The following is a 72,089-nucleotide window of genomic DNA, read 5'->3' on the forward strand; positions in this document are numbered from 1 at the left end:
AAAAAATTTTCAGAGGGTCAGAAATTCAGGAGCAGCTTAACTGGATGATTCTGTCTCAGAACATCTCATAATGTTGCAGCCATGAAGTTCATCTGGGATGAGGTCATCTGAAGCCTTAAATGGGGCTGAAAAATAAACTCCCAAGGTTTCTATCATGGCTATTGGCAAGAACTCAAATTTTCTTTTCTTTCTTTCTTTTAATATCTTATTTACTTATTTGAGAGAGAGAGCATGGGACAGGGGAAGATCAGTGGGAGAAGGAGGTTCCCCACTGGTTAGGGAGCCCAATGCAGGGCTTGATCCCAGGACCCTGAGATCATGACCTGAGCAGAAGGCAGCCACTTAACCAACTGTGCCACCCAAGTCCATCCAAGTTTCCCCAGGAACTAAAAGTTTCTCACTGGATATTGGACAGAGGCCTCTGCTACTCTCTACAAAGGTGTCCCCCTAAGGACTGCCCACAATTCTCAGACAGAATGATCTGGGATAGAGACAGAGGCAGTCAAAATGGGAGATGCAGTGCCTTCTATAACCTAACCTCAGAAGTAACATACTGTTGATTTTTCTGTGTTCTGTTAATTACACAGAAAAACCCTAATACAACGTGGGAGGATACTACACAGAGATATGAATACCATTAGGAAGGGATCATTGGTATCCATTTTAGAATCTGTTTACCCTAATGGCTGAAAGATTCCCAGATAACGTATCACGTTTTTCTTGTTAAATGTTGTAGCCTAAGAGTTTATTGGGTACCTGTATCTGGCATCAATTTTTAAATGTAAATATATTTAATTATATTTATATTTACATTACACAATATAATTATATTTAATTAATAACATTTTATGAGTCATATGTATTCGAGTTCTCCAGGGAGACAGAGCTGGTATAATATGTTGTGTGTATGAGCATGGGTGAGTGTGTGTGTGTGTGTGTGTGTGTGTGTGTGTGGAGAGAGAGAGAGAGAGAGAAAGAAAGAACAAAAAGAAAGGAAGGAACAAAGAAAGGGAGAAAGGGAGAAAGAGAAGGAAAGAAAGAAAGAAAGGGAGGGAGGGAGAGAAATTTATTTTAAGGAATTGACTCACATGATTATGGATGCTGGCAACTCAAAAGTCTTAAGATTAAGATGGGCCAGCTGTCTGGAGACCCACATGAGAGCCAATGTTGTAAGATCAAGTCCAAAGACTGTCAGACTAGAGACCCAGAAAGAAAAGAGAGTCAGCATTTAAGATGGAAGGCAATGTGCTGGAGAATCCCCCTTGCTCTAGAGAGATCAGTCCTTTGTTCCATTTAGGCTTTCAGTTGATTGGATGAGGTCCACCACATTAAAACCAGCCATCTGCTTTACTCGAAGTGCATTATCCAAAAACACCCTCGTAGAGGCATCCAGAATAGTGTTTGACTAAATATTTGCACAGTGTGGCCCAGCCAAGTTGACACATAAGATTAACCATCTCATAATGTAAGTACTATACTCATATTTAAACAAGGAGCTGAGGTATAGTATTTTGGCATAATGAATTAAAATATTCTTCCCACAACAATATCTATCTGTGCTCACTGAGTTGCCGTTCTGCCGAGGCTCAGTTTCAGTTCAGAGGTGGTGGGAAGGTAATTTTGTTAAAGTTAGCTCTCACCAGTGGGTAGGACGGTAGTTTTTCATGTCCACTCTTGGGGTTCAGACATTTGTTATGAATATCAGATTGAGGTGAGATAACAGAAACAGTATTTCAAAAAAGGCCATAGGGACTCCATGGGAAAATTATCCGAAGAGAAATAAGAACCTGTACTATCAACTATCTTACCTATAAGGTCTGGGCATCTAGAAGAGAATGGTGGACTCAGGTACAATGAGTTGGCAGACACAGTAATCTATTGCAATATGACCTTCTGATGGCACTGTCGACCCTGGGGAGAAAAAGCACTGAGTGAGTGAATAGAAAGAGTTTTTATTTTGTTGCTCTAGGAACCCAACTGCAAGAACATCAAAAGAAAGTGAGATATATTATTTCGCTCTTTCAAGAGACTGCCATGCTGTATGGAGGGAAGGGAGAAATTGGAAGCTGACAGCATTCAATTCAAGGGGGTTAATAGAGCAATGAAAGCTGGTGCCCAAAGGGAGAGATTGTGTGTCTGGAACACCATGGTGAGTAGAAGCTTAGACTGGTTTGTAGTCAACATGAAGAATACAGGCAACACTAGTAGAGAATTGCAAAGAGGGAAGAACTTCTGACTGAGCAACTAGGAGCTGGCAGCGGTAAGACTGCAGTATATAGTGTTCTTCTTCTTTTAAAAAAGCAGCAGTTTATACCCATCTAATATCCACTCTCCTTATCCTCATTTGAGGGAGAAGAAAAGCCAGGACTCTGGGATTATGACCTGAGCTGAAGGCAGCCGCTTAAGGGCTATGCCACCCAGGCGCCCCTCAGTATTCTGTTTCTTGAAGTCATAGTACCAAGGTCCTCATTTTCCTACAAGATATAAACTGAGTCACTCCCAGATTCTAGAGGATGCCACATTCCTTGAAAACATCCCCTTCCTCCATTTTTTAAAGCCAGCAATGGTAGGTGGAATCCTCAGATAGGTTGTCTTTGACTCTTCTTCCATCTTTTATGCTTCTAGGAGCTCATGAGATAGGATTGGGAGAATTCAGGTAATGCAGGATGATCTTCCCATATCAAAATCTTTAATTTTAATATGAAAAGTTTCTTTTTCCATATAAGGTAACATATTCATAGGTTCTTGAGATTGGTATCTGGATATGAGGGGGGCATTATTCAGTCTACCACATCATATGAAAATATGATATTAAGTTAAATTCATTCATAATCAGAGGATATAGATTGAAACAATGAAATGATTTAATTGAATCTATTGAAAATGGCAAAGATTAAAAATTGGTATTTTTTAATTTCTTGAACTGACAAAAATTAAAAATATGACAATATCAAGTGTTCACTAGGATGTGGGAAAACAATGTATTTATATACCACTGGTATACACTGGTATAGGTTCTAAACAAATGACACATGGCCATGCCCATATATATAAATATAATCTATATTTTGTTTATGGGTTTGTTCTATATATGCTTATGTTCATATAAATATTTTTTAAACCCCAAAATCCATCCAAATCATCACAATGATTTCTTCAAGAAGAGACTATATAATGGGAAGTTGACTTTGGGTGGAAAAAAAAAAAAAAAGCTTTATTTTATCTGTAATTTACACATCTTTTTTAAACCCTCCCCCCAAAATAAATAAATTAAAAAATCCAGAAGTATAAAATAATAACAGGTCTTTATTATGGGAAGTGAGACACAGGGTTTCTTTTTGTTTATCTATCATCTATCTATGCTCTATCTATGCATTTGAATTTTTTTTACTTGTAAAATAAGTATATCTGAAGACAAGAAATAGATCTCTTTAGACTATACACATAAACTCACCAAAATGTATTCTAGTAATTGTTTAAACCAGAGGTCAGCAAAGTTGAACTTTTGTACCAAGTCTTGCCTGATGCCTACTTACATAAATAATATATATTGGAAAAGAGCCATCATTAGCATATTATTTATGGTTTCTTTCCAAGATACAGTGGCAGAGCTGAGCCATTACAACAGAGACCATATTACCTATAAGGCCTAAAATACATACTATCTGGCCCTTTTTTTTAGCCTTTTTGCTTAGAAGGGACACCTTATTAGAGTTGGCCAAGAATTTGTAGGACTAGAGCCCCTTGTCTAACCATGAGTATCTGGGTTGCAGAATTATTTAACATCAAGTAAATCAAATCACACCTTGAAAGCAAAGATGATCATGGTGTTTGGTTAGGAATAAGTGCCAATAGAATAATAATAATAATTTTAAAAAGAATAAGTGTCAATGAAATTATTAAATGTATATTATTAAAAGTATATTATTAAACATATTAAACATATAAATCATATCTTTGTACTCAGTCACAGACTGTTGTACTTAAAGGCATGAACTGGGAGGTAGAATTTTGTTTGGTTCCTGACTGGGGATAGTTCTTCAATCAAATAATCCTAACCAAATAGAGTAAGTATGTTTCAGTGTGTTTATATAGAGCTCTCAACCTAAGTTACTCTGGGTAACAAGGAGCCCGCTTGCTCAGCAGGAAGCCTGCTTCTTCCTCTCCCACTCCCCCTGCTTGTGTTCCTTCTCTTGCTGAGTCTCTCGCTGGCAAATAAATAAATAAAATCTTAAAACAACAACCACTACCACCACCAAAAAACCCAAAGGTATGGGAAACAGGGTCTCCCAAAGAGCCTTCAGAAAGAAATACACCCTGTTGATGACTTGATTTTAATACTTTGAGAACTGTGTCAGACTTCTGACCTCAAGAACTATGAGATAATAAATTTATGTTATTTAAGCCACTGACTTTATAGTAATTTATTATGGCAACTATAGAATTAGACATTAATATTTATTCTTTTGTGCTTACCTGTTCTTATTCCTTGCCCAGTTTTCTATGAGTTTGCTGGATTTGCTTATTAATTTTTAGTTTTTGTACATTTTGTTTAGTAATCCCTTGTTATAGGCTCTATTATATGCGTTACAAAACTCTTCTTTAGGTCTGTTGCTTCTCTCTCTCTCTTTTTTTTAATATTTTATTTTATTTATTTATTTTTAAGATTTTGTTTATTTATTTGATAAACAGAGATCACAAGTAGGCAGAGAGGGAGGCAGAAGAGAGAGGGGAAAGCAGGCTCCCCATGGAGTAGAGAGCCCAACCTGGGGCTTGATCCCAGGACCCTGGGATCATGACCTGAGCTGAAGGCAGAGGCTTTAACCTACTGAGCCACCCAGGTGCCCCTGTTGCTTATCTCTTAACTTTGTTTATGGTTATCTTGAAATACACATGACTTTAATTAAATGCAGTAAAATTTGCCAAAATATGTCTAATAAGGTTATGCTTTTATTGTCTTAAGAAAGCAGTCTTGGGGCACCTGACTGTCTCATGTCAGTAAAGCATGTAACTCTTTTTTTTTTCTTTTTTTTTTATAGATATCTTTTTTCTTTCATTTATTTATTTTCAGCATAACAGTATCATTATTTTTGCACCACACCCAGTGCTCCATGCAATCCATGCCCTCTATAATACCCACCACCTGGTACCCCGACCTCCCACCCCCCCGCCACTTCAAACCCCTCAGATTGTTTTTCAGAGTCCATAGTCTCTCATGATTCACCTCCCCTTCCAGTTTACCCCAAGCATGTGACTCTTGATCTCAGGGTTGCAAGTTCAAGCCCCATGTTGGGTGTAGAGATTATTTAAAGATAAAATCTTAAAAAAAGAAAAAACAAACAAAACAAGGCAGTCTTTGTTTCATTATTAAAAGACAGCTAGACTGTTTGCTGACTTCATCAGTAAGCTAATTTCTAGGTTGAGTGCAGATAATGTAAATGGGCTTCTTCGAGTTACATGTAATAAGACACAAAAAAGAAGAGTAGGAAAAAGAGATAAAAAGAAAATGTGAAATTTCACTTTGTAGTTGTTATCCACTATGACATTTAGTTTCCATTTTATTATTTTAAACAGTATAAAACTGATTGTTTTGAGTTTAAACAGTGTAATATTGGCCATTTCACACAATTTGACATATATACTCTTACACAATCTGACAAAGTTTAGTTTTTTTTTTTTTTTTTTTTTTAAAGATTTTATTTATGTATTTGACAGAGAGAGATCACAGGTAGACCGAGAGGCAGGCAGAGAGAGAGAGAGATAGAGGGAAGCAGGCTCCCTGCCGAGCAGAGAGCCTGATGCGGGACTCAATTCCAGGACCCTGAGATCATGACCTGAGCAGAAGGCAGCGGCTTAACCCACTGAGCCACCCAGGCGCCCCAAAGTTTAGTTTTTACATAGGTCATGATAAATGCTCATTTTATTCAGATAATTCAAATTCCTACAATAGATTTTAACTTTTATAGGGTTTTAGAAAGTGGATAAATAACAATTTTAAAGCTACCATTAAAGGAAACACAAGAAATACTCAACACTGTCAGGCCAGATGTTTCTTTAGGCATCTAGTATGTCTTTCCTTGGCCTTAATTCCCAGAGCTTAGAATTGAAAATTAGACCCACAGACTATCAGAAAAGTATTTTGCCTGGCCTGACTTTCTCACTTAAATCCTATTTATAGATTATGACTGTTATGCAATCCAGTAATTTCCCATCGCAGATTTACCCAGGTTTCTAGTTCACTTTTCAGCTTATACCCTTTCAGATAGGTATTTTTGTCTGCCTTGCGTAGATTTGAAAGATCGCCAGAGCAGATGTTACCATAGTTTTCAGTTGGCACATCTTTGCTTTCTTGCAGAAATGCAAGCTATCATTACTTGAAAACTGGATTTTAAATGTTTTGTGTCATTGCTATTGTTGCTGTTGTTTCTTTTTAATTGAAATCAGGCAGAGAAGGGAGTCAAATCCAAATATTAGCCCTTGTTGGCTGATGGATAGAGCGACCTCAGGTCTCTCTCACACAACATGCTATGCAACTTTATGGATTTGATAATGGAAATATAATTTCTGTATCTAGTGAAAGCTTTTATATATTAAACCAGTCAGAGGCAGAGGGTATAGAGAGCTTTCTATAGTTAATGAAACTCTTTATTATCTGGGGATGTAATTCAAGAAATACCTAATGCATTTTTTTCAAAGTCCAAATTTTGTGGTGGCAGATGGAATTAGTCGAAATAAACCCAAAAGCCAATTCTCTTTCTGAAGAAATAAAAATAACGATGATAAATATTGTTACTATGATGATTTCTTTCATCAGGGATCTAAGTATTTTATTAACCAGAGGTACAGCTTGGTATAATTTCAGGGACAAAATAAAGCTCCTTTTTTCCCTCTTTCTTACAAAGATTTTTAGGTTAAAATTAAAGCGCATTTTAATAATGACTTTCTTCTACAGGTTAGATTAAATTAACCAGAATTTAGATAAAACCAGTAAATTATTCATTTATCTGAGATTGCTTAACACTTTCAGACTAGTTAAATACCATTTACACTATTTATTAGTGACTATCAGTACACCATGTCCATCTTAAGGACTTAATGGGTGAATTGAGGAAGAATTTACATCAGTTTTCTTAAGTATGGTCTACAGACCCCTACTTCATAAAATGCTCTAAGAAGACAAAATAGATGCATTTGAAAACTGATCCCTCTATATATTTATTGTGTGTGTATATTATTTATACATGTGTGTATATATATTTTATGTATATATGTATATTTATATATATAACAGCCTAAATTGACATTTTAAAGTTTGTGAGAAGTACTGCAGTAACAAAACTTGCCTGACTTATTTAAACTACTTTTTCCCAAATATATTTGCCAAAGAGCTTTTGTCTTAAGTAATGCCTGTTGATACCTTTAAAAACAACATTTCCAGAAAACACATGTTATGAAACTTTGATTACTGATGAGATCAGAATCCTAAATATACAAATTCTTGTGTTTTTTTTTTTCATAAATTTTTTTTTTAAGATTTTATTTATTTATTTGACAGAGAGAAATCACAAGTAGTCGGAGAGGCAGGCAGAGAGAGAGAGAGGGAAGCAGGCTCCCTGCTGAGCAGAGAGCCCGATGCGGGACTCGATCCCAGGACCCTGAGATCATGACCTGAGCCGAAGGCAGCGGCTTAACCCACTAAGCCACCCAGGCGCCCTACAAATTCTTGTTTTGAAGACTTTTTAAAAAAAATACAGATGACCCTTGAACAACATGGCAGTTAGGGAGGCTGACCCCTGTGTTGTCAGAAACCTGCATATAACTTTTGATCTCCCAAAGACTTAACTACTAACAGACTACTATTGGCCAGCCTTACAGATAACATAAACAGTCAATTACCAGATATTCTATATGTAAATTTTTATAGTAAAGTAAGCTAGAGGAAAGAAAATGTTATTAATAAAATCATAAGGGAGAGGGAATATACTTATAGTACCGTATTATATTGAAAAAAAAAATAAAAGCCATATAGGCAGACCCACACAATTCAAACCCATGTTGTCCAAGGGTCAATTGTATTTTATTTTAAACTCTGGCCATGACCTACACAGAATGAGGATACTATACATCCAAATATTTTGCTTCATCTCTTTTTACTCCAAAAAGTGAAATTGGCCACATCTGTTACACTGCTCTCAACCACTTCAAGCTGGAGAAGAACATGACCTTTTCTTCTTTAAAAAGAAAACAAAAGAAGTGCATAATATTCCTCCTCATCTGTTTACCAATTACCATAATAGTGAGTCATCATTTTTTTCTTGTGAATAGCAGAATTACTAATGTTTAAACACAAACCATGTCTGTTTTTAATCAGGTATCTTGAACTCTTTGTCAGAATATTTTCAGATATATATTTTTATCATTGCTATGGCCCGGCTACAGAGGTTAGAATATATACTGTAGCCGTGTAGCTATCCATTTTTTAAATATTAGATTTGAAATTCCACTTGAGCAGATGCCAAATACTAAAAGAGATTGATTATATGCATGACTATCCTAAGCCATATACAGAAACTTACCTATCTGCAAATTACAGAGAGGATGAGCTCAATTAGGGAGGAAATTATGATTTCACTTTTTCAGTGAATTAAGTCATTTTTTAAAAGAGTTCAAGAACATTACACATAAGGAGTCAATAAAGAAAAAAAATTTTTTTTTTCATTCAAAAAGTATTTGTTAAAGAATGGGCATAAATAAGGGCGCCTGGGTGGCTTAGTGGGTTAGGCCTCTGCCTTCAGCTCAGGTCATGATCCCAGGGTTCTGGGATCGAGCCCCACATCAGGCTCTCTGCTCAGTGGGGAGCCTGCTTCCTCCTCTCTCTCTCTCTGCCTGCCTCTCTGCCTACTTGTGATCGCTGCCTGTCAAATAAATAAATAAAATCTTTAAAAAAAAAAAAAAAGAATGGGCATAAATAAAAGACAGTATATTAAGCATTAGCTGAATGCCTAAGAAAGACAAAGATGGTTAAATCTCATATTTTTAAAATCATCAAGCAACTGTAAAGATCTAGATAGTTTTCAATGAGTATCATTACGTGAAAGACCCTTCAGAAAAAACAGGGTTATTGACAGGTTTTCACTGAAATTTCTTGGTGCTTTCCTACTCTAGCACTATTTGTGAGCTGAAATTGGAGACCAGAAAGAGACGAACATCCCCAGTCCCCAAAATCATTTTGATCCTCAAAATGTAACCATTTTAATGAGTAATAGTCAGTCAGAGAAAAAAAGAAGAAGAAAATGGCATTTTTTCACAAAATTCAAAGAAGACCTAACCTAACCAATCTACTTCCTGCCTCTTTCTCTCTGGATCTATGATAATGCTGGTAGATCTTTCTTCCAAGCATCTGAGTTCATTGTGGTTTGAAGATCACCCCCAAAATGGGAGATTGTCCATCCACATTCCCAAGGGTTCCAAGAGAGAAGTGTAATCGAAGAAGTGTTCGACACAGAAAAATGACCACTTGATGTGGAAAGCCGCCTAATTTCTTAGTCTAAAGACTCTGTAATCTAACACTGTAGCCTATTTATGACCTTGAAGCTGGAATTATAAGTGGGGATGTGGACAGTCGTTGAATTCCCCCAAGAGGTTATATGTATGTGTATACATTTAGGAAGCTTATAGTCTAAGAGTAGTTTGTTGCTGTCAAATAAGGCTATACTTTAGGCTCTATAAATAAAAATGTATCCCAGGCCCCACTCCTTTTTTTTTTTTTTTTTACAACACTTCTAGGTGATTTCTAATACTGCTTTCTTTGCTATAGATAGTCACTGGGTTGCCTTTAGTAAACTACAATGACAGTCACCATTCAAGGAGTATAGAGAATTATCTTTACTACCTGGCTTATATTCAAAAGTCAGATGGATGAGTTGTCTTCATCAAGGAATATGTTTACATATAAAGTCACTCCCTTCAGAAGTGGAGAAAGAGTTTACTAGCACAAACCAAACGAAGAAGCCAGCCCTTAGGTACAGGGTTAAGGTTCAGAACAAGAACTTAACACTGAGCAGGGCTTTTAAAGATTATTCAGGTAGGGGTATGGAAGGAGGCAAAAAACAATACAATTCACTAATTCAAAAACTATACCGAGCACAATTTAAGCTTTCACTCATAATTAACATCCTCTGAATTCTCACTATGAGCATCAATTCTTACAGGTGTGGCAAAGTGGTAGTAAAATTTCAGGGTGGCGAAATACAAAATACATTTCCATTCCCCAACCTGCCTCTTCCCATGACAGATACATGTAATATAAGCCTACATATAACAGAAAACCTAGAGATCTGCATATCTGTGGATGAGAGTATGTGTGAGAGCGTATGCAGCTGACTCATAATTCTATATATTTTTACTCTCTAACATTAAAAGGAGAAAGGAATTTCTGAAATATAATTTAAACATTATATATATATATATATATAATACAGCATATATGTAATATAGTACACACACACACATGCACACACTGCTTGTTTGTTTAGAGAATTTTAGACAATGCTTTTGAGGAACCGGAGTAAATCCATAAATTTGCTGGGTGTTAACAGCACTTCAGGGAAGGAAATACAGCTTACAGAGGGGAAATTTCTTAAACATTTGATGTTACTGTAAGTGATTCTACGGCATGCTGCTAAATGAAAAAACCTAGTATCTTTTGACTCAAATTTAAGTGACAAAATTTTGGGAGCATTATGGGCCTGTGTATAAATGTGATGATTTTTAATAGGAAAAATATTAGTTCACGTAGTTTATCCAGAAAGAAAGTGGACAATGAGCTACCATGGGAAAATACTCCAGCAATGATTCAAAACTGGAGCAAGTTCACAGATGTTTGGTCTCTGATAAGAATGAGGTGCCAGTTATAATTTGCCTGTGGTGACCTTTTAAAATAATGTCAAGTCCCAAAGAACTACCACCATCTGGAGGGGTGCTGGCTATATGATGTGGATCTAAATTAGGCATAGAAAGTAAACCAGGATTATCTTAAACAATGACAAACTGATCTTAATTTGTAATAGGCCTTTGTTGGCTTCCTGATTTAGTCCATTACTCCCTCTGTGTCGTTTCTAATTTCCTGTGTAATAATAAGCATCAGCCTTTACACTTACTCTCATGACAAGCCTATTACACAAAGTATATGAATGGGCCACTGTCTCTTTTCCACTCCCTTCTAGATAGAGGTGCTCACCAGTAGAATAGGACACAGGATGTGTGACAGGTAATCACATGATTAATTGTCTACACCTGATTCTAGCAAAGTTGTTGAGAGAAACAATGAGTCCATACTCTATCTGGGAACTCTTTCAAGCATGGAGGCTCAAAATAACTCTTTTTTACATATAATAAATTCTAACCCACAATGCAAAAGCTTTTCCCAAATCTTCTGTTGGCATTCCACAAAGGATGAACTAGCTAGATAATTTTTGGCTCGGCTATTAATTACTATTTACTAATTACTATTTACTTAATTTATTTAAAATAGCTATGAACAAACTTGCACCATATTTCCAAACCATTAAAACATAATTGCATTTCACAGTTGACTAAATCTAGAAGATAAAAAAAAAAAAATGAGGGATAATATCAAGCTATGGTAGGCTTAATAATGGCCCCCAAATTTGTCGACTTTTGACCCCCTGGAACCTGAAAATATGTTACCTTATATAGCAAAAGAGATTTTGTAGATATGATTCAGTAAGGAATAGTGAGATGAGATTATTCTAGATTATCAGGACAGCCAATGCAATCACAAGTATCTATAAGTGGGAGGGAGAGATCCACCTGACAAAGGAGGTGATGTGACAACAGAAGTAGATACGGGGGCTAGCGGGCTTCAGCAGCCTCTACAAGTTGGAAGATTCACAGAACAGATTCTTTCTTAGAGCTTCCGGAAGGAACCAGGTCAGCTGATTCCTTGATTTTAGCTAAGAAAAACCCATTCTGGACTTCCGACCCTCAGAATTGTTATAAAATAAATGTGTATTATTTTAAACTACTGATATAGCAGTGATTTATTAGAACAGTCCTATGACATGAACATAGATTTTGACAGCCGGGAGGGGTGCTGCTGTAAAAATACCCAAAAGTGTGAAAGTGGTTTTGAAATTGGGTAATGGGCATAGGATGGAAAAATTATAAGAAGCATGATAGAAAAAATATCTCCCTGGGGCAGAGAGAGAGAGAGTTTAGAGGGAGAATCCTAAATAGGTTCCATGCCCGGTGTGGAGCCATCACAGGGCTCGATCCCATCATCCTGAGATCATGACTCTGAGCCAAAATCAAGAGTTGGACACTTAACCAGCTGAGCCAACCAGGTACCCATGTCCCCTATTTCTTGAACAGTATGTTGCACTTTTAGGCTGTCAAAAAATATGTGTTGATTAAACAAAATTTTTTTTAGATTTTTATTTATTCATTTGACAGAGAGAGATCACAAGTAAGTAGAGAGGCAGGCAGAGAGAGAGAAGGGGGGAAGCAGGCTCCCTGCTGAGCAGAGAGCCTGATGCAGACCTCCATCCCAGGACCCTGAGATCATGACCTGAGCCAAAGGCAGAGGCTTAACCCACTGAGCCACCCAGGTGTCCCTAAACAAATAATTTTTGAAAGTATTTCAAAATGAGGGCATTTGGGTGGTCCAGTTGGTTGAGCGTTTTGCTCAAGACATGTTCCCAGGGTCCTGGGATGGAGCCCCACATCAGACTCCCTGCTCAGTGGGGAGTTTGCTTCTCCCTCTCCCTCTGCCCCTCCCCTCCACTTCTGCTCTCTCTCTCTTTTAAATAAATAAAATCTTTTTTAAAAAGCATTTCAAAATGAAATTTTTAAAAATGTAAACTGACTTAAGGAGACTGTTACAGAAATAGAGATATTAATGACTCTGCTAGAGAGAGCTCAGAAGGAAGTGAGAGGCACAATAAAGCCTATTTTAAAGAATTCTTTTTTTAAATTTTTTTATTATTTTTTATAAACATATAATATATTTTTATCCCAGGGATATAGGTCTGTGAATCGCCAGGTTTACACACGTCACAGCACTCACCCCAGCATTCTTAAAATGTCATAAACAGACTGCTGATAGAAATATGGAGGGTGAAGGTGCTGCTTGTGAGATCTTGTAAGGAAAAGAGGAAGAACATATCCTCAGAACTGGAGGAAAAGGTATCTTTCTCATATTATAGAGTGACAGAAAACTGCAAAACTGTATTCTATAGATACGTAGAAAACAGAACTTAAAAGTGATGAACTTGGGAATGTAGCTGAGGAAATTTCCAAGGAATGTGTTGGAGGTGCAGCCGGGTTTATTCTTGCTAATTATAGTGAAATGCAAGTGGAGAGAGATAGGTTGAGATAATGACTATCAAGCAAAGAAGACCTAGGATTAATGACTGGGAGAATTCTTAGCTTATCCTGATTCCTCAAAAATGCTGCACTGGACTTGCCGTCAGGAAGCATGCTCTGGAGAGAAAGCCAATTTTGTGGTTGATAACCTTCTGCTATTGCCTCTGAAGGATCAAAAAGCAAATTGTTCTGTGACACAAAGGGGCTTTGAAGATAGTAAGTGTGTGACTCACGGATCCCTTCAGTCATCTTAGCTGTAACTACCTTCTGATTTGGAAATATTCTTGTTTACCTCATATGCAAAATACTTTCACTTCATCCAAGGCCTTTCAATTTCTCAACCCATTACATCAATTCAAGTTCTGACTTCCATATAAGCCTTACCAGCTGAAAATTCCCAAACCTCATCATCTAAATTAAGGATGAGGGGCAGTCTAGAAATAATTCACCCTGGGGCAAAAATCCTCTCCACTTGTGGACCTGTGGGACCATTTTAGACATATGACCTTCAGAACCATAAGAGAATAAATATGTCTTCTTTTAAGGCACTAACTTTGTGTTAATATTGGTTATAGCAACAATTAAAAACAATAATAATCCAGCTTTAAAACTTTAAAAAAAACTTTAGTGCTTGTGGTTGGTAACCTCTCCAAACAATAAATAATATTTCAATGGAAACTTGTCAAAAAAGTTATCAACATTTTCTAGGAGATTTTTTTTTCTGACAACAAAGTGGAAAATTTATGGTTAGTAGGAAGTCAGTAAAGACATCCTGTCTAACATGATATATTTTCACCCCTGTTTAAATGAGAATTAAGATATTCTTTTAACTCTAACCTCACTAAATTCCCTTAGGTCAGCAGCCTTTGGCAAGTTAACTTCTCTGAAGCTCAGATTGCAAATGTATAAAGGAAGGAAAATAATACCTAATTTATGGGATAACTATGAGGGTTAAAGGACAATGGTTGTAAATTCTAAAGTAATGGCAATCTTAATCTTTATTATTTTCACCTTATTTGATTATTTTACTATTATTTTAATATCTGTTTAAATCCCTGTTGACCAAGGAAGGAAAAAAAGAAAAATATTTAATTTTACTTAGGGGTTTATTTTTTAAATGTCTAGAATTACAAATTATAAAATCAAAGGTTTTTTTTCTTTGCTTTGTTCAAAATTGCTTTAAATTTTAATAAATAAAATACTTTTTTTTTTTAAGATTTTATTTATTTATTTGACAGACAGAGATCACGAGTAGGCAGAGAGGCAGGCAGAGAGAGAGAGAGGAGGAAGCAGGCTCCCTGCTGAGCAGAGAGCCCGATGCTGGACTCGATCCCAGGACCCTGAGATCATGACCTGAGCCGAAGGCAGCTGCTTAACCCACTGAGCCACCCAGGCGCCACTTTTAAAGTGAATCTTAATTTGTGTGTGAACTGAGAACAATTAAGAATAGACTATCAGGTATTCCTTATTTTTAAGGAAATCTGGTTTACAACAAATTAGACTTACAGAACAGATTAGGAATTTGTATTTATTTGAAAGATATCACCTAACAACTTCTTTGAATAACCACCAACAGGAAAGACTTATACATATAAAATGTCTATAATACATTTAAAAAAAAAATAGGCTGGAAGCACAGGACATTCTCCAGAAAAAAACAATTTTTTTTCCATATGTATGTATTTCTTTTAACTTTAGAACAAAGTCCCTCCATACACACAAGGGCTTATTTTTAGCTCATTATGAATATTCACGAGAATGCATGCTATTAATAATCTTGGAATTGTTTGCTTTTATATTTGTGAGTTTTCTTTACAGATAAGTTTCAAAATAAAGAGCTCTTATCATGCATTTCCTGTCTTAATTAGTAAAAGGCGAAAGATTTATGCGATCTGAAGAGAAACCAGAGTACCTGTCTTATTTAGGAAAGATGTATTTTAAGATAAAATGATATCAGTTTAGTTTCAATTAAAAACAAATATATTAAATAGGATAGCACATATAAGGTACCTATTCAAATCCCTAATACATGATAGGTATTTAAGAAATAGAAAGAGCTAGAATAAAATAAAAAATTATAACTATGTGGCATTATTATAGTATCACTATTATAATCAATTTAGAAAAAACCAAAGTGTTACACACACATCTTCACATAGATTGACAGAGGGTAAGACTCACATCTATGCAAACACACTTTATAAGAGTGTGTTTAATAAAGAATGACTTTATAATCCAGTCAGAGAAACTGATAAAGTTTTGAGGGAACAACTTAATTGTTTTATGTGATATTTTAATTTAACCAAACATATTTGGTTTTCTTTTTAAGCTAGTTAAACAGTGTTTTTTAGTTAATTAATTAATTAATTATTTTTAAAGATTTTTGTTTATTTATTTAACAGAGATCACAAGTAGGCAGAGAGGCAGGCAGAGAGAGAGAGAGAGAGAGAGAGAGAGGAAGGGAAGTAGGTTCCCTGCTGAGCAGACAGCCCAATGTGGGGCTGGATCCCAGCACCCTAGGATCATGACCTGAGCCGAAGGCAGAGGCTTTAACCCACTGAGCCACAGAGGCACCCGTTTTTTTGTTTTGTTTTTGTTTTTTTAAATTGTTATTTAGGTACTTAGGATATATACAAAACTGAAAAAACATTACAATTATGTTTTCTTTTCTCTGAGAGCATAAGAGTCTTTCTCTTTCCCACCTTTTTGATGGGCTAATATGTACATATTATCATTATATAATGTCCACTTAGATACTGAACTTGAATTAACACTGAGATTTAGCACTATTAGAATCAGAATCAGAAATAATAAGAACACAAATCAGACCATAAAATGAAAATGCAAAAATAATATAAGCATCGGATTCCAAAATCAGAAATGATCAGAATAATGCAATAACACTAGAAATCATATATGTCTAACTTTATTAGCCTAATCTTGATATTAAATGTTGCTAGATACTTCTTAACCTTAGAATAGAACTAAAAGTACAAACACTGTTTTAAAGGATTATAAACTTGGGTGTTTTTTCTTATCATTTTTATTAATTACATATAATTTCATCACTCCTGTATCTTAAATAATTTTGATATTAACATAGCAAAATGTCCTATATTTAGTCTCACTATGCCCTCATTTCTATTCATGTTTATAGTAGAACATCTGTTTGGTTGACATTTTAAATGTGTCTGTACTGAAATAAGGCTAACAAATGTTATTTGACACCTCATATAACTAAAAGTAATAAATCTAAAAATGTGCAACAATAAGACAAGGTGATATTTACATCATTAAAAAAAACTACATAAGTGCTATAAACATAATTCACCTTTAAACATCTTTATGTGACAAGGAAATACATTCAGCCAATCATAGTGCTTAGATATAAAAATGATCCATTTTTAATGTACCTACCAAAAAGAAACTCTAGAAGAAAGCATATCTTATGGTATGAAATAAGAATATGGCCAATAAATAAGAGTTAATGGTATATGTAGAAAAAAAGAAACAGTTTAAATTCCAGCTTTCTGTAAAGAGAAGTAATGCAAATACAATCAAAAGCAATGTCATACATATTTTCAATGTGTATTTGCCTATTTACACATATAAAGAATTCTTACATAATGACACATATTTTTGCTGCGTTGTTTGTCAACCCATTTTCACATGCATTTAACTTTGACCTTATAGCCACACGTTAAGGTAGACAAGCAGACATTTGAGCCGCATTTTATAGAGAACATAACTGAGACTTGGAGTGCTTGAGTTGCAAACTACTCCATTGCAGAAACGTGGAAGCTGTAGCTTGAATTCAGTTGTTTTTCAAGCCAAATTCTGAAAGTCTTGAGTTTGGGATGATTATTAGTAGATATTAGAATCCATATATACTAATTGTGAAGAGGAAACAACCCATTTCCTGAAAGAACTAGTTTTCTGGGGTTCTCTGAAGAAATGATGATGATGAATAAGGTTTGAGCTAAAAGGTCAGCCAAGTCAATATTCTCTTCTCTGCCAAAGTATGAGACAACTGAGAAGACAAAAAGATTACAAAGGTGGTAACCAAAATGTTATTTTATTGCTACTAAACTTGGAACGGTAGAATGTGGCCTTGGACAAATGATGAGGATAAACTTTCTACTCTTGATCTCGGAAAATCAGAAAGACATAACCTCCCACTCACTCATAGCCTTGGACCACCACGAGTCTTTCTGGGGGGCAGAGCCTTTGCTTTTAGGTTGACCCCTTAACCAAGAGCCTCAGACTTCTGTAGGCAAGCAGACCCCACAAAAGAGAGATGGGGCTAAGTTTCTCACGCCCAGTTTGTTCCAGTACTTGCAATTAGGCGGATGAGGAGATGAAGAGGGGCAGGAGTGTTAAAATAGTGGAGCTTGCCCTACGTGAAAGAAATCCTAAAAACAGGTGTGAAATAGTCATTTAGAGAAGAAATATAAGTGAATCTATTTAGATGTTCGAAAAGATTTTTTTAAAAAATTACAGTGTCAATATTTTGCACAAAGATATACAAAGAATTGGTTAATGAAAGGATATACTATCCAGATAAATAATTTTATTTAAATGAGACATTATGGCATCCCCCTCCCACCACTTATGTTAGACCTGCGGTCCCCATTGGGCAATTTTAAAAAGTATCCATAAAAGCGGGGCATACCTGATTTTTTCTGCAATCTCTTAAACTGATGTAAGGAAGGAAGTGTGCAGCTTATTAAAACAACTTTCATAAGATGGTATTATCTTCCAACTAGACCTAGATTTAAGTGGGTTCCTCCCTCCTTCTCCTAGCAGAAGGAAAGTTACACCGAGTTTATTTACCTTAACCCACAGTTTTTAATTTCTAGTACAGTATTAACTCTTATACCTCAGTCACTCCCACTTTACCCCCAGACTAGATTTTTAACTGTAAACCAAATTCTGCATTTCTTTATCCCTATAATGGGGTAGCACAGATTTTTGGCCCCTGACACCAACTTTTGCTAGAGTTATGACTAGAGATAGTCAAATTCCTTGATCACTATCCATGTCATTTTGTATGTACTTGTGGTGTCAGGAGCCTTGTTTTTCGTTTTTGTCACTACTTACTGGGTATCATTCCAGTTCTTTGCCAACCTGTTCTGTTCTAAGTATGTCTTTGCCTTGAGGTCAAGTTGCATGATGTCACAAGAAGCATATAATAAAATTGAAAATGCATTTGGGAACCGTTCAGCACTTCCAAATTTTGTAACGTTGAATTCACATAAATTGCAGTGACAGGCTATGTTTTTGTGTTCATAGGGAAATCAACAAGTACAAGTAAATTTAGAAAAATAAAAAGTTACAGTTGGGGGGGCGAGAAGTTGAATGGGGGGAATAATACACATTCTTCTTTTTTTTTCCTCTGCCACAAAGAAAAACTCTGATAGTTATCGGACTAATCCACCACTACTCAGAGTGTGGTCTATACACCAGCAATATTACCTGGGGACTTCCTAGAAAGATAGAATTTCAGACCCCACCTCAGACCTACTTAATTAGCATCTGTATTTTAACAAGACCTAATATGGAGAAAGCACTCTATTATTCCATGAACACAACTGTTCAAAGAGCACTTGGAGCCCAAAACATGTTGGGATTTCTTTCTTTCTTCTTCTTCTTCTTCTTTTTTTTTTTTTTCCTTAAGATATCTCGGAGAAATCAGATAGAAATGATTGCCTTGTCCTTATTCAAAACAATGGATAAACCACACCTGGAAAATTCCCTTGATCCACCTCCAGAAATAATGGCGTTGAGGAACGTCTGGAGAACTATAAACTGAAATTACTGAAGGGAAAGGGAGCCTACCACATGTGGAAGGACTAAAGACTCATTCAGCCCGCAAACATGAAAGATGAAGCAACAGTGATCAAAGTTTACAAAATCATGAAAGGCACAGAGAGCATGTTCACTGATATTAGTGTCAAGGAGCTGCCTCTGCTGGAGAAATATGTTCGTCCTCTACCCCGGAAAATGTAGATTAAGTGTCTGCTACTCAGGCAGCCAAGCAGCTGTTAGTCGTTACCACGTTTAACTTCCAAGCCAGGTTTTGCCCAGACTGAGTCTCAACCAAATGAGGGGAATGTGAAAATGGTGGAGGCCAAGACAGTGCGTTGGCTCTGTGTCAAAATTCTTCTTTGCTTCATGCTCCTCCCCAATTACCTTTCCGTTTCACCCTTCTGAAGAGGGTCTCTCCAATTATTTTTGTTGCCTGCCAGTAGTTTCACATTATTTAACTGGACTTCACACACTCTACTCCCTCGCTCACGGGTGTGGATGCTCTCTTGATCTGATCTCTGGCAGACCGGACTGCTGCTCAGATATGCCAGCTTATCAGCTTCCCAGATTCCTTCAGGCCACCTTAGCTCTTGTTGGTGAGTGATTTAGGGGTTTTGATGGCACTCCTTGGCCTTAAAGCGGTGACTTCATTCAAAAAATGGCAGGTATTTCTCTATATAATAGTAAAACTATCCTGTAAATGGTAAACTACTGAACTATAAATAGGTTCAAGAAGGTTTGCTATTAAAATCATTAAATCCGTGGGTATCTACAAATCCATGAAATTGTTAAAATCTATGGGGATATTTCAAGAAAGAAAGAAGACTTCAATATTGCTGGTCACAATGGTGGAGGATCTTTCATAAAACACCCCTAAGTGGGTGGAGGCAGAGCACTGAGGAAATGGAATGGACTTCTACCCACTGTGACGTCTTTTATTTTCAGTTATAAATTAATAACATTATTTGGTTCTGAATTCTCATTATGGCTGAGGAGAGTGAGGGACAAATAGAAATCTCTGGAAATATTTAATATACTTTTGTTGTTGCTGTTCTCAGTTATTTCCAAACACACAAGATGCAACTTTTAACTTTTCATATACTCTATATTTATACATAATATCCCTTAATTATGTTTACTTAAAAATCCAATCCCTTCTCTTTTCCATTATATGGAAATGAATGGATAAAATGTACAGAAATATGAAATATTTCAATTTATGGAATTGAACTTGTGGATTGGGTAAAACACTTAGTTCAAAAAAGGATTTTTAAGAAAAGGGAGAGAATAGTGATAATTAAAAAAGACTGATTGGCATCTCCTGAGTATAACTGTGTGAGAGTACTCATGCTTTAAAATATAACCATATATATGTCTTATAATCTCAGTTTCTAGCCAATATCTCTAAGGCCAGAAAAAATATACTAGATGTCATTACACTTCCAGTTTTAAAGTGATTCCTATATCATCTATGCAAAACTTGTTTTGTGCTTGTTTCTGCCAACATTACCCCATCACCTACCTCCAGCTTCTAGGTAGGAGGCAAGACTGACAGTGACTTGAGAACTATGGTGGTGAGGATTTCCCTGGAGGGACTCGTCAGTGTGGAGTAGGTAGGGCTTCCATTCTTCAGCTAAGTAAGGATGGCTTCCTGGGGTCCACTGGAGAGCACGGTGTATGTTGCCTGGACTTTGACAGACAAACAGTCTAATTTCTGTCACCCATGAAAAATCTAAAGGAGGAGAATGCATAACCTTTATCCCACAGCAAATTTCTCAGGCTGAAGGAAATCCCAGCTGGTTGAGAAAAGAATTCATTGGTAAAGTTTAGAGTTTTAGTATGATATTGGGCTAGATTTTGAATACTAGGAAAAGAGAAAATCTATTGTCACCTCAAATTTCTGGAAAAGTGTTGGGCCAAGAATGACTTTCACATAGGAGAAGGAAACAAGAAGGGAATAGGATTGCAGTCGCTGTTTTCCCTCTGAGCCCAGTCTACGTGACTAACCAGGTTCCACACTAAGTCTCTAATCCAGGTAATGTGATGGAGAGTGAGATGGAAAAGGAAAGAAACCTTGTTTTTTTTCTCTGCCAAATTAAAGAATTTTAGGACAGCAAAATAAAAGTAAAGCCAGGTTTTGTTTTTTTTTAAAGATTGTATTTATTTATTTGACAGAGAGAGATCACAAGTAGGCAGAGAGGCAGGTAGAGAGAGGAGGAAGCAGACTGCCCGCTGAGCAGAGAGCCTGATGCGGGACTTGATCCCAGGACCCTGAGATCATGACCGGAGCTGAAGGCAGCGGCTTAACCCACTGAGCCACCCAGGTGCCCCAAAGCCAGGTTTTATTAAAGTACACTCCAAGGGAGGAGCAGACCAGTCAAGAGAGACAACGGTCCCAGAAACTCCAGGATGTGGGCTTATATCAATTTTTTTTTTCTTTTGCGTGTGTTCTAGGGTCCCAACATTTGAGTGACAATCCTGGATTATATAATAATTATCCAGCTACACATGTCCTTTCCCAGAATGTCTTCCAACTGCCTATATGGGGTAGGAAACTAGAACATTACTTCCATTCTAGAGACATGGGTGTAATAAGAACGAGAGACAAGTTTCTGCACAATAAACCTAATTCTTCTGCAAGGATGTCACTACATCCCTGTAGTGTAGAATGGGGTGGTCCCTGGGCGGTCCTTGCTTGGGGCTTTCATCAGAATGTCTAAGGTCCATCTTCTATCACTCATGCCAACCTTCTTGCCTAACAGTAACATTAAATTTCTGTCCATAGTCACATAGGCAGCAACTGGTTTTTTTTTTATTATTTTATTTTATTTTGTAAATCATGTGCTCTTTTTAATAAATCACATTGTGAATAAATTTACTGTAAATTCATACACCTATCTTTTGGCCCAATGTCTCACTATTCACCCAAATAAACTTCTAGTCCAATAATAATCACCAACATTTACAAACTTGCTTTGTTTCTTACTCTATTATCTTTACTTTAAATATGACCTTTTGTATTTCCTGCCTATTTTAATTCCACCATATTTATTAAATACACAAGTCAGGTGAATTTAATCTCTGCTTTAAATTGGTTCAGTTTTTGAGTGATGTGTGTGCCAGCCAATGGGGAAGGAATATAAGATGATTGATACAGCACCATTGATTTAAGAAGCTAATGGATCTGGTAGGAAAGACATACATACAAGACAACATTTGATAACTGTACAACAGAAGTAATGAGTTTTGGAAGGTCAGAGGAGAGTGCCACTACTTCTGACTAGGGCAAAAATTCTCAAAAGGGGCATTTGGGGTCTAGGGAGCAAAAATACTTATCCTTTTTATATATAAAGCAGAGATATACATATAGTAAATGAACATATGCAATCTATCTGTGGTGTTCAATATTTATAGGAAGGATAATTAGGAAAAATGCCTTAAAGGCTCTTGGGTGGTTGAGGGAGGTGCAAAAACAGAAAGAACTTTGAGAAACACTAGACTAGAGGAGCTGGTGAGGACAATCCAGGTAATTTTTGTTAGGTTTTTATTTTGAACTAATTTAAACCTTAAAAGAAATAAAAGCAGTACAAAAGGTATCTATACATTCCTCACCCAACATTTTCTCTGACTTCTTCCAGGATTTTTTTCTCTAACTTTGATTTTCTGTAGTTGGAAAATAATATGCCGTGGTGTATTTTGGTGGTTGGGTTGGGGGGGAGGGCATTTATCCTGTTTGTTGTTCTCTGAACTTTTTGGATCTGTGGTTTGGAGTCTGACATTAATTTGGGGGAAATTCTCATTCATTGTTTCAAATATTTCTTCTGTTCTCCTGGGACTCTTTGTTCTCCTGGGACTCTCACTATGCTTGGGCTATATCTGCTGTCATCATCACACAGCCCTTGGAATTTTTTCTTTCTTTCAGTTTTTGTTCTCTCTGCTTTTTAGCTTTTGAAGTTTCTATTCAAATATCCTCAAGGTCAAGAATATTTTCTCATCCATGCCCAGTCTACTAGGGGGCCCAGCTAGGTGGTGCATCAAAGGCATTCTTCCTACCTATCAGTGTTTTTTTATCTCTAGCATTTTCTCCTGGTTCTTGCTTAGAATTCCCACTGCTCTATTTGCATTGGTCATCTCTCTTACAGGGTGTCTACTGTATCTATGAGAGCCCTCACCATGTTAATATAGTTGTTCTAAATACCTCGTTGGATAATTCCTATGTCCCTGACATGTCTGGCTCTAATCCTTGCTCTCTTCAAATTGTGCTTTTTGCCTTTTAGTATACTTTGTAATTTTTTTTTTTGCAATTGGATATGCTGCAACGAGCAAAAGGAACTGCTGTGAACAGGACTTTAGTAATGTGGTATTGAGATGTGAGGGAAGGGGAAGTGTTCTATAGTCCTATGATTAGACCTCGGTCTTTTACAGAGCCTATACCTCTAGACTGTGAATTTCACAAATGTTTCTCAGTTCGTTTGTTTGTTTTTTTCTACCCCCCACCCTTAGGTGTGGGCTTGGTTGAAGTGACCATCCAGTATCTAACTTCTCTCCTGATTTGGGGCCTCTCCACTACATGCCGTATCTATATGATACAGTACCTCTTCGCACACTACAGAAGTCAACAGGAAAGATGCCTCTCTTACTTGCTGCTGATGGCATCCTATAGCAGTAACAGCAGCCTCCTGACCCAATTGTTCTTGCTAAAATATACTTATTTCTAGAAGATCCCTTCCAACTGACCTGTCCCCACATACATTTCTCAAATCTAGTTTGCCAGCCTCCCATTAAGCCTGTCACTATATTCCATTCTCATTGCTGAAAAACCAGGACTGGTTTCTGAGCCTGGAGTCACAAAGCCTGACTGATACAATGGATCACACCCTAAGGTTTTTCTGTAAGAGGAATGATGCCATCATCTCTCTGCATTAGGCTGTTCACTCTGACCAGTTTGTGGTAAGTGGATGAAAAAAGTAGGAGTAGAGATAGTAAAAAGAAATATATTACGGTAGTTTTGACATGACAGTACATTATGAGCTTGAACTAACACAGTGGAAGAAAAGGACAAAAACTCAATGTGATCATGAAGATATAATCAGTAATTGATATGACTTGGTGATTACAAGGGTCAGAGGAAAGTGTGAAAGAGAAAAAGGAAGCTAGTTGATTAGTCGATGACTCTTGAGATAGGATGTGTAGTATATTGATTGTACTCCAGGAGCACAATATTGTGAGCCAGAATATGAGACATATAGTAGTGTTTCGGTACCAAAAGTGAGAATTTGAGGATAAATGATTAGGTCCCTTCTGGAAATGCTGTATTTGAAGTACCAGTGAAATGTTTCTTAATATCCTGACCACTTATTCTGTGCTTACTTCTTATGTAATGCTTCTTATGTAATTACTGGTCCACAGATTTTATTAACCCATAGCATAGTACCTTCAATAGTGAAGATATAAAATATCTGTGTTAATTCATTATAGTATTATAGCATTTAAAGTAATTAGATCAAAAATTATGTATATCTATAGAGACAATTAGCTAAATAAAACAATCCTAAGCAGATTTTCCATAAACTTTACCTTATTAGAAATATTTTATAATTATAAATGTTAGAACATATCTCAGTGTACTTCAAAATGTTCATAAAATATAATGAAAACTCTATATAATAATTAAAGGAAAACATATTAATAGGCAAAAACACAAATAATTATTTACCATTTTTAAACCTTTGGTTTACTCTTCTTTTTAAAAATTATACACTGAAAGGGCACTTGGATGGCTCAGCCAGGTAAGCCACTGACTGATTCCAGCTCAGGTCATGATCTCAGGGTCATGAGATTGAGCCCTGCACTGGGCTCTGTGCTGGGCATGGAGCCTGCGTAAGATTCTCTCTCTCCCCCTCTCCATTTGTACTCCCCCGCCAATAAAAATAAATAAATAAATAAAAATTATACAGTTATGCTTGCTCATAATAAGATGCAAACTTGATTCATCCGAGCTAAATCTCTCCTTTTTGCTGTACTTACCTCTCACCCCTACACTCCCCTACCCAATGAAGAGGACATTAATGAACAGCAAAATAATTGGGAAGTAAATCAACTAAAATAATATATGAAAAACTCACATTAGTAGTGTCACTACCCTAGAGGAAAATCAAAACATACCATCTGATTCAGATAAGATCACTGTAATATATATTATATAATTGTGTATTATATATATTATCATTGTAATATATGTTATTGCATCATAAAAATATTTATATCATAATATATGTATACATATATATTTATATAACATAAAATATATACGAACTTCTGGGAAATTTTTCTTTTTTGCTATTGCTTAGGCTATCATTCTCAAGAGGTATCAGTAGCCCCAAAACCTGTAGCCAGGAAAAATATTTATCTCTGATTACATAAAATATTAAATAATGGACCTAAAAGCTTGGCTTGTCTCTACTTCATTTAATGAACTGAAGAGATAGATGATAGATAGATTTATTTTTTTTTAAATTTTTTTTTTCTAATTTATTTGAGAGAGAGACAGAGTGAGAGAGCATGAGAGGAGAGGTCAGAGGGAGAAGCAGACTCCCCATGGAGCTGGGAGCCTGATGTGGGACTCGATCCCAGGACTCTGGGATCATGACCTGAGCTGAAGGCAGTCGCTTAACCAACTGAGCCACCCAGGTTTATTTTGATTGTCCCCTAGAACTTTATAATTTAGTTTCAATAGTTCTAGTTAAAGAAAAATTCTGGGATCAAGAACTCTCTCAGTCTTCCAGGGTACCTCAATTAATGTTTTCATTGCTGTAAGTTTTATACTCTTACTCATCGATGGAATGAGCCCATTGCTTCAAATTAACCATGAATGAATTAAAATAGTCATGGAGAACACTGTTGTAACAGATTTACCTTCTTCCTCCTAACCTCCTTCTGAGTCTAAAGTAGTAGAAAAAGAACATCTGTAAGGTAACTCAATGTTGAAGAGACAGACACTCTTATGTTCATGAAGTATTTACTATATGCCAGAGGGCTTAATCTTTGAAGTACAAATTTACTGGCTTTCTACAGATTCTATCAATATCCATGAGCATCTTCTTCCATATTTCTTTTTACCCCTGCTTCCAATGATAAGGAAAGAGAAAATTCCTAATAATCCAAGCCAGAGGCCGGGCAAAAGGGAGATAGAAATTTGGTGGGGAATATGAGTAAAAAGAAACAAAAGGATCAAGAAATTGTATTGGGAGTAAATAGGAATAAGGTCCAAAAAAGAATGCTCTTCCTTGAGCATGAGATATGCATATAGCCTCTTCTGAAAATTTTGGATTCAGTCTTCCATATCAATGGACTAAGCCCAAGGACAAATAGAATGGGCTATATACCCACCATGTGAAACCTGCTGTTTGAGTTGGACTATTTAGTGCTCATGCTTGGAGAAAAGTGTTTTGGTTTTTTTTTTTCTTCTTTACAATTTCTTGCTTCTTATCAACTATTTGTTATAGGCCTCACTACCTAGAAGTGTTATAATTTGGGGTTGGTACTGCCTGATACCATTATATCGTGACACAATGTTTTCCTGGGTCTTAACCCAATTATGCACATAACTAACCTTGGCAAGACACTGACATGAGAATTGATGTGTTTATATAAGGTACAAATAAGCGTACCTTGTATTTGCCATGGATTTACCCAATAAGTATTTATAAAGTACTACTTGTCATAATATCTTCTCAGAGAGAAAAAGACAGAGAGGAAATGGAACATGGCCCCCAAAACCCAGAATGAGAGCACAACTACAAAGAGGAAACTATATCTTATGTGAATTTACCAAAAATCATTCCCAAGAGAGACTTTCCAGGAAATGCCGAAAGGTAAGTTCTATAAAGAAGCATGTAAGACCACATCCTTAACAGTGTTTTAGAAGGAAGTTATATATCATTTTTAGAGCAAGAAAGCTGATCCACCCAAAGAACTCAAGCAGACACCACTCACTGGTGGTTACTTAGAGGTTCTAGACCAATGGTTTGGGACTAACTAATATGAGGCCATGCAGAGTGGTATATTTTGGTTTTTATTTGTTTGCTTGTTTGTTTTTGTTTTTGTTTTATTTCCTTTCAGCATAACAGAATTCATTGTTTATGCACCACACCCAGTGTTCCATGCAATCCATGCCCTCCATAATACCCACCACCTGGCTCCCCCAACCTCCCATCCCCGCCCCTTCAAAACCCTCAGATTGTTTTTCAGAGTCCTTAGTCTCTCATGGTTCATCTCCCCTTCCAATTTCCCCCAACTCCCTTCTCCTCTCCATCTCCCTATGTCCTCCATATGTCTATTTTGAATGTAACCATATGCTAAAAAGTAAGGGGTATTACATTTGACCTGTATCAGAAATTCAGGAAAGAACAAGGGATCCATAGAACATGAAAGACCCTGCCCTTGAGGTTCTGCAATGGTTGAAACACTTGAATACATCATCCTCAGTGTACTATATGTCACTGGCTTTTTAATTTTATTTTACTTTATTTTATTTTATTTTTGTAAGCTTTTATTTTAATTCCAGTTAGTTAGCAGACAGTTTGATGTTTGTTTCAGTTGCACAATATAGTGATTCAACACTTCCATATAACACCTGGTGCGTATCACAAGTGCCCTCCTTAATCCCCATCACCTAGTTCACCCACCCCCTCACCCACCACCACTTCTGGTAATCACCCATTTGTTCTCTAGTTTCTATAGTTAAGAGTCTGTTTCTTGTTTTTGTTTTTGTTTTTTTTCTCTCTCATTCTCTCTCTCTCTCTCTCTGTGTTTCCCTTTGCTCTTTTGCTTCTTAAATTCCACATATAAGTGAAATCATATGGTACTTTTCTTTCTCTGGCTTATTTTACTTAGCATTATACTCTCTAGCTCCATCCATGTCAACCATATTATTGCAAACAGCAAGATTTCATTCTTTTTTATGGCTGAATAACATTCCATTGTAATGTGCACCTCATCTTCTTAATCTAGTCATCAACTGACAGACATTTGGCTGCTTCTATGTTTTGGCTATCATAAATAATGCTGCTGTAACATAGGATTGCATCTATCCTTCGGAATTAGAATTTTTGTATCCTTTGGGTGAATATCTAGTAATGCCATTGCTGGTTCATAGGGTAATTCTATCTTTAACTTTTTGAGGAACCTCCATACTGTTCTCCAGAGTGGCTGCACCAGTTTGCGTTCCCACCAATAGTGGAAGAGAGCTCCTTTTTCTCCACATTCTTGTCAACACCTGTGTGTTTCTTGTGTTGTTGATTTTAGCCATTCTGATAGGTGTGAGGTGATATCTCATTGTAGTTTTGATTTGCATTCCTTTTAAAGTGAGTATTTCTGGAAAGAAACAAGAATGATGGAAATGAATTCCAATTTCTTAACTATCTAAGAAATAATGGTTAACATGCTTTGTATGAATATTATAGAAATGACGAGAAGAGCAGCATGGGATTAGTCATTACTTAGGTGATTTTTGAAAGGAGAGCTTTCTATCTAGTAGCTAATAGTCTGCCTCAGACAATTTAATTTCTCTAAAATTCCCCCTTTAACTCTCACTAACAATGGAGATAATTTAGGAAACAGAGATGAAAACCAAAGAGATCCAGAGCTACAAAAAATAAACTTAGTTTAGCAGCCTAATCTTATTCCTGAAGTGAGTTGGGCAAACATGTCATAGGAAACATATCCTCTCAAGGAATTTCTTCTGGAGAGGAGGAATGGGGTGGGGGTTGCGGGTACTGTTCTGCCTATGACAGTCTAGGCCAGATGTCCCCAGTTACTTCACATTTGGAGGTAAAAATTCAGGCCCAACAATAACCACAAACTGGTATAGTTTTAGGTCTTTCCCTTTAGCTCTTCAGGAAAAACACTGACCCCTGCCTCCACCATCTTCTCAAATTTCTTCTCAGTCTATACCAGAGGTCACTCCTCCTGTCACATATATGCTCAGAAAATAGTCCTGCCAATTACTCTGATTCTCTGCAGCGCTGACCCCTTCCTGCTGAGGCTGGTACTCTGCCACAGAGCCGGGCTGCCTGGCCTTCCTGGACATCTTACTTGGGTTCATGAAATTCTCTTTCTGGTTTTTCCTCTGTCCTTACTTCAGACCTTGTGTTGAGGCTGAGGCATGTATCTTCATGAATTGTGGCTGGAGCCCAATCTGAGTGACCAGCACTGTCCCACACTCAGAAGAACTGCCCAAACTTATCCAACACCCCTACCCACATACTCACAATGACTCCATACCCTGAAATGAAATCAAAACGGTTTGCATTCTCTATCTCCTTAGGATTTATTATTTTCCAAAGAACTTAAAGGAATTTCTTCTTAATGCTGGAGAATATTTGTAAGTCCTGTTCATGAAAGAGGCCAGAGTCCCAACATAGAGCCAGGAAGTACCCTCACACAAAATTTTGCCATTTCATGCTATTATTCTCTGAATAGATTCCCAGCATCTCCAATCCTGGGACAAAGCAGTGAGAAGTTTGACTTTCCAGGCATAGTTTCAGTAAATGACCTATCACCCTTGCTAAAATACCATAATATGTTTAGGTTTCTAAAATAAGTTTCACAGGATTTGTGATGAGAGCAACAATTACATTAGGCTTTCTGCTCATGCTTAGTTGGTTATAAAGAACTTCACAAACTTCACAATAACTCAGCAGAAACTTGCTGTTGTCAAGGGCATTGTAGCAGACCCTGGTTAGATACTTAACCCATTCCATTCACTGGTTGAGCACACTGGAAGAAAATTTCATAGCCTCTTTTGAGGTTAGCTTAGAGATCCATCCACGTGATTAGTTTTAACTAATGAAATGTGAATGGAAGTGGTATTAGCTTCTTTCTGTCCTATGTGCTAAAATCTTCCAGAGATATTCAGCTAAACTGTCCTCTCCCCTGTGCTCTGAGGATGAATGCAAAAGACTCAGACATGACTGAGTCACATGATGGAAAGAGCCAGAATCCTTTAATCACAAAGTCGGGAAAGAACCTTGCCCTGGAGACACACTCACTCTGCATGTGAGTGTGAGTGTGTGTGTGTGTGTGTGCATGTGTGTATGCATGCATGAGTGTGTGTGTGTGTTAAACCACTGAGGCTTGGGGGCTATTTGCTACAACAACTAGTGTTGAACACTCTGTCTTCTGTGGTGTCAGGTGGAATCTCATTGTGGTTTTGATTTGCATTTCCTTGATAATTACTGATGTTGAACATCTCTTCATCTGTCTCTTGGCCTTCTGTATGTCTTCTTCGGTGCTCACTTCGGCAACACATTTACTAAAATTGGAATGTATGTCTTCTTTGGAAAAATACCTATTCAGTTTCTTTTTCCATTTTTAAATTGGATTACTTGTTCTTTGGTGTTGAGCTGTGTAAGTTCTTTATATATTTTGGGTATTAACCACTTTTCAGATATATTATTTGCAAATACTTCTCCCACTTAGTAGGTTGCCTTTCTTGTTTTGCTGTTAGTTTCCTTCACTACACAAAGGTGTTTCATTTTGTTTTGTTTTGTTTTTAATTTTAATGTAGTCCCAATAGTTTATTTTTATTTTTGTGTTCCCTTGCCTGAGGAGACATATCTAGAAAAATGTTGCTAAGGCTGATGTCTGAGAGATTACTGCTACTATTTCCTTCTAGGACTTTTGTGGTTTCAGGTCACACATTTAGTTCTTCAATCCATTTTGGGTTTATGTTTGTGTATGGTGTAAGACAAATATTTCTTTAAAAAATGCTAGATCCAAATTCTATTCGGCAGAGATTGACATACTTCTGTAGGCTTCCCGGGATAATACCACAGATGTCATGTATCAAGCACTTAGGTAGATAACGGGCACATATTACATAGGTTGGTTCCCAGTAAAAATGATTTAGGAATATGATTTCTTTGCTTCTATGTTATTTCATTTTGACTTTTAATAAAGGACTGCCTCTTCATCTTGTCTGACAGCATGGGTTTTTAGAAGGTATAATTTACCTTTGAAGCTAAACTTTCTCTGCTTCAGGAAAGGCACTAGGAAATGTTCTTCAGTTCCAGACATATAAGACAAGTACCTCCTGATCATTCAGGAATAAAACTTGAATTCTTCTAATTTGGGATAGAAATACTGATGGGTTGTGTAGAGTTATGTAAGTTAAGTTTATCTATAGATGCACAATAATCTTGTAAGTAATATTTTTTCTAGAAATAAATAAATAAATACATTGGACTGTTGATTGCCCTATAATAGATCGCTTGGGAGAAACAGCAGAGGTTTTGGGGAAGTACTCTGTGCACCATTGGTTTATCTTGTTCACTTGTATTTCTTTGTTAAAAGAGAGAGAGAAAGAGAGAGAGAGAATGAGAGAGAAGGAACCCACAGTACACATTTAAAAAAAAAAAAATAGCAAAGGACCAGCAGAGGATGTAGCTCATTTTGTGTTCCTCAACCTTACATCCTGGGAAACTGTGAAGAGGGTATTGAGACATGGTCAGTAAATATTGATCCAGACAATTTTGTCTTCCCAGATCTTGGCAATAAGATAATGCTGGCAAGGACTCCATCTCCGACCAGTAAGACTTTCCAATGACAGTAACCAGGATTGATTTACTCTTGTTCAAAACTAACTCTAGTGGGCATTGGAGAATACCTTGGGAAGAGCAGCTGAGGACCAGAACAAGATATTTTCAGTACAAGGGATGCAGCCTCAAAGCCATAGTGATTTGACTACTAGAAGGCCTATAGTGATTTGACTACTAGAAGATCTTATATGGAACCAGAAGTTGGTGGAGGCACACAGAAGTTATTTGGGCTCCCTCCAAACTATTTCTTATATTTCAAAAGTGCACCATTATGAGCCCTTTCCCTGATGCTGATTATAGGTTTCCCTTTATCCTTAACTTCATTCTGCCTTGCCTGCAGGAGGGAAAAAGAAGGTAAATCTTGAATGTTATTTTTAAGGCTTACTTGAACAAACATGGTATTTTCTTCCTTCCAAATGGTATCCTAAGTACATTCTAAACTGGGCCTGACACTTGGGTAATCTCTTAGAAGTTCACCAGGCCCATTATAAAAGAATTCTGCTTTATCATAAGGAGATACTTTTGCCGGAGGGAGGCAGTCTGGCCACTTAGCTTCAAAGCTGACTTACTTCCACTCCACTAGCTCTAATTCTCAGTATATTGTAGCCTTTAGCAAAATAGCTTTAGCAAGAAATAAAGAAACGCAATGAAGAACAAAATCATCAAGGGTGATGAAAATAGCCTTTTGAGCTCTCATTTGCTTTTTGCCCAGACTAAAAATATAAACTTTATCAGGTTGTTCTCAAGTCAGTTTACACTCAGCTAGTTAATGGCATGAAAGAGATGTGATGAAGTTCATCTCTACAAAACACTGTGATTTCTTATTTCATGTGTAGTCAGTATTTTTCAGCTTCATAGCTCAATATATAAAGTGAACAAGTTGACAACCCAAGCCTCATTTATTGTCATAAACAAAACTGAAGTGTATTTTCTCTAGGATCTTGTCACATCATTAACTTAGGGTACAATATGGGAGAGATGCCTTACTGCTCAAAAGAATGTCATTGCGGTATTGATTCTTAGACCAACCATGATAAAAAGAATTAGTGCTGTTTTCCACCTCTCATTAAGCAGAAGGGAGGGAAGGCTTGAGAGTGAGGTTGAACAACACGAAGATGTAAGGCAGTGGACACACATCTATCTTTCTTCCTACTCAGTGCCGAACTGAACATTGTCCCTGATATATATGTGTTAGTTTTTCCGCTTAAAAAAAAATTACTTAATTTAAACACTCTATAAATTCAGGCAGAAGAGATCACCAGTTGGGTCAACCAACATAGGAAACAGTTCTCAAGGACCACAGGTCACATGACACTGAGTACCTTTTGTTTAAATAGTTTCATCCTGTCTGTCAGGTTTGACTAAACTGTCAGACTGAAATTGTTTTGAAAAGACATTGTTATTCAGTGCACTTTTAAGAGAAAAAAAAATGTACTAGGAAGAAGAATTACCAGGGAGAAGTGCAGAAATAAAATTTCCTATTTTAGGCAGTTAGATAATAAATTGCTCAAGCATGGAAATGTGGAATACTTTACATCAACTGGAGAATTGTGGTTATTAAAATGATCTGTCAATAGAAACAAAGCAAAGTTTAGGTGATGAATAGCTAGCAGCTGCACCTTTACTGCACACTCAGGAATTTATAATGAGGTTTAGGTACTGTGTTTCTTTTCATTTCACTTTTTTGGTAAATAAACAGGGAAGCCTAGAAACATCTTCACGATTATGCTTGTAGTGGATTGCATTCTATGTTTTAAATGTTGTGGAATATTTATGTTTTGTAAAAAAAAAAAAAAAAAAAAAAATTGGGGGGGATAAAGCAATGCATTTCTTCTGCCTATACTGTCTTCATAACAAACCTGACAGTCCCTGAAAGCCTAGCTAAAGATATTTCTATCAAACATAAATGCCCCTGGGTCAAGGATAGAATATCTCAGACAATGATTACAAGCTCTGAACTTTCTTTATAGAAGAAAACAGAGATAAGTTTAAAAAGCCATTGATACGATCTTAGATCTTTTTAAATATATTTATCACAAAATTGACATTAAGATGAAACATTTAAACAAATGGAGTGTCCGACTCCCATACTGTATTACCTAAAAGACCACCTAAATTTCAAGTCTCTGTAATTCTAATATAAAATATAAGTAAATTGGGGAACTATGGTATAAATGATCTTTGGCTATATCTACCTTCTTGACTTCCTGGACCTCAATCTTTCTGAACTTTGTAGCTCAGGCCACTTAACTTCATTGTGTAGCTCCTCTCAGTGTTCTAGACCAAAGACTCACTCTGGTCAGGTAAACTGCATGCTAATCTCATGGAAACAGCAAATCATTTTTGCCCTAGCATGTTGATTCTAAGAACTGGTCTCTTTTAGTTGTTGAAGCCCACTGACGAGACAACCAGAAAAACAAATGTAGTGTAAGAAAGTGAGGTGTGATAAAATGATTTATAAGAAATACATATTTCTTCATTCAGATGACCAAAATACATATTTCAGATATATTTGGTTTTTATCCTCAGTTCCTGAAAAATGCTTCAGAGCCATAAATGTGAATGGGCATTGCGTTACTGATGAAGGTGACTTAAGGACCCCACTCAAGGATGGGGGGTTTGCCAGGAGGACCAACCACCTGATTAAAGGGTTGGAACTTTCAGTCCCAACCTCCTGACCTCCAGGGAGGGGAGAGGGGATGGAGGTAAAATCAGCAAATAGCCAATGACTTAGTCAAATATAACTGTGTAGTGAAGCCTCCATAAAAACCTCCATAAAAACCCAGCTTCTTGGACTGTTTTTTGGAGAACATCTAAGGTTGGGGAACCAGAACACTTGCCACTGAGACAGATCCCAAGCTCTATGCTGACGACACTCCTTTGTTGGGGACCTCATCCTATGCATGTCATCATCTGGTTATTGATTCATATTCTTTATCATATCCTTTAATAAACTTTGTAAACATAAAGTGTTTCCCTAAATTCTGTTAACCACTTTAGCCAATTGATTGAACCTAAGGAGGAAGTTGTCAGACCCTCCAATCTGTAGTTGGTCATCAGAAGCATAAGTAACAACCTAGGGGTTGTGACTGTTACTTGAAGTATGGTATAGAGGGATAGACTTATAGACTGAACCTTTACCCTTTAACCTTAAGTCTGATGTTATCTCCAGGTAGAGAATATCAAAATTGATAGGATATCTTGGACACCCTCCCGGTGTTACATGTGGAAGAACCTCCCCCACCCCCAACATTGGACTTGGATCTGGGAATTGGATGAGGTAATAATTAGTTTCCTGAGGCAAAAGAGAACACATACCACAGCTATTGTGGGGGCGATTTGGAAAAGGCTATAGGAAAGAAAGGATCTCGGAATTTTAGCTGGTCCTGATTGATTCTACGTAGGGACATGGAAGTAGGGCTCCCATTTTGAGATGAATGCATTCAATAAGTGGACTAGCTCCACAATTCAGTGTTTTAGTAATCTTTATTTAAGAAATGGGAGAAATGAAACAGGCCTGTTTCAGGATGTCTTGTCATTAGTAATATCTTGGGTGTGGTGTGGCCTTGGATATGACTCTATTAGAAACACTGTTTTTTTTAGCTTTGTCCCTGATCCATTGGGAAAATGTTTGTTCCAACTTATCAGCAAGATTGATTTTTACTTCCACATTTTATTCCTGATCCAAAGAAGTATGTGCTATGAAGCTCAGGTTAGTGTTATATTTATTGGATCCCACCATCCTACTTGCTTGAGTTTTCTGTTCAGTGGCATTAGTCTTCTCTCGCCTTTCTAAAGACCGGGCACATGCCTCTGAATACCATTTGGCTGGGGTTGCAATAGTTTTGAACTTATCTTCCTCATGCTAATGACTTTATGGGACTTGATCACCAAACTCTGTCACCTGCTAGGACATCTGCCTATTTAACTGCAGAATGTTTTAGTTGCTTAAACTTCCTTCATTGCCTGCTTTCAGAACTTTTCCTGATTTTCTGCCTCGTCAGAAAATTTCTGTTCTGTTCAGTCCCTCTGGCCCAACTACCAACTGGACTTCAACAGAAAAGAAGAAACACAGAACCAGAAAGTTGAAAAATTTGGCCCCAAATACAAACATTTCTGAATATATAGTTGTTCGGCAATGAACAATTCATGCCACACAAGTGAATATTCGGTTATTATCATTTGCCTTAAAAAATGAGAACAAAATACTTTAAATTAACTTAAAATGATGAGTGATGAAAGGGGAAGTGTTTCTTCTTTGTTTCAAAACCACACCAAGACAGCTTGGGTTTAAGCCTATGCTATCAGCAATGTGATACTAGAAAGTAGTTATTGAACCTCTTTGTGTGTTGATTGCCTTCCTCTGCAAAAACACATGCAATAATAGTCTTAGCTCATAAGATTGTTGGTATGTATGGTGCATCATATGGCACATAGTGCCTGGTCATTATTACTATTTTTAATAAGGGCAATTTCTGAAGACGGTGTCACTGAAGGAAAAAAAATACTTAGACCAACTCTAAAATTATTAGTAGGGACATTTCTGAAAAATGTGAGCCTTCTTAAAGCCTTCTTAAAAGGCTTATTCTTAACATTTAAATGATTTTTTAGGTTAGTGCCATTGAACAGGAATATATATGATGACAAGAATGGGAATAATTCAATAACGTAATTTCTGAGATAATACACCTAAGGTCTGCTCATATGAGTAACAGTGATGTTGTAGTGCTAACACAATTCTTAAATGCCATTGTTAGTTATGCCATTGTTTAAATCATGTAGGATTTTGTAATTTACATGTTCCCAGAGATTTTAAAAGTAAGTGCACATTATAAATCAAAGGAATAATAGTAATGGCCATAGACATTATCAGCAAATAAAATACGACTACTAAATTATCTTAGCAACTTTCAAACTAAGACTCATATTTCATGTGTTATTATTTTGCTTCTCTTAAATATTTGTTTTAACCTAATAATTCAAATTCTTTGCTCTTCCTTAATGTATTACATAAAAATATTGGAATATTTTGCCATCCAATGGAGGAATCATTTAAATTTAATTCTTTCTATCAACCTCATATTTTTATTCCTCCAAATATTGCACTGTAATAACATGTAAAACATCACTTTCTCAGATGGAGATGGTGACGGTTTTCTGAGCCCTGCTTAGCAAGCCCTCAGCACAACTGAACCCCTTCATCGTCACCTTATGTTTGCTGACACAATTTCATTTTCTTATCAGCCAGTTCAACACAGTCCCTCAGCATAGGAACAGAAGGCTTCTATTGTACTCTTTACCTTTATCGAGCTCCAGCAAGCATTCTCCACCTAAACATTCTTGAAAATTAACTTTAAATCTTTGCCTGAGGGGATTTTTTTTTCGCCGTCCAATTTTCCACTTCTGTGGTCTTCTCTTTGCTTCAGCATATTCTGAAATGTGTGCAGTTGATAGGAACACATTTGGAAAGGCAGTGCCAAGGAATACCCCTCTCCTCAGCCTTATCCAGGGGCTGCCTAGGTTTCATGCGCAGTGGGACCTATTGTGGTGGTATCTGCCTAACGAGGCAGTGGTGGTCATCTAATGTCTTAGGTGTCTTGGTAGATTCCTACAGATAGTCTCTTCTTTTATTTTTTTTTTTTTTAACACTGAGACAAATTGCCAGGGAAATGAAATTTAAATAACAGTCACAAAAACTCTCCAATGTAGATGACATAAAAGCCACTTACTAAAGTAAATCATATCTTGGCAACTTAATGTCTTGCAGTAATGAGAAAATTTGAAGTAATTCCTAGGAACAATAGATCATAGAGCTCTGTCCTTAACAGGAGCTTAAGATAAAATGGAAAAAAAAAAAAAAAGGCAATAGCCATTAATATAGGAAACAGCTATGAAAATAAAACTTACAAGAAGATACACTAAATCAAGATTTGAACATCTTAAAAATAGTGCTGCTAAAAAGTGGGAAGCAATTCTAGGCACAATAAAAACCTTAAAAAAAATTAAAGTTCAACAGTCCTCAAATGCTGCTTCAAGTGAGGCAAAGCCACACAACATATGAGGAGAGAACATCTGGTCAGTCAGATATATGCAACTGAACCTTAAAAACTGAATTGGCAACTTGCTTCATGGTTGGCATTTCCCTCTATGAAGTGTGGGCACATTATTTTATCCATCACAAGTGGACACTTTAGAAAATAGTTGATCACATCTAGAGAGTTGATGTTATCAATTCATAAGCAGTGATGAGATTCAGAGACATACGTATACCTAACAAACTCAAAGGGGACTGAATATTAAAGTTTATGTCAATGGGTCAATTGAATCCGGGCAAGTGAAGAGGGCACTCATGTTCCATGTAGTTACCTTTCTCTTATTATCAAAGTAAAAGTTGTTCATGTAGAAAATCTAGAGAATATAGACAAACTAAAAATGGAAAATAAAAATCAACCACAGGTGCACCACCCAGAGAGAACCACTGTATCACTTTGTAGTACGTCTTTCCAGGCATTCGGTGCATATATATATATATATATATATATATATATATATATATATTCTATTTGGCAATTTACAGGTTTTTTAAAATTTAACAATATATAGTAAATATTTTTGATGTAATAAAATATACTTCTATAACAAAATCACATATGACCTTTGTACTCTATTGTTTATGTGTTTTTGAAATTTGAGAAGGTAACACATCTCAACAACTAAGCTTAACTCAGGAGCTTCAACTTTCAGTGATGATGCAAAAAATCTTAATCTTATAATCAAAGGAAACTGAATCTCCTTTGGATGAGATTTACATCATATTCAAGGTTCTTTTTCCTTTCTGAGGTGGAACCTGTATATGGGGGAAGTTATGCATGGTGGACATATGTGCATGGGTATTGGGTAGGAGGTCTTGTAAAGCTGACTCCCTACGTTGATCTTCCCCCAGTCTGGTCCCTGGTTCTGGCGGAGTCCACTGCTGCCCACACTTTCAACCTTGCACTGATGAGTGCGAGGAAGGAAAGTACCTAGGTTCTAGATTTGATTTGATCTGATGTCATTGATTCTTGCTGCTGTTGTGGTTTTGGCAAGGGTAATGTCCATTTCCTTTACCTTTTGGAGGATCCTTAGGCTTTTTCTTTTTGACTTCTGTCAACATCAAGTGCTGAAACCTCAGAAGGTCTTATGGGTCATCAATTGACTGAGTGACTTTGGGCTCTGGTTCTTCTCTTTCGGGTTCTAAAGAGCCCAGTTGGTTATAATCTATGCACACTGACATCCAAGGACAACTGCTAGGGAAAAGAGAAGGGAAGGAAGGCGTGTGTCTTCCAGGCTCTCCTATCAAAACAGGTGGCTACACTTCCCCAAGCTGTCCTGGAAAGTAACCTTCAATGAACCCCTGACTTCAGAAATTTCCAGTCAAAGAAGGGCGCACTTTCTTTATTTTAGAATCACCTGAGCTTTAATGGTTAATATTATGTGTAACCCTGCCTGGACCACAGTGCTCAGATGTTTGGTCAAATATTATTCTGAAGGACATTTCTGTGGAGGTTTTTTTTTTTTTTTTTTTTTAATGAGATTTACATTTATATCAGTGGACTTTGAGTAAACAGATTACCCTCTGTAATATGGCTGAGTCTTAGCCAAGAGGCTGAAGGTCTTAAAAGAACAGAAGACTACACCCCCAAGCAAAAATGAATAATTCCAGCAGACTGCCTTTGGGCTCAGACTGGCCCTTCTCTCTGGGTCTCTAGCCTGTTGGCCTGCTCTGCAGATTTTGGACTTGCAACTCCACAATCTCATGAGTCAATTACTTAAAATAAATCTAGATAGATAGAGTCTACACACACACACACACACACAGACACACGCATATTCTATTAGTTGTTCTCTGTAGAACCCTAACTAATATGCCACACCCCCCAAATCAGAGAGATTCTTTGCCTCCAGTTCTACTTCTTCCTACAGGAGTGACCCTGGAAAGTAGAAAGGTTAGTGAACTTAGCTTTTACTTTCCTTCTCTCTAGTGGATTAAATAATGACTTTCCCCCTGCTCCCAAAGATATGGCCACATTCTAATGTGCGGAGCCTGTAAATGTTACATTATTTGGACAAAGGATCTTTGCGAATGAAATTAAGTCTTTTGAGATGAGGAGATCATCTGGATTATCAGGGTGGGCTCTAAATGAAATGAAAAGAGTCCTTATAAGAGAAAGGCAAAGGGAAACTTGAGACAGAAAAGAAGGAGGGAATGTGATCCTTCAGGCACAGACTGGAGGAATATGATCACAAGAAAGGAAATACAGCCACTAGTATAGGAAGGAGCAAGGAATGTATTGCACGAGGGAACCTAGGGAGCTCCAAGGCAGTGCTGCTCTGTTGACACATTGAGGCCAGACTTCTATCCTTCAGACCTGTGAGAGAGGAAACTGCTATTATTTGAAGCTACCAAGGTGTGATCACTTGTTATGGCAGCTTCAGGAAACTAATACATTCCTTCCTTTTGCAATTTAGTTTCCCCCTAAATTCTTTTTTTTTTTTTTTCTTTCCTTCCCAACACACTTTATATGTGAAAATGGAAGCAAATCAGATATAGAAGCAGATTCTTTTGGAATGTACCTCTAGGTAAATTTCTATTCACAATCCTTACCTACCCTTGAAAATGTCTAACAGTGGCCAACAGAAGAGAAGGGATTTCTTTGCACCAAAAACTAAAGAAGATGGCATCATTTTAAAATTTTGCCTTTCTACCAAAAATTATCTCTTGCTCCATATACTTTTACCATATCTAATTAACCAATATTGAGGTTGTTGGATATTTATCATAAAGTAGATAGCTACAAGTGATCATATTTTGGGTAAATCCTTACCCTTTACAAGGACAGGAAATTTTTAAGTGGAAATAGTGAGTTATAGAAACTGCAAAGATCTAAGAATTTGGGCTTATTTATTATGCTTTCTTACGTCTCTCCTTGCTTCTGATTCAGTGTTTCCCAAAGTAGGTTAATGAGAGATACTTTTTCCGAGAGGTTATTAGTGTATAGGGAGTAGGTAGGAAAGAATCCTATAGTCACACTTCTGGATATTAATTATATTGTGGCAATTCACTATGCTTGAAAGAATCTACATTTTAAATTCCTTCAGTCTGACTTCTGTTTCCTCTGTCAGAGCCTGAACTCAAATTCTTAGTCTCTCTTGCAGACAGAATGGTCACATTTACCCTGACTCCTCCAATCAGAGGCACTTGCAAAATTAGTTTTAGGAATGAGCAGAGTGAAATTACACATAATTGTCAACCTTTTGTAGAGTTTAGCTGTGGAGGTGGGCAGCTTTGCTAAAGCACTTACAGAAGAATTTCTGACATGTGATCCTAATTCTCACTGGTATGAACTGAGGTAATGGATTTAAGTAGTAGCAATGCTTTTCCTTGAAAGCAGCCTTTGTGGTATACCATTGAGGTTTTTTCTCACTGTACAGCTTACAATCCTAGCTTCCAGGCCCTCTTGGAGAATCAGTTAGTTGCTTAATATTTTTTAATAACTACCTTTCTGTTTAAACGTGGCTTATCCTTTTTTGTGATAGAGAACACTGTCACAGATGTTAGACAAGTTTGGGAAACCCGGGGTTAAGTTTATGATGCAGTTTTCTTTCCTAGAGACAACTTTAGCATATTTAATGTGCATTGTGGCCTTCCAAGAAGGTAAAGTATGCAGTTTTCCCTTGAATGTATTTAACTACCACATACTTACTTGGAAGAAAATCGTACAAAACACATGTTCTCTGGGAGATTATTTGAGAAATGTTTTAGGTTTCCCCGGTCTACCTGCCATGAGAAAGACAGAGTAAGCGTGCCAGCATGCACGTGTTACCATGGTCCCCCCGCCTTCCCAAAATTCTTCAATAGTTTTTCATTGACCTACATGATAAAAATATAAGCTCTTTGGTAGACATAATATTTTACCTATGCTTTTATTTATTTATGGCTTTCAACATTTAACTCTTGATTCCCGATCCAACCTCATAGTCCCCTCTACTTTCCCTATCTATGATCCCCTATGTTTGATTCCATGATATTGAACTGCCTATAAATTCCAGAAAAAGCCTTGCCCCTCTCTCTGTATGCACTGTTACCTCTGCCTTTATTCTTTTCTTTTAGGAGTGTAACCAACTTTTTGTATCTTAAACCTCTCTGCTCAAATTCTATATTTCTCTGAGACATTGCACTTGATACCCAAAGAGTCAATTTGGATACTTGTTTTCCTTCTACTGCGCTTAGCACACACACCATTAACGTGATTGCCTTATCTAGTTCCAACTGCTTACTTGAAGTGTCCCTCTGTAGTTAGGCTAACATTCCCAGAGGGCTCAGGAAGCACCTTCTTCTTATACAATGTCAGTAGTAAGGGAAGGAGACAGGAGTAGAGTTCTTTATAGAATCTAGTCTCCTGTCTCTGTTAGTGGATAAATTCAGTGCCCAGATTCAGAAGGATGTACAGAGAACTTCTTCAATTCTGGTCCAAGTTTCCTCCATACAGATTCCATTTTGAGTGGGGACCAGAAGACACCTATAAATACTACTCATCTCACCCACTAGTTTCTTCCTGAACATGGAAGAATTTCATTCTTCCCTATTCTCAATTCCCAGTAGAGTTGGGCCTCTCACCTTCCCATAAATTTGTTTCTTATTCACTTCTTCCCCACATGCCCCAGAGCCCCATCAGGAAATTTGCTTCCCGATTCCTGCCTTCTACTCCCACCTCTTTTTTTCAAACTCCATTCTTGGTTGACAAACTTTCCCTTTGGCTTAATTTTTCTCAAAATGGAATTGAGAAGTTATGGACCTCTGAGATTAGAGAAAATGTTGAAGGAAAGAATAACTGTTTTGTTCTCAGGAACAAATATAAATAAGAAAATTAGCCACTTACATTGTCAAGCAAACTTTTTGTGGCATAACTGCTGTGTTTTTATGCAGAGAGATTTCTTTTTTCTTTCTTTCTCTGAGTTCTATTTTAAAAGCCTACATCTTTTATTTTAGAGCAGTTAACACCCAGAAGTGATACATTTCATGCCCAAGAAGGTGATAGTGGTAGATATATAGGTGAGGAAACTCTCTTCTGCCACATTTGCATTCCCAAGGTCCAGCAGAACAAGGACACATATTATATATATATATATATATATATATATATATATATATATATATATATATGAAACTGTTTTTTAAATTATCACAAAAATTAAACGAATGGCACTCCTAAGTAAAGAGCATTAGGTGTATAGTAAGGTCAGGAACCCATTTGGGGGGTTTATTTATTTATTTATTTTTAGAGAGAGAGGAGAGAGTGTACAAGCATGAGTAGGGGAATGCCAGAGGGAATCCTCAAGCGAATTCCCCACTGAGCACAGACTCTGATGCAGGGCTTGATCCCATGACTCCCAGATCAGGACCTCAGCCGAAATCAAGAATCAGACTCTCAACTGACTGAGCCACACAAGCTCCCTGGTCAGGAATCTGCTTGATAAATGATTCTGTGAACTGGAAGTTGCCCAGTAGAAACCAAATGTTTAGGTTATTTCTAAAGCTTTGCTCTGAAAGGAACAGAGCAGCATTTGGAAAGATATATGGGGTCGGAAGTTTTCTATTTGCATGTTTTCATTTTTGTTTGTTAAAATGGGAAAGACATAAACATATCAATGAACTGAAGAGAAAGGCATTTTGGAGAGTAAAAGGTTAAAAGTCTGAAAGTAGAGGACAAAAATTAGGAAGCAATGTCCCCAGGAAGGAAAAAAATAAAAGGGAGCATGATCTTGAACAAACATGAAAGAACTCACTTTGTGTAAGAAAGGGACTTCTGTCTAAGTTGAGGATGGAGTGGATGTGAAAATGGACACAGAGGCAGTAACATCTATCATAGAAGATCAGGAATTTAAAGAAATTTGCACCCGAGAGCCTTTCTCTGTATAGACAGGTATATATGTGTTTTTATCTTGTTTGCCAAGGGTTGTGTACATTTTACTCAACATGTAGTAGCACAGATCCATGTAAGCTTCCTCTTTCATTTTGTTTAGTGATTAATTTTATCCCTATTTCCACTTTCGTTCATCTACTCTGCCCCTACAGGCACTTACTCAAATGTCTTTTACCTGTGATATTTATCTAAACGATGGTGCATTGTTCTTAGCATATGCATGTGTGGATGCAGTTAGGGAATATGTCAGTGAACAAAACAAAACAAAAATCTACTGCCTTTATGGATTTTCCATTCTAATATGAGGAAAGGAAGCATGAAAGAGAGAAAAAAATCAAATGACTAAAACATGCAGCTTAGAGTCCCATAAGTGCTATCAAGAAACAAGAAGGGGTTCCTGGGTGGCTCAGTGGGTTAAGCCTCTGCCTTTGGCTCAGGTCATGATTCCAGGGTCCTGGGATGGAGCTCCTCATCGGGCTCTCTGCTCTGCCCGTCAGCATGCTCTCTGCTCTGCCTCTCTGCCTACTTGTGATCTCTCTCTGTCAAATAAATAAATAAAATCTTAACAAAAAAAAAAAAAAAAAGAAAAGAAAAAGAAAGAAAAAATCAGAGAATAAGAATAGGGAGTGGCCAGGAAAGGTGAGATTGGGGTTCTGATTAGGGCAGTCGGAGTATCACTGAGCAAGTGACATTGGAACAAACACTTGAAGACAGACTGAGATTCATCTCTGCTGAGAACTTCAGAAAGCTTCCCATGGAACAGAAATCATGGATCCTTAGAAAGGCCTGCAGAGTCCTGTACCCCTGGTCACCCTCATCTCTGCAACCTCTGATCCTACTCCCCCTCACTCCTGAGGTTCAGAAACAGCAAACTCCTGTGTGCTCTTAGAATACTCCCACCTACCAGCATCTGCTCTGGCTCCTCCTCCAGTTAGGGCTCAGTTCCTGCAAATATCCAAACAGCTCACCTCCTATCTTCTTTCTACTCTTTGATTAATTGTCACTTTCCCAACAAGGCATTCCTTGAGCATGCATTTAAAATAATGCTAGATGCTCTGGACAACAACTGGAGACACCTTGTGCCCATGCTTATGGTGGATGGGAAGATGGTACCTAGAGATACAAGATACCCTCTTCTCCCTTTAATGTCCCATACTGAGACAGTTGCCTGATTTCCTTTCCAGCTCTCCAGCTATGAGGTCCTCCTACCCCCAGGAAGAGGGAGTGAACAAAGTCATTGGAGCATCCAAAAAATAATAATAGATAAATAAAATGTTAATGTATCTTCTATCCCCAAACCTGCAGTCCTTACCCCTCCCCCAGCCTAGTTTTATTCCATAAAATGTATCTCTTTCTAAAATGCAATACAGTTTGCTGCTTTTGTTTATTATCTGTCTCCCATCAACTCACCTTCCCAGCCCCCTCAAGGCAAAGATACTAGAAGGTGAAGCTCCTGGGGGAAGGGACCAGGAATATTTCTATTCTGTTTTACACACATATATATTCACTGACCATCCACTTCCTCCCTGGAGGACCTAAAGAAGTAGGCTTTGAATACATTTTTGAGAAACACTTGAGCAGAGGGAACAAACCATGGGATACCTGGGGGCGAGTAGAAGTCGCCCAAGGGGAGTGGGCCAAGGGAAAAGTGTTCCTCGTTTGTTCAAGGAACAAACACAGTAGCCAGAATAGATGAACTTAGAGAAGAAAGCAAGACAGTGGACAAATTTTGCTGGGTTTTGTTGGGTCCTGTAGGATTTTGGAAGCCTTGGGAGAATTTTAACAAATCAACTGTAATAGGCTCAGGGCTAAAATTGAGAGATCAGTTAATAGAGCAGTGCAACAAACCAGGGTAGAAATGATGGAAGAAGCTTAGCTTCTTATAAAAAGTTTGGTTTCATTTTGTGTTCTTACATATATTCTTTAATCTGCACAAAAATTATTATATTCCTTCTCTCTCTTTTTCTCTTTCTTTCTTTCTTTTTCTTTTCTTTTCTTTTCGTCAGCAGTATGTTTTCACAATCTGTCCATGCCCATGGGTGAGCTGCTTGTCAATTGCTTCTAATTACTACATTATTCCACTGTCAGCATCTACATCTTTTTTCCTAAGGTGAACTGGAAATAAAGCTAAGGTTGGGATAAGCTGTTGTTAGGGGAACAATGTGAGGAGAATGAGGGTAAGGAATAAATTGCTGAGGAAAATGGGAGAGTAAATCAGAAAAGCAATGGTTTGGATTAAACAATGTTAGAATTTGCCAGATGGGGACAGTGAAGGAAGCAAAGGTGAAAGAACCAAGAGAACTCATGAGAAAATGGCCAGAAGGACAAACCCTAGGCCCTTCTGGACATTAATTATAGTAATAAAAACAAAGACAGCACCAGTAACTATAAGTAGTTTTCCCTAAACACACAAGACCCAGGGTAGGGATTCACAGACATTAACGGAGGAATGGACTAATACATTTGAAGAACAAAGAAAAATCAGGACATTTGCTACTACATGGAAATCAGCAAAGTACTTTCACGAAAATAACAAAATGAAAGCCTTAGAAATATAGACTATGATATTCAAAAGCATTGATGCTTAATTTTCCAGAAACAAATACTCTTGAGACTACAACCAAGTCTAGTGAATACCTTCATAGCTCAGTGAGGAGCTAGGATATGTTAGAGAATCACATACATGGAGGCTGACGTTCTCTGAGATGATGGTAGGAATTAGAGTGGAAAAGTCAGTGACTGACCTATGCTGATTGCAGTGGTAGTTGGGAGGCAGATGATGCCATCTCAGTCCCAATGATATGCAGATGATACCACCTTGGTCCTATTGATATGCAAGGCCAGGAGAAATAAGAAGCCTATGCAGAGGATGGACATGAGGCAAGGAACACCACAGGAGGAATGTAAGGCACCACAGAAGGAAATCAAGTGCAGACACTGAAGAAGAAGGCAGTCTCTGGTCAGTGGGACAAGAGCCTCCAAATGGCCCAATAATGAGGTCTCAATGAAGATAATGGGAGAAATTACAGAACCATAGAATGGTCAGAGGAGGCAAGAAATAGCTGATGGGATGCCTGGGTGGCTCAGCTGGTTAAGTGGCTGCCTTCGGCTCAGGTCATGATCCCAGCGTCCTGGGATCGAGTCCCGCATCGGGCTTCTTGCTCAGCAGGGAGCCTGCTTCTCCCTCTGCATCTGCCTACCACTCTGTCTGCTTGTGCTCACTCTCACTCCTCTCTCTCTCTGACAAATAAATAAATAAAATCTTAAAAAAAAAAAAAAAAAAGAAATAGCTGATAAAACAGGTGTGTAATTTAGCCAAGGAGATCTCATGGTTCTAAATCAAATAATGACAAAGTTTCATCAGTTAAGTAAATAATGAATTTGGAGTAAAATCTTTAAGTTAGATGAAGGCTTTAGCTCTTTGAATAGAGTCCATGCAGTAGGCATGTCTTCCTGATAGGGAGGAACTACAGCCTAGTTTCCCAAGCCCCCTGCCTTCCCACCCACCTCTCATACATCCATGTGCATATACAAAATAATATAAAAATTAAAACTATTAGCAAAGTTGTCATGATACCTATTTGATCAATTGGTAAAAATATGATAAGATATCATCCAAATAACCACATTAAATGGCCTTTCATTCTCCTTCCATTCCTTAGAACAAATAAATTAATCTGTTTCTGACATTTAATACTTTTAGCTTTTTAAAAACTTTTCTGGTTGGTCCTTCAGCTGACAACTTTTAAAGTAACTTTTTCTTTTTACCTTCATAATATTTCATACACACATAAGCCATTAACAGGTCTGAATTATAAATAAATATGCAGAAGTCATTTTCTCACCTCAATTTTTGCACATCATTCTAAAAATAAAATATGATAAACTAGAGCGGTTTATATTTTGGAGAATCACAGAGTGCTTATAATTCAAGTGATAGGGTTCATTTTTAAAAGTTAAAAAAATTCCATATTAACTATTTGACTTCTAATTATAACAACTGCTCAGTAGCTCTGAACACATATATTAGAAGCAAAAGTCATATACCCCACCATCTCTGAGCTTGGTGATATTCACCAAGGTTCACATTCATTTTGAAGTGAACTTGTGCCCAATTTTGTTTCTAAATATGTTCTAAATCTCCCATAGATTGGTAGTGACTGGATTATGTCCTAGGAGGTTTCAGTCCACAGAAGACCCTGGTCTCTATTTTCTTAAAGCCCTGGAAAAGAACATGATCATAGGTTACCTCTTTTAGGGTGCGAAATCATACCCATAGCCAGAGAATGGCAACACAGAATAGTATACTGACGAGAGCATTCCACAGCTTAGAGACACAAACGGAAGAGCTGGAAACCACCCTAACATTTGTTTTCCCATTTATTGAGCAGCACTGAGAGCTAGATGCTGGGAAGAAATAAATGAGGAGTTGCTCTGAAAGAACTCATAGTCCGTGGGAGGAGACTGGTGTATAAACAAATATTTACAATAATGGCAATAATTCATACTTGTAACCTCATAGCTGTGGCTGAATAATCTGGAAGAGCAGGAAAAATTGTCCATTGATAGAGATCTACCTTATTTGCAATCAGGTGTTAACAAATAAAGTCAAAGTTGTGATACAAAACCTTTGTTTGCTTCTTCTAACCAAGGAAAGTTCAGTCCCTTTAGTGTTCTTTTCAAGGTGCCATCAGGTATCTCCTCTCCCCCCGGCTGTTCTCTCTGCCTGTGTTTTTCTGGGTCTTTTCACTGTTTTAGATCTACCTGCAGAGTCCTGGTTCCATGCTGGAAAGATGGCAATAGATCCTTATTGGCCTTCATATAAGGTAGCTATAGTCCTTCAGAGTCTCCAAAATGGAGAAGCTACAACATAAATCTTTCCTCACCAACATTTGCCACAGTATCCCATGAATTTTCTCTAGACAAAATTGTTCCAGCATTAATGGACAAGGTCTGATGATGTGAAAAAGTCATTAAGTACATGGACTCTGGAGCCAAATTGCCTGGGTTTGAAATACTGCTTGACAGTATGCAACATCTTTCCTTTCCTCATAACATTGGTTGAGGATTAAATTAATTGATAATATGTGTAAAGAGTGAGGAGGAAATAAAAAGCAAAAAAGTAAGAGACACCACAAATCTCACACTATTATAGAAAGGTAGATGAGCAGCTCTGGAGATACAGGGGCATCAGACACACTGGCTTTGGGCTAATCCCCTGCTATTGGTCCAGACCTTCTGTCTGGGAGAAATTCCCACTGTTCTGGTCTCCAAAAGAAACTGCCCTCCTGGGGCTGCTGTTCCTATGGCCCATCCCCATGGAATTAGTCCTAGCAGTGGATGCAGTCCTCTCTAGTCATGTCAGGGTGGAGAACTGGCTCACCCTCTGCCCCCTAGTCTGTTTTCCCCACCAGGTGGGTTGGTTCTTTTCTCATGATGGACAGGATGGGTTCCAAGACCCCAAGTCTGACCCCTTACCTCTCATCTCTGTATCGTGCTCAGATTTCTTATGGCTTTCCCTTTCTGACACTGTAGATAGAGGTTTTGTTTGACCATTTTGCCAGCTAAAGTTGAACCAGACAGCTTCTATTTCGGTTCTGTGGACCCTGAGGACTAGTCCTGTGAACACAGTTTCCTCTTCCAGAGATACTGAACTGAACCATCGCATTCTTGGTCAAGAAAATCTAAGGTCACCATCACTGCTAGTGCTGTGCCAACTGATTTACCTTGTTAGTGGGAACACATTTTTCATAAACCTAATAATAGGGAAATGGTAGGGAAGGGAGCTGGGTTGTCTGTCCTATCTCCTTTGCCTGGGTGAATGTTTCCTAAATCAGGACCCTAATTCCCCTTCTTCTGAAAACTCCAGGTTTTTTTTAATCTTTCTTAAGTTTTGGAGCCCTCATTTGACTATTGTCTCCAGAGGTGAGGTATTTACAATACAACCCTTGGCTAAGCACATTCGTTCTCACAAAGGACTGTGGCTAGGCATTTTTTGTTTTTTTTTGAACTTATAATCTCCAAGAAATATAACCTAGAGAGTTTCTTCTATAGAGTAGTATTATGTGCAGGGTCATAAGGAGAGAGGGCAATGGATAAAATTTACTTCTAAAAAGGAAGACTGCTTATTGTCTTAGAAACGAAGATTTTAAAGAAATAAATCCCTAATGCCTCCTTGCATGGAATAAATAGCAGCAGAACATAATTGAAAAAACTTAATCTTAAATTAGTGAAAATGAATTAAAACCTGTCTCTCTCTTCCTAGCTTCTGGTCTTGAATTATTTACCATCTCTGAGGCTTTGTCTCCTCATCTATGAAGTGGTTATATTTATTCCTGCTTCATATGACTTTTGATATAATAAAATGAAAAACCATGTAAGCAACTAATTGAGTATGGTGATCATCAGGATAAATAACGAAAACTCAGTTATTTATCATTATGTTGAGTTCAACTAAGAATCACTGAATTAGTCAACCCTAATTTCCAAGAATCAGTGTGGAATTTCCTACAAGTTTAAAAAAAAAAAAAAAGAAAAAAAAAAAGAAAAAGTCAAATTAATTTACCTCTCCAGAATATTTAAATATAGCTCCTCTAAAGGAATTCGATGACTACTTAAGGAGCCATATCTGGAGGAATTAGATGATTTACTTAGCGCCTCATCCTGGATTTCTATTTCCCAAAATAAAGAAACAGAAGAGATTATGCTGTTCCTGTAGCTGCATAATTAGTACCCACTGAAAATGTTTGTATCATAGTCTATAATGAACGCATTATTCTCTTAGTTGCAAAAAGCTCTATCTAGAAGATGCTGTATGTTTTTCCAGATTGTGGAAGTGTTGAAGTCAGTAATTGATATTATTAAATATGTTTACTGCTGATGCAGTGACACAGCTGAAATGGGCTTGCTTTTCTATGCTGAAAATTGATGGGATATTGAATTTGACTTCAATTCTACAGTGGATGTCAGCAAAACTTCAAAGTGTGACTGCAGTTTCAGAAAGAATCTGTGCATGAAGCCAAGAATCACTGGTCCAAAGCAGCATGGCTGTTCACAGAATGAGGGAAAGTGCCGTGGAACAGGAGGACGGGGCTCTCAACCCTTCGCTCTGACCAGGTCTTGCTTGGGGCTTGATCTATGTGTGTGGCTGTCGTCCTCAAGCTTTGGAAAAATGACATTTTTTCTTACTATACTGGATGAATGCTAAAGAGTTTCAGGAAAAAAATAATCAGGCATGTAGATCAGAGAAATATTTTGGTAAAATGATAGCTGGAAAAATGAATATTTTGTTCATATAATAATGTATATTATATATTACATATATCATATATATAATGTATATTATCTTACATCATATAATAATGTAAAATGAATCTGGGTTTTTTTTCTTTGTTTCTATGGTGCACTGTGTCTAAGTGTGCATTATTTAGACAAAGATTTATAAATTGATATCAAAAGGTAAATTCACGATGGATAAGCAGAGAATTTGTTCTCTTCCCCAAAATGATATGTCCAATGTTCTCCATTTCATAACTTTAGATTGAACTCTTTTGTGCATATTAGACTATTTCCAGGGAGGGCAAACATTTACATCCACATTTACAATATCACTAATGCTCTAGCAAAATAATGTACTTTCCCATGCTTCATCTTACTGAGTCCCTAAAACAACCATGTGACCCATGTGATGTGGCAGTTTAATTCCCATTTTACATATTAGCACATTTACGATTCTGGGTAGGGAAATGACTTGGTCAGTGTCAAATACCTAATAAACATCTCACAGTTGGCTCTCTTTCAACTATTCTGATTTTAAACTGAGTGATTTTTGTTTTATATTTTTGTGTATCAGTGTATTTTTCCTGCTTGCTTTGGATTATTTACCAACATAACTCAAAATAGGAAAAACTACCCCAATTGTCTGCTCTGTCGTTTCCTTCTTTGGCTATGACTAGTTCTGAGGATCATGTCACCCCCTGAGCTGGCATCACAGAATGTTAGACCTGGAAGATGTTAGTGATGATGTAGTCCAACCCTTACACCGGGTTTGCCAATCCCTTTCTTCACCTACACCTTGTGTACACTTGGCAGACCTTCTCCACTGTTCCTTTTCTAGGGCTATCAGTGTATCAGCTTCCAACTTTACTGATGAGCTATATTCCCTAGGTTTGTTGCAATCTTTCTCAAGTAAGATGTTGACATTTCAACAGAGTGACTGAGGATATGTTATTAATGAATGAAACAAGGTGTGAGCAGAGTTAAAAGAACTAGTTTGGTTCCCTGGAGTCATTACCTCCAGGAGACCTAAAGCAGCCAGGGACGAGACAGATACTGGAACCCAAGGAGCTATAAGAGAGGTCTGAAGTGTATTTCTCAAGGATGAAGATAGGGAAACAAATCACCAAACTCTTTCTTTTGAACTACCTACTCTCATGCCATACCTCTCATTGTCCCAAATTGGAAGCCAGAGGGTATATTAGCCAAAGTATATTTTAAACAGCTTATGCTGGGGCACTTGGGTGGCTCAGCTGGTTAAGTGTCTGACTCTTGGTTTCGGCTCAGGTCATGGTCTCAGGGTTGTGGGATCCAGCCCCAGGTCAGACTCTGTGCTCAGTGGAGAGTCTGCTTGAAATTCTCTGTCTCGGAGGCCTGGGTGGCTCAGTCACTTAAGGACCTGCCTTCAGCTCAAGTCATGGTCCCATAGTTCCAGGATGGAGTCCCATATCTGGCTCCTTGCTCAGCAGGGAGTCTGCTTCTCCCTCTGCCCTTCACCCTGCTTGTGCTCTGTCTTACTCGCCCTCTCTCTCTCTCAAATAAATAAATTAAAGTCTTTAAAAAATATAAAAAAATTAAATTTAATTTATAAAATAAAATCATTTTAAAAAAATGAAGAGATTCTCTCTCCCTCCCTCTGCCCTCTCCCCCCATGCTCTCTCTCTCTCTCTAAAAATAAAAAAACTAAAAAATAAACATAGCCTACACTAACATATTCTTTGGGAAGCAAAGGTGAGAGGGAAAAAAATGAGGTAAGCAAGGGAGAGCAAATATTTTAAAAGCACTTTACTAAAATAACCCCATCTTCATAAGATGCAGATTGCTTGGTTTCACAAAGCATCTCCAGAAAAGTGCTATGAAGCTATGATGTCTCTTGGGAGTCTGAAGGGGCCCATTGACTAGTAAGGGCCCCACAAAGTGTTAATTCCTCTAATCTGGACCATGTCAGGCGTGGGCAATGACTGGTCTCATGGTGTTTCCCCCTTGACAGCAATGGGGAAGCGGCAGGGCGTGAGGAAAGAGGTGGCTGGCATGAGCCAAGGTCCTGTGGGGTTGTGCCAGTGAACAATCTGAAGGAAAGTGAACCACCAAACAGAGGCGCTCTTGGCCTACAGTGGCAGGAAAGGTCCAGCTCTATGATCTTCAGAATAATGTGAGCCCTCCCTAGGGCCACACCACTCAGAGAGCAAGCAAGCCAATGGTGCCAGTCTAGGAATATATGAACCAGGCCTGGTACAGAAGCCAGAGTGTCCATAAAGGTCAACCTCATAGGGTGCAAAGGGGAAGCAGGAATTGGGGAGAGGAGAGCACGGTTGGTCTGGAGCAGAAAACAGAATATAAGCATCATTCTGGTAAAAAATGGGAAGATGTTCTACAAACTGGCCATGTCATATTTTACAAAACTGTACCTCCAAACCTTATTCTTTCTTTTTAAAAATTTATTTATTTATTTATTTATTCATTCATTCATTCATTCATTCATTTATTTCAGCGTAACAGTATTCATTGTTTTTGCACCGCACCCAGTGCTCCATGCAATCCGTGCCCTCTCCAATCCATGCCACCACCTGGTTCCCCCAACCCCCCAACCCCCGTCCCTTCAATACCATCAGATTGTTTTTCAGAGTCCAGAGTCTCTCATGGTTCACCTCCCCTTCCAATTTCCCTTAACTCCCTTCTTTTTAAGATTCCCAAAGTTAAAGTGGCAAGATAGAGTGGGCTTGTGGTAGAGTCTGACCGCCTTGACTATAGTCTTAGAAAATTTTGCTCTGTCCCTTTTAGTGATTTATTTTCCTCCAACGTCCTATAAAACTGCATTGTTACTCACAACTAACCCTCACCATGTCCTCTATGACTGCCCTGACTCTGCCTTCCTGTTTGCTCTCTGCGGGACCACTGTCATCTTTTGCTGGGGCCTTTGCTTATTGCCACATACCTAGGACTCATTATATTTCTTCCCAGGTCATTCTTTACAATGATAACAGAATAATCTTTTAAAAATACAAAACTGATCTCATCATTATCCCTTTTAAAAAGACTCTACTATCTTGTATACAAATTATTTTGTAATTTGGTATTGTAAAATAGGATATCAGTTTTATCTCGGTCTTATAAAAGGATCCAGTGTGGTACTTTTATTAGGGAGCAATGTACTTTTTAATTTTTGATAGATTTGAGCACAAAAAGGAGGACATGGGTGCCTGGGTGGCATGGTTGGCTAAGCCTCGGTCTCTCAGTTTCAGCTTAAGTCACGATCTCAGGGTGGTGAGATGCAGCCCTGAGTTGGGCTGCCCGCTCAGCAGGGAGTCTGTTTGAGATTCTCTCTCTCCTTCTACCTCTGTCCCTCCCCCTGCTCACTTTCTCTTTCTTTCCCTCCCTCCCTCTCTCTCAAAATAAATAAATAAATCTATTTTTTTAAAAAATAAGGACATAAATTCCACTGAACGAAATTGAGTGTGTGTGAGAGAGGGCATGCGCGTGAGTGAGCATGTCCCAGATTGTTCAATTGATTGCATTTTTTCCGCTCACATTCTCTCTTGATGGAAAGGTTGTCCACTCCTCCTGCTTACACAGACCGTTTACATACTTCCATGATAGTCCTCGTGACATAGTTCAGTAATTTTCTCTAATTATCTCTCTTCCTCACTTCTCTAAGCCCGACAGCGAGTCTTAATCATTGGGACTCCCTATAGTTGTTGTTACTCAGTGAATGGTTTTGATTGAAATGTAGAATCGAGTGTTTTAGTAGTGCAGGGTTTGCTTACAAGACTATTTACTCTTCATTTTATTCGTATCTCTATATATTTACATGTGCATTGATATTTCATTTTGAACACTGCTTTAATTTAAAAGCATGGATTACAAACATAGAGTATAAACAAAAACCAAAATAAGGGTGTATATTATTTAATTATACAATGCTCACCCTAGAATAGATTTAAAGATGATTCAAAGACTTTTTTTTAATCCTTTTGTTGTTGTTTCGTTTATCAAAACTACTTCTCTAGCCTTTCCTAAAGGGCATTAAGTAGTGTTTGCCACTTAGTAAAAGCATATAGATTTGCCAGCTAAACTGGCCTCAGTTTCATAGTCTGTAAAATGGGAAGAATAATATCTACTCATGGGATAGTGTATATAGCATGCCTAGCCTAATTCCTCAAAGGTCTGTTAGACCCCTCTCCTCTGTCCCATGTTGAAAACTAATTTTTAAAAATGCTTGTTAAATATGAATTTGGCAATACAATGGAAATATGGGCCAGTAGTGGAAGAATATTTTCATACATGTAGAGTGTGGTGGAAAATCTTTCATTTTCATACCTTCAGGTTCTTTACCATCATCGTCAGAAAAGGAAGCTAAGAAATGCTTTATCGGGGGCGCCTGGGTGGCTCAGTGGGTTAAAGCCTCTGCCTTCGGCTCAGGTCGTGATCTCAGGGTCCTGGGATCGAGTCCCGCATTGGGCTCTCTGCTCGGTGGGGAGCCTGCTTCCTCCTCTCTCTCTGCCTACTTGTGATTTCTCTCTGTCAAATAAATAAATAAAATCTTTAAAAAAAAAAAAAGAAATGCTTTATCGACTTATTCATTCACTCAACAGATATTTATGGGGTTTCACATTTATACTATACACTGTGCTAAGTACTAAAGATTTAAAAAAAAAAAAAAAGAGCATTGGTTCAGGTATGATCTCTCCTTGCCCCTTAAACAGATAAAGTCACCCAAGATCTACCGACTTGTGGCAACCCCCAGCTACCATTCATGCCTGGGACACGGGTGTTGGTTCTAATCTCCATCTTGCAGAATTTGCTTTTGGCCTCCTCACCTCAGTCTATGCCCTATCCTGAAAGTTTTAACAGCGTTAGTTAGAGATGTATACGTGTGTTTTAGTATTTAATTCCTTCTTATGCATTGTCTCATCATAGATATTTAACCCACTAATTTTTTTTCCTTTTTGATATTACAATAAATTTTAATTCTAATCAGTAGTTAAAGAGAATATCATTTCCCCTTTCCAATATTGTAGAAACTAACCTGACCTAGAAGTGCATTTGCATTTATTAATGTCAAACATCATCTAGTTATCCGTAATTGTGATTGGAACCACATGGGGGAAGAAAAGAAGCAAAAAAGGACTTGCCTACCTCAGCTGTCTAAATTCGACTAAGAATTAATATTTGCAGGTGGTGGGAAATTTATTATAAGGTTGCTGCCAGGGCACACCTTGATTTACCCTTGAGGCATGGCATTAGGCCTCCAAGTACATAACCCAGAAAGGAATTGTGCAGGTGCAAAACAAATCCACAGATGATTTGCCAAATGCCTAGTTTCATACTCCTCTGATTCTGGAGACGATGTCATCCATCTGATTTGTATTAACTTTTGATAAAATATAATTATAAATAAAGACTAGAAAAATATTATAGAAACAAAAGGTATTCAACAATAGATTATAATCTTGAACAATCGGAAATTATTCTGATGGCTTTCCCTACTCCCCGCCCTGCCCTTGCCAAGTTGCATAGGTAAAGCTCCCTTTGTAAAGATGGTACATAACATTCCATGTATGATTAAATCTGGCATGAACAGGAGTGGATATAGTACACAAATGTTTTTCACCAGAATGTTCTTTTCTTTTTTTTTTTTTCCAGAATGTTCTTTTTGTTTAAGTGATGAGGGAGTGGGGTGTGTCTGCAAACGGGGAATTTTCAAGAAGCTTAGTTGCTCCTTGAATACGTGACAGTCGCCCTGGCAACAACCGCAACCACTAAATACATAATAATAATTTCTTCACAGTAAGGATATGAAATAAGCTATTAACTCCAGAGCTAATATTACTTTAGGATAGTGTAAAGAGTATAATTTTGGAAAGGAAGGGTGCATTTTTGTAAATTTCTTCCTCTTTTGACATTTAACTTTGAGGCTGGGTGTCGATGGTGCAAATTACCAGGATCTGAGTCCTGGAACAGGGCCTAGACTTCCAATGTGTTGCATATCATTACCAAGCCCACAGTTCTGTTTTGTTTTCTTGGCCCTGCCATACTTTCTGACGTCGAAGACGGTTTGTTTTCTTTTGTTTTGTTTGTTTGTTTTCCTCATACCAGAACCCATTCTTGGCGATGCACCATGTTGCTATCACTGATCTACTTCAAATTTGTGTAAATAAAAATGGAGCTCATTTTCACGTATCTACTTCAGAATTGCAGTTTTTCAAAGAGCGGTGTATGGTAAACATTATTATTAAACGTTCACTGAGAATGAAAATTTTCTCAATACTCCCCCAAGATAGATGATTTCCCCCTAAAAACAGTAAAAATGAAACAAAGCAAACAAACAAAACAAAACAAAAACAAAAAAGAAAAAAAAAAGATTAAAATTTCTTTATAACACATTAAAAAATGAATCGAGTTATACTGTTTGATGGATCCTGAAAGATGAAAACATACTATCTTAGCCCATCTTCGTTTTTTTTTTCCTTATTAAGATTTTGTTTATTTATGTATTTGAGAGAGATAGTGAGAGAGAGAGAGAGAGAGCATGAGCAGTGGGGAGAGGGAGAAGCAGGGGAGCCTGACGTGGGGCTCCATCCCAGGACCCTGGGATCATGACCTAAGCCGAAGGAGCTCCTTAATCCACTGAGACCCAGGCATACCAACCCCCTTTGGTTTTATTGATAAAGAAACTAAAGTCTAATGATGCTAATTTAGTGGGCAAGAATGCAGCAGACCAAAGAACTATGAATGAAACCAAGAAGTAATTCGCTTCTCAATCCGGTACTGTTTTCACTCTTCAACGCTGCTGGGTTCTATCTAAATCACAAACCAGTGTTTTCAAAATAGAGACCCCAGGTCTACTTGCATCGTCGCGATGCTCCCCCCACTATAGCTTCAGACCTATCTCCTGAGGTTCATGCTGCAGATCTGGAATGAGGCACTTGCATCTGCATTTTTAACAACCACCGTCCAGGAAACCCGCTGCTCCCTGAGATTCTAGAACACTGTCTGCATTGTGATGCCTTGGGTTACAATGTAGATGCTAAGTGCTGATGACTTGCTTCCCACACAAAATGTTTTTCCCGTTGCAAAATGTACAAAATATCTCCAATTCAGATATCGGTCCTGAGCCTCTTACGAAAGAAAATCAACACGTAAGATTTATCTGGACTAATCTATTTAGCCAGTGAAGTGCTGGAATATAGGATCTGGTAACAGAAATTAACTCCTCTCTTATAAATGGTATGTGCTGAGTGAAAATCAACTGTTGCATTTTACTTCTTCAGAGAAACTGGTGATGGGCATTAAACAGGAAGGCGTAGATATCGTTTCCTCTAGATAAAGGCTGTATACAGATGGGAACGGTGAGATCCTTGATAAATATTCAGCCAGCAGTGCTTGATTATATCCAGACCCAAATTCAGAACGGTGGCATTCTGAAAAGGGTGGTAAGTTCCATTTACCAGCTGAGAGACAACGCTGTCAAGAGTCGGTATTAATATTATGATCATCAGGAATATTCTAGTACCTGTTTATTTCTGAAAGTGACGATACGGTTTTCAATCGACAATATTCCACAAGAATCAAGTGAACAGTTTTCATGCCAGATTTTGATTTTGTTTTTGTTTTGTCTTATGCGCTTGAGAGAAGGGGACGGAGAGATACTTCATAGTGAAGTTTGATTGAAAACAAGCAAATGCCTGCATCGGTCTACATGCAGGACGAGGCCTCAAGTTTTCTCATTTCAAGCCTGAGTAATTTAGATCATCTGGAAGGCACGTGGGCACAAGGCCACAGTTTCTAGTCAGTGTCAGTTGCCTTTGTACAGGAGACAATCAAGCAGCAAGGCACACTGTAATTTTTCTTTTATGTTTCAAAGGGTTCTTTAAAAAGATTGTATTCTTCCCTCACATTTTCATTGCCACAGCTGGTGGCTCCCTCCTAAATGGTATATTAGGGCCCTCGAGCACTTGATGTCTATCTTCTCTTACTTGACTGACACGACGTGTGTCAAAATGTAAATAGTCTAATGCAGAAAGCACATGAGTTCAAGGAGAAATTATAAGGACCGTTTCTGAAATGTCTCTGATGGGCTGTGCTCTGAGAAATTTCTGCCTGTGACCCTCCAGCCTTCTCTAATTCTAAGCTGGTGGGTTTTTAAAGTGTGCTAATGACCACACTAATCTATACCCACTGGAAGGACTGAAATGCTCTCTCTCGCCTGCTTGAACACACAGCACTTTCTGCCGTGATCTAAAGCAGATTATTCACAGCTTGCGATATAGCCCTACAATTCCTTAGAGCTAAATTAAATTAAGCCCATTTCAGATTCCTTTCCTGGTTATTAGGAATAGCGCATTTCATTTTTAGAACCTTGCTCTAATGAGAGTTCTGTTGTTAATGAAATCATTACGCATCGATAATGCTGTCTGCATCTGACCAGGAGACAATCGAATCTAGTCTTGGAATGCTGGAGATAGCAGAAGGTTAGAGACATAGGACCATTTCGTTGGGCCTCCCCTCTCCTTATTTTCCAGACGCAACATTCTCTCTCAGCTCATGTTAACAGCTAATCCTGCATCTGCTCCCATGAGCTCGTCAAATGCCTCCCCTTTTTCCCACAGACCCATTACCTTGACGGTGAAGACAGAGCAGAGTCTTTATCAGGGATCCTGGTAGAGGGAATCAGATTCTTTAAATGCTGGTCTCAGATTTCTGGTTCTTTCCTTCTCTCATCTCTCTTACTTCCCACACTTACTGAGTGTCGGGCTTTGTGAAGTACCCTGCTAAGGACAGAGATTCTGTGATAAGCAAGAAAAATGTCTGCCCCCAATAAACTAACAAGTAATTGCAACTGTGCATCAGTAACATAAGATGAATATTAAAAGAGATATTGTGAGGATGGAAAGGTGAGATTTGCTTGCAGGATGATGAAACGCCCCACATCGCCCACCGGGAAAAGATGGCTCCTTGTTCGTCTCTTGCATTCTTACAATACCTCGCAGCTAATGGCTTGGCACAGTCAGATTGGTCCTACTTCCCCAAACATACCTTGGCATTTCACACCTCCCATCCTTTACATGTTTCATTTTTTTCAGAGAATGTTGCATAATGTAATGGTCAAAATGACTCCTATTAAACATGGTCCTCCTCTATTTCCATACCTCTAGGTGCACACACCTCCCACACACTCTCACAAACTCTGTTTTATGTGGGATCACAGTATCTGCATTATGAGGACAATACACAGTCATCTATTGTAAGAGAGATTCAGATCATTTTTTGACCTCGTGATTTATTCTGACTTTTTTGAGGAAGTAATAGGATCATTTAAGCCCATCTCAAATTCTATGACTGCTTAGGTTTACCAGACCAAAAGACTGTCTCCTTGTGTCATTGTACATTTTATAGAAACATATTCTATCTAAGCTCTAAGCTCCTGGTCTCTAAGTCACATTGTCAAAAGCTAACCTTGGCATCCTGAAGGGTTTCTACTTGCAATCAGAAAAACTGGCTGTAAGAGCAATGAGTTCCGAGTTGCTCACAGACCAAGAGATTTTTAATACTAAGTATGAAAATTATTTGGCTTTTGTGGCTGATAAGTTGCCCAGTGGTCCTCTTGCTTATTTGGATCAGGATAGGTGGGAAGAAGGACTGGGGAAGAAGGCAGTCTAGAGATGACATGAACAAACTTGACATTTGAGGATTGGCTGGTTATTAGGATTTCTAAGAAAAGCTATAAATTCCTGTAAGATTAAGTTAAGTTTCCTTTGTGTACCTGCATTGCCTGTCTCCATTTTGTCCTTGACATAGAGGACTCCATTTTAGTTTGATTCTATAATACGCCTCTAACTTGTAAGAAAGAGAATTTGTCTATTGGGGTCCACAAAATGGAGACTGTCCCGGAGGTATTGCCCATAACATAGCTGGCATATGGGGAAATGCCTCATTATCAAGGAAATTTCATATACATCAATCCCAATTCTCCAACTCAGCTTTAGCTAGCTTAACCTCACTCCAGAATACAGACCTGCTAACCTTAAAAGGAAATCTCTGACCTCCTAGCCAATCCTGTCTTCTTTCCATGGCGCCACTTCTAACATTCTCTAAAACTCACTTTTGAGCAAAACCCCACTGATAAAACGCTCCATTGTTTGTCAGGCACTGGAATCCTTCAATCCTTGGATAGTTTTACCTTAGATACATTGCACCAAATTCATTTTTTAAAAAAATATTTTATTTATTTATTTGCCAGATAGACAAAGCACAAGCAAGGGGAGTGGCAGGCAGAGGGAGAAACAGATTCCCTGCTGAGCAAGGAGCCAGATGATCCCAGGTCCCTGGATCACCACCTGAGCCTAAAGCAGAGGCTCAACCAACTAAGTCACCCAGTTGTCCCACATCAAGCTCATTTTTAAATTGTTTTACTTTTGTCATAATTTATTATGGTGAAATTTATTTCTGAATTTGTTGTTATTAATACATTTGCATATAAATTTGTATTGGTTTCTAATTGGATAGGATTGATTTTATTAGAGCTTCAGTTAATTTTAAAAAGTTAATATATAGCTTCCAATAGAATACTGCTTTCATGTCCTTAAATCTCTGAAGTCACTGTTTATAATTTTTTTAGATTGAGGTAATGTTATTGTGGTTAATTTTAACCATTATGTATCAATTTTTTTTAATCGAACTCTAAAAAAGATAATCTCATTTCATAGTTCTAGGAACCTACTGTCACCTAGGATGGCAATCTGGAAGGAAGTAGTAGGATCTAATATTAAGCAGTTGCTTCATCATTTCATAGTGGAAGTTTTACATCGATTGAATAGGTAATGCATGGATTTCAATGTCAACAGGATTATAAAAATAACTCATATTTATATAGCATTTTAAATATTAAAAGCAAATGCCAATTTATTTCATTCTCATAACCCCATGGGTGGGAAAATTATTATTATTAGATAAACCATTGGTGTGTTTCCCAATGACAGAGATTTAAAACAAAACAAAACAAAACAAAAAAAAACCTCTCATATAAAAACATTCAATTTGCCTCAAAATGAGATTCCTGGAACATGATTTAGGCTTACTTCTTTAGGGCCTTGAAGAAACTAAGTAGAGTCCTGCCATACCAGGTCCTGGTACCAACACTCATGAACTCCATAGGCAAGGATATTTTCATGCATATGTACATCACCTAATTCACATGCTCAAGAGCAGGGAGTGTGTATGGATGATGGAAATCCATAAATAATCAACAACAAACTTCTTTGGCTCAAAGGGTTTACACTTTATCCCCAAGGAGGCTTTGGCCCTGATCTCTACCTAGAAGGAAAAATTGGCTGCTCTTTCCTCTTCCTTAGATCCCCTTCCCAGCTTGTGGCCATGAGACTCCCCTCCAGGAGTTTGTGTAGCATCTCCATTGGAGGTCATCTTTTTTTCATCACCATCTGGAGGTCTTTTCCCAGGCACTTTAGTCACTCCTCCACCTGATTACAATATCCCACTGATCCTGTTTTGCACTCTCTCTGCTTCTGAACAAGATCTCTCTTTGGTGTCCCAACACCATAAAAGAAGTTAATAATGCATAATGAGCTTGGACATCAATAGTTGGAGCTGTAGTGGACTAAAATTACCCTTCTCTTTCATGTCATCATGAAGGCAGAGTCTGATCATGGGCTCAGTGAATTCCCGTGTTGTCAAGACAGACTGGATGTTTCGTGAACAACAGGAATCATGTGAGCATAGGCCAGAGCTAATGTGCCCCTCTCTCTCATTCTATTTCATCTGGAAAACTGATAACTTTGCATCTGTCCTTGAAGAACCAGCAACTACTAGTCTGGAAAAATGACCTTTGCCTTATAAAATGCACAATATCATCTTTTCAGTTTCCACATAAATCCAACTTGCCTTTTATTACCTTTGGGTTTGTGTTGCTTAATAAATTACAATGAGCATGTGTAGCCACCCTTTTTTAAAAAACATCTCTTTGCTGTAAGAACATAGCAGAATCATTGCTTAGCTAGGTCAGAAGCTTCCAAAATCATATTCTTTATTTTCCTTTAGTACATTAATAGAAAGGAAAATGGTGTCTGCTTTATGAGTTGATTGCTTAGAAAAATAAAACACACTCACAAAAGCGAGTCTCTAGGAAATGAATACGTGAATTAACTAATCCTTTGAAACAACTTGGGTACATGGACAAAACATCTGATTTGGGGAGAGGACAAGAAGTAGGAGGCAATTTGGGATCAGTGTTTGCTCCAATGAGTGTAATTATTGTGTAAATTGTGGCTCTTGACAAAAATCTCTGAGTCCTGTTGAGATGTTGTTAATGCCCCAGGAAGAAGCCTGCCTTCTCCAGTGTGATTGCTTACAAAGATGCTGCTGCCTCCTTCCGCCTTTTCCCACAGGAGATGGGCAATTTGCCAGTGTTTCATTTTCAAGTGCCATTGTTCACCTAGAGCTTTAGGAAAATCTTCTGCCTTTTTATTGTTAATCCGAGCCTAAATGATGATCATTTTTTAAAAATCCTATAGCATTGTATAACAAATTTATTAGGCACTGACATTCGCCACTGTGGTACAAAAAGCTTTGTCACTTATTTTTTAACTTAGCAAGTAATTTAGTAATTTATGCAGCCCTGGAATGACTTTATTGGTTTACAAAATCTCCTTTTATGAGTAATTCATTGGAAAAATTATAAATCTAGAGCCCTTTCAACAATACCTTTCAAACATCATTCTTCAGTTATGATTCTGACAACAAAGCAGCACGGTAATGTTTATTACATGATTTAATCCTTTTAATGTCGTATTTTACCTTGCGTATGTGTATGCCACAGAAGAAAAACAGTCCAATTGTCCTACATCCGAAGGAAATAAGACACATTTGTTCATTAAAGAAATTGAAGAATAGGTTAAAGATGTTAATGATCATCGAATATGAGCTCATGCTGGGACCTTATGTGTATTAGGTTTGGCAGTCTTGGATTAATTCTTCATATTTAACAGACGCTGCACATTCAGGGGGGAAATTTCCTGTGTTTCATCATAAAGACAGAAGCGTGATCAAAATGGATGCCAGAATTTGAAATGGTTCTAAATGGTTCTATGCAAAAATGTAAAGCAGGTGATCTTAGTGATTATCACTCCGTCTAACATCCCTTTGCATGCCTTCCAGGATGTGCCCTCCCCTCCCCTCACTTGTCATGGCCTGCCCACCGCCTAGCACTTGTGGGCTGTCACTTGGCCAAAGCCCCACCATGACAGCATCCTTATGCTCCCAACCTTTCCCGTTCCCTTCATCCTCAGTTCAAAAATCTCCTCCAAATGTTACATTCTTTAAGAGTCCTGTCTAGTCTAGAGAACAAGAACATTGATTTGTGTTTAGGAGTTAATAGCGGGTAGTAGCTATTAATGTGACACCCTTCCCAGATATAATTTGCATTTAAACAGCTGCCTTTAACCGAAAGAAGTGGAGAATGCTGAGGATTTCAGACTCTGAGGCAGGGCCAAGGAGAGTGATTTTTTTTTTTTTTTTTTTTTTTTTTTTTTTTGCCACAGAGCCCCTCCTAGTACCCCTCAGGTATTTAATCTGCTTGAGCAGCATTAGGAGGGAGAAAAACAAATAAATACGGTTCTGATTTGATTCCCAACTCTGATAATTACTGGCTGTGTGAACTTGAGCTAGTTCTTTAGTATCTGAAATCATAAAATAGGGCTAATAAGGTTTTATGTGGACTAAATGAGTAAGAAAGCTAAAACTCCTGAAAGGTTTACTGTTACAAGAATGTTAGTTAAAAATCTTAGGGTTACACATGACAGAAATCTAACTCAAAGCAGACATTCTGACATAGTAGTTGTTGTCCAGGAATGTGTATTTTTTTAGCAAGCTAAACAAGGGTATATTCTGGTATGGTATCACACTTCAAAAATCACTGTTCTAAGGGATCAAGGAATATTTCTTAGACCAAAAAAAAAAAAGGGGGGGGAGAAGAGGGGGCGCCCAGGAGATGATAGAGAATATAATGATCCGGATCTAAAATCATCTGAAAGATGGGGAAGGCAACCTTCATAGGTCATAGAGAGTATGGGTAAGACTGAAATGGTGTGCTGAAAGTAAACTGAATTAGTCACTAAATATTTGCTCAAGGCTAATCTTTGACAATGGAATGAACTCTAATTATAGAACTCTGTAGAAATTACCTCTAATCAGGGAAGGTAGTTGGACCACTGTAAGTGAACTAACAGTTCATTCCTTAGTGCATCACAAATGGAACCTGCACCAGGTAAAACTGTCACACACAGAAAACTTTATTTGCAGCAAATAAGGAGATCACAGGAATGACTTCCAAAGCCGTGACTCCCCGAACAAGGAACAAGGGTGAGTGGACTCCTTTGATTTAGGGTCAGGATAAATATTCAGAAAGGGAAGTTTTGTCATCATATATAGAGGCAGGTATATGGTCATGTATGTGCCTTGAGGAAACATGCCTCTACATACCTTGCATATTATGTAAACAATGTTTGTGTCCCTCCTTGGGTGGAGAGTTTCATATTATTAATGGAGGCAAACAAAGGCAAAGGACCCTGTCCTAAGAGATAGCCACCCTTAAAAGGAAAAAGAACCCATCCTGTTATTCTACACCTCCCTGGAAGGAGCCTTCTAACCTTTCCCATATAAACAACTACCTGATGGGTAGATGAGTGTGTGGACAAAGTCCTGATTGGGTGACAGGTGTGTGGAGGGTTAATCAGATTAAAGAACCCACCAAAATTCCTATAAAGTCCCCTAGACTTAGAAACTCCCACAGCAACCCTCTTGGGTCCCCTCATTCTTCAGGAGCTTTGCCCAATCAATACACTCTGCTTTCCTGCTCACCACTTGTTGTCTGGTCTACCTCTTCACTCTTGGAAGTAGCATGACCAAAACCCCGGGCACTAAAGGAAAAGAAATCTTGAAACATTATAATGAGGTAAAGGTGGCTGGGTCAATTCATGATCCACTTATGCAGCCATGAGTTGGGGTTGAGCTCCAACTGGTCTGGGTGATCAGGGTCATCAGAGCTTGTCCTTGGGGTAGTTATTACCTCTTGAGGGGTAGTTTCACTTTCCATCAATGGATACTATGCTGTCGAGTCATTTGCTGAGTTAAGAGATAGCTGGAAAGAAGAGTTTAAGAAAGCATGTGGGACAAAGGTTAATGGGTACAAGCAGGTAGGCAGTAGAGGTCATATTTGGGATCTAGTTGGTGACACTATTCTCAGTAACCTGAAAAAAGGGACAGAAAATGAAGGAGGTACCAAAAGACTGGAAATGATAAAATATAATCCCGTTTTTCTTTGAAGAGCCAAAGCTTGGATTCATGCAGATATAGAGCAATGGATCTTGACCTCAATATCAAGAGAGATTACCAAAAGGAATGTTGATTGAAATATGTCTAAACCTTCAACTGGAGAACATGTTACTCATTGAGGACCTATATCGATTTTCTAAGAAAAGGTCAGACTATGTCTAGTTTCAATAGAATTATTTGATTGGTAAATTCAGATGATCAGGGAAAACTGGCATACAAGATGTCTGGAGTTCAATTGTCCATGAATTTACTATGAAAAAGAATAAAAGAACCATTAACTATCAGGGAGGAAAAGCTTTTCCTCTACCCTCTTTGGCTCAATGACTAAAGGCCTGTGTATTAAACCAACAAAAGACAGATTGACAAGAGAAAAGGCAAATGATTTTTATTAATATTTCACATGCACAGGAGTTCATTGAAAAGTGGACTCAAAAAAGTGGCTAGACTTGGGAGCTTATATTCCATTCTAACAAAGGAAAGGAGGGGTGCCTTGGTGGCTCAGCCATTAAGCATTGGCCTTTGGCTCAGGTCATGATCCCAGGGTCCTGGGATTGACCCCCACATCGGGCTCCCTGCTTAGCGGGAAGCCTGCTTCTCCCTCTCCCACTCCCCCTGCTTGGGTTCCCTCTCTCTTGCTATCTCTCTCTCTGTGTCAAATAAATACATAAAATCTTAAAAAAAAAAAAAAAACCACAAAAGAGGAGATTTTGGCTTCACAGAACAGGAAATCATGGGGAGTGATGAGGAAATACATGGAGGAACTAATAGAAGAGAACGGTAATTATAGAAAAGTTTATAAATGCAAACTTTTCTTGGTATTGTCGGTCCTCTTCCTGGTTCAGGTGGGGTAAAGGTGGGAGGTGGGGAACAGAGAGTCCGGGGAGAGAACACCTTCACAACAGAAACTGAAGCCCTGCTCTGCTCTTAGATAGAGAGGGGCAACAGAAAATTCTTCCTGAATATATTGTTTCTCAATTACTTTTGGTTCAAAATAATCCTTATACCAAAATGGCCTACTTCGGTGTAACATATTCTGACACCTTCCTAGCCAAAGATCTTAAAGGAGTGATTCTCTAATTTTTGAACTCAGAATCCTTTATATTATTAATATTTATTGAGAATAGGAAGACCTTTGTTCATATTGGTAGTATTAATCAATATTTTCTGTCTTACAAGTTAAAACTGAGAAAAATAAGTGTTAAATAATTCACTTAAATATTAATAATAAAGCCATTATATGTGAAGATATTTTATGGAAATAACTATACTTTCAAAACAAAAAATAGTGAGAAGCGGTGCCTTCCTTTACACTTTACAGATTTCTTTAGGCTTCATGGAAGGTAAATTCTCACATCTGCTTTTGTATTCAGTTTGTTGTGACATAGAAAAAACCCCTAGTGTTCTATTGTGCTTCAATAGAGCATCTATCTAGGCATTGTCTGTGACACACCTGTCCACCTTCTCAGATTCTGATTCTGTGGCAACTATTTACCATTCTGTAGGTAGCTGTAGGTGCCTGAAAGATGTGTAAAGCCTGTCTTTTTTGGTAGATGTTCAAATATCTTCCCTGAACGCTGTGGAAAAAAATAGTTCTTCCTCTGTGTGTAATTCATTTCAACATTCCTTTGCCCCATATACAATTTGGGCTTTTTGACTTTTCTTTTAAACCAGTTCCCTTGTATGCCTGGTTCTCTCCATTTAATGAACAAAGTAACATCTTAAATACATGATCACTTCACATCCAAAGGAGAGTCATGATTTTACCTTTTTCTAAAAACAAACAAACAAACAAAAGTATCTTCTAACAGTGAAATTATTTATGATGTAGGATTAGAAATCTTCACTATATACTCCTAGACAATGAAAGTGAAAATAAAAAATAATGTCTTAGTTTTATTAAAATGTAGTTTTAACATTGCAGACCCATCTCCAAAAGATCTTAGTGACCCCCAAGAATCTCAGGTTCATATTTTCAGAGCTACTGCTTCATAATTTTGAGGAGAGCAGTATCCTTTAACACAGATGATAAAAGGATAATTTTTGAAGTCAGAAAGATGGTGTGGGAAACCTAAAATGTATTGATAGAAAAGTTTAAAGAAACTGAAGGGTACATTTAGCAAAGAAAAGAGAAAATTTAAGGGGACGTGATATTAATATTCAAAACTGTGGAAGATTTCATGAAGGTGGAGATTGATTCCTCTCCCCTTGAATTCATTGGAATTTTAGTAATTTGTTTCCCAGAAATAGATTGAAGAATAAACAACACTGTGTAACTTCCAGAGCCGGATCATACAAGGTGGTAGAGCTTACCTGATCACCTCTCTGGACAGTCATTCTTGGAACCCAGCCAGCACGTTGTGAGGAAAGAAGCTCAGGTCACATGGAAAGACCACATGTAAATGTGCTGGCCACCAGCCCAGGATAAGGTTTAAATCAACAGTCAGAATCAACTACCAGACGTCTGAGTGAACAACACTTCAACAATCAGGCTTTGGACCCTCCAGCTGAAGCCGAATAGAACCGAAAAGCTGATGACTGCCAAGCACTGTCCAACTTGCAAATCATGATGAAAATTTATGATTTTTTTTTACCACTAATATTTGTAGGGGGCTTGTTATGATGCAAGAAATAGCCAAAACAAAGAATAATTATGTCTTGAAGGGTTATTACAAATTTTTTTATGACAATTACAGAGAATCCAATATTGGTTGAGTATAGGAAAGATTTTTATAGTGAAAATCTATCCAAAAAATACAATCCTAGAATGAGCATGTTTCATGTTGATAGCATTGTACCTTATGGTTATCATGTCCAATTCTTTCAGATGAGGAAATGTGGACTCAGCAAGGTTAAATGATTTGCTCCTCTACTCGTTAATGGCTCAGTCAGAACTAGAACAAAAGAATCCTGAATCTTAATTAACTTCATTTTCCACTGCACCATTTTTGTTGGGAGTTCTTGGTTTTCCTACTTCCAGAGCTCTTCAAAGAGCATGACTTCCTATTTGTCAGGAGTGTAATATAATGGAGAACAAGGATGATGGGTTTTTGACTAGATGATAGACAAAGACCTTTCCAAACCAATATGCTATGATTCCATGACTTAAAAGGGACATATGTTTGCAGGCTTATGAGAAGTAAGGGTCTTTTCTAAGCACACTACTTATACTTCTCTGTGGTCCTTGTCTCCCCAAATAGTAATTCATATAGTTGGGTTTTTTTTAATAATTTTAATTGTTAATTATCATTCAAAGAGACTGAGAGTCTCAACATGCATTTCTGTACTCACTAATTCATTCTACTGCTATTTGTTAAGAGCCCACATGTGCACCATGTTTTATACATTTAGGAGACGAAGACGATTAATTGCATCTCATCCAATTCCGGTTCTTCCAAATATATTTTCATCTAATTCACTTTTTGTACTTATTCTGTTTATCTTCATGCTAACTTTCCATATTGAAAAAGGGTAAGAATTAATTTGCTATTTTTATTAAATTATAGATTAATTAGTAGAAAATATCAAAGGGGGTAGAATGGAAATAAATTGCAATCATAAGAAGATGTAGGGATTTTTGTCACAAGGCTACATTAGTAAGCTGGAAATATTTAAATTGTCACTAAATGGAATATCTGCTTTCTTTTTTTTTCATTATTATAGCTAAAGTATATGAGATGTTTAAGGGGAAAAAATCAAAGCAAAAGGCAAATATTTTCCAGAAGGAAAAGCATTTTAATGTTAATTGCTATTCCTGTACAAAAGTTTGAGGAGAGCAATGCAGGTTAATGGTTGACAGGACAGATCTATAACTGAACTGCCTGAGTCATATCTCAGTGAGTCCATTTCTTCATTGCCTTACTTAAGATGAGTTACAAACCTCTTTCTATATTCTTCACTGGCAACATGGGAATGACCATATTATTATCCACTTCATGTGATTAGGTAGTGTGGTTAATATTTGTAACAGTACTTAGAACAATGTTTTGCCACATGCTTTGTGCTGTAAAGACATTTGTGAATTAAAATATAACCATGTGATAATACTTTGACTCTTCTCCTTTTTCTTCTGATTAATTAAAAAGTTCAGTTTTACTGATTTACCTAACATTTTAGCAATAACAGTAGTTTGTTCATTTATATTTTTCCTTCTACTTTTAATTTCCCTAAAATTTTAGAATTCAGGTGGTTTACTATCATCATATAACTATTTAAACTTAATACAAACTGTCCATTTAATTTTAACCTAGTCACATTTAACATGTACCTAATGATTTCTGTTTCTGGGATCTTAAGAAAACTTTATTCACTTCAGAAGTGGAACAGAGATACGTTCTTGAATTTTTATTATACTTACAGTAATATCTTTCATTCATTTTTAATCCACCTAACTTTTAAATTTCTGTGTGGTGTAAAATTGGCATTAATTTTTAATTATCTATACAATTATCCAGTTTCCCAGTAACATATATTAAGGCCATCCATGTAAAGACAGATCCATATTTTGTTATATCCTGAATGTCCATATGTTCATGGCTCTAGATTTGGAATCTTGAATGTAATCTGTTGGTCCATTCTTCCTCCTGTGCTTTGCCAGACTTTTATTCTTGTATAAATTTATGGGAATAACCAATTTACCAAGCAATAATGTATCACTCAGGACAGTAACTACCAAACTATAGAAGGAAATGAAAAGCTTACTTTAAAGCAACCAAACACAAGAAAGACATGAAGTCACTGAGGAGTGCAGTAAAGCAAGAAAGTGAGTGAACAGAAAGCCGGAATCAGCAAACAGTCCTCACATGAAAAGCTTATTAATTCTCTAAGTGAAACTATTGTTAGAATTACAAGTCTAATCTCCACGAGACTGACCGTATGTGACATTCAGACAGCTGTTTTAGCCCATTTATAATCTTTTTAAGATACTAGCTTCCATTACCAATGCAAAACTTGATCATTAGCAACAAACCCTGAAGAATTAGACATCATAACATGGAAATTTTCAATGGGTCCAGGATGCCCGGGTGTAACGCTGACAGGTGGGATACGTAGAGCGTGTCATCCTCACCTTTCTCAGGCTGGGTTGTAGACCCAAGATAAGAAAGGGGGTGAATGAAGACTTTGACAAAAGGAACTAAATCACTTTAAAAAATGTAAATAATCAGAAAGCTGCTTCCAATGTGACACAGTTTTGTCTACAGGCTGTTATCTCCAGACAACATTTTGAAACGTATCCCTTCCTGTTGGCTGCTAATATTGTAACCGTGCTTTATCCTGGATTTTCATAAGAATTCTGGAGGATTTGAGGAAGGCCAATTAATCAATGCCAGAGTGGATAATGATTTATGACCAGAGTAAAAATAGGAGTGCAGACGTTTCAATGTGGCTCCTTCTCTCTGTTGACCAGAATTTTTTTCTTTTTCTTGGAATGACTCCAAACATCTTGTTGGCAAAGAGGCTGTATTTTTTGAGATAGCAAAGTTGTTTATTGAGCCACTGAGTTCAATCAGCATCAGTAACTCCCGCAGTAGAAGGAAAATTGGTAAGAAAAGGCTTAGTGTAAATCTTTGAATATGGAGGAACCCATTAGCTGGTTCAGCAAGTCACAGAATGGGACTTAGAATATGAATACATTGCACATAGAGCGTGTGTTTGTGTCTGTCTATTTTAAAATATACGGGATAGTCTCTCCCTATTCCAGTATTTTGTTATGCTA

General features: G+C 37.6%; 1 long non-coding RNA gene across 1 annotated transcript; it reads left to right on the forward strand.

Annotated features, from left to right (window-relative positions):
- Window positions 1-2,100: 2,100 nt before the first annotated feature.
- LOC116595768 lies at window positions 2,101-50,993 on the forward strand. The gene is made up of 3 exons (XR_004287855.1): window positions 2,101-2,149; window positions 26,932-27,068; window positions 50,716-50,993. It is a non-coding gene; the product is annotated as an uncharacterized LOC116595768 (long non-coding RNA).
- Window positions 50,994-72,089: the final 21,096 nt, after the last annotated feature.

Source organism: Mustela erminea, chromosome 1 (genome assembly GCF_009829155.1).
Source record: "Mustela erminea isolate mMusErm1 chromosome 1, mMusErm1.Pri, whole genome shotgun sequence".
NCBI lineage: Eukaryota > Metazoa > Chordata > Mammalia > Carnivora > Mustelidae > Mustela > Mustela erminea.